Source organism: Solenopsis invicta, chromosome 4 (genome assembly GCF_016802725.1).
Source record: "Solenopsis invicta isolate M01_SB chromosome 4, UNIL_Sinv_3.0, whole genome shotgun sequence".
NCBI lineage: Eukaryota > Metazoa > Arthropoda > Insecta > Hymenoptera > Formicidae > Solenopsis > Solenopsis invicta.
Window position 1 is genome coordinate 14,292,364 of NC_052667.1, and position 72,089 is coordinate 14,364,452.

General features: G+C 35.8%; 3 protein-coding genes across 3 annotated transcripts; 1 reads left to right on the forward strand and 2 right to left on the reverse strand.

Annotated features, from left to right (window-relative positions):
- Positions 1 to 29,526: 29,526 nt before the first annotated feature.
- On the reverse strand, positions 29,527 to 32,973 carry LOC113005934. The gene is made up of 6 exons (XM_039448303.1): positions 32,957 to 32,973; positions 32,669 to 32,872; positions 30,701 to 31,019; positions 30,399 to 30,626; positions 29,994 to 30,053; positions 29,527 to 29,915 (listed from the first exon to the last, which is right to left on the reverse strand). Exons 2-6 carry the CDS (start codon positions 32,756 to 32,758, stop codon positions 29,899 to 29,901), a joined length of 714 nt encoding a protein of 237 aa, XP_039304237.1. The 5' UTR covers positions 32,759 to 32,872; positions 32,957 to 32,973; the 3' UTR covers positions 29,527 to 29,898.
- A 4,352-nt stretch (positions 32,974 to 37,325) lies between these two features.
- Positions 37,326 to 44,752, forward strand: LOC105204491. Its single transcript, XM_039448428.1, has 10 exons — positions 37,326 to 37,398; positions 38,249 to 38,534; positions 38,594 to 38,852; positions 38,939 to 39,001; positions 39,089 to 39,292; positions 39,383 to 39,704; positions 40,459 to 40,603; positions 42,404 to 42,486; positions 43,605 to 43,661; positions 44,356 to 44,752. Exons 2-10 carry the CDS (start codon positions 38,458 to 38,460, stop codon positions 44,634 to 44,636), a joined length of 1,491 nt encoding a protein of 496 aa, XP_039304362.1. The 5' UTR covers positions 37,326 to 37,398; positions 38,249 to 38,457; the 3' UTR covers positions 44,637 to 44,752.
- An 883-nt stretch (positions 44,753 to 45,635) lies between these two features.
- LOC120357547 lies at positions 45,636 to 48,646 on the reverse strand. The gene is made up of 2 exons (XM_039448236.1): positions 48,540 to 48,646; positions 45,636 to 46,725 (listed from the first exon to the last, which is right to left on the reverse strand). The coding sequence occupies exon 2, from the start codon at positions 46,633 to 46,635 to the stop codon at positions 45,721 to 45,723; it is 915 nt and encodes a 304-aa protein (XP_039304170.1). The 5' UTR covers positions 46,636 to 46,725; positions 48,540 to 48,646; the 3' UTR covers positions 45,636 to 45,720.
- Positions 48,647 to 72,089: the final 23,443 nt, after the last annotated feature.

Consider the following 72,089-nt stretch of genomic DNA (forward strand, 5'->3'; position numbering starts at 1 on the left):
CATCAGAAACATAACTATTGAAGTTCCCAGCGCGAATTGCAAACGAATCGCTATCTATGCGATATCTCACGTGTTTTACGTTAAAATGCTTCAAACAAGGGTTGATCTGCATCAGAAACGTAACTATTGAATTTCCCAGCGTGAATTGCAAATGAATCGTTATCTATGCGATATCTCACGTGTTTTACGTTAAAAAGCTTCAAACAAGCGTGGATCTGCATCAGAAACGAAACTATTGAAGTTCCCAGCGCGAATTGCAAACGAATCGCTATCTATGCGATATCTCACGAGTTTTACGTTAAAAAGCGTCGAACAAGCGTTGATCTGCATCAGAAACATAACTATTGTAGATCCCAGCGCGAATAGCAAACGAATCGCTATCTATGCGATATCTCACGTGTTTTACGTTAAAAAGCGTCAAACAAGCGTTGATCTGCATCAGAAACGAAACTATTGAAGTTCCCTGCGCGAATTGCAAATGAATCGTTATCTATGCGATAACTCACGTGTTTTACGTTAAAATGCGTCGAACAAGCGTGGATCTTCATCAGAAACGTAACTATTGAAGTTCTCAGCGCGAATTGCAAACGAATCGCTATCTATGCGATATCTCACGTGTTTTACGTTAAAATGCTTCAAACAAGGGTTGATCTGCATCAGAAACGTAACTATTGAATTTCCCAGCGCGAATTGCAAACTAATCGCTATCTATGCGATATCTCACGTGTTTTACGTTAAAATGCTTCAAACAAGCGATGATGTGCTTCAGAAACGTTACTATTGAATTTCCCAGGCTTAATTGCAAATGAATCGTTATCTATGCGATATCTCACGTGTTTTACGTTAAAATGCGTCGAACAAGCGTTGATCTGCATCAGAAACATTACTATTGAAGATCCCAGCGCGAATTGCAAACGAATCGCTATCTATGCGATATCTCACGTGTTTTACGTTAAAAAGCGTCAAACAAGCGTTGATCTGCATCAGAAACGAAACTATTGAAGTTCCCTGCGCGAATTGCAAATGAATCGTTATCTATGCGATATCTCACGTGTTTTACGTTAAAAAGCGTCGAACAAACGTTGATCTGCATCAGAAACATAACTATTGAAGTTCCCAGTGCGAATTGCAAACGAATCGCTATCTATGCGATATCTCACGTGTTTTACGTTAAAAAGCGTCGAACAAGCGTTGATTTGCATCAGAAACATAACTATTGAAGTTCCCAGTGCGAATTGCAAACGAATCGCTATCTATGCGATATCTCACGTGTTTTACGTTAAAAAGCGTCGAACAAGCGTCGTTCTGCATCAGAAACATAACTATTGAAGTTCCCTGCGCGAATTGCAAATGAATCGTTATCTATGCGATATCTTACGTGTTTTAAGTTAAAAAGCGTCAAACAAGCGTGGATCTGCATCAGAAACGAAACTATTGAAGTTCCCAGCGCGAAATGCAAACGAATCGCTATCTATGCGATATCTCACGTGTTTTACGTTAAAAAGCGTCGAACAAGCGTTGATCTGCATCAGAAACATAACTATTGAAGATCCCAGCGCGAATTGCAAACGAATCGCTATCTATGCGATATCTCACGTGTTTTACGTTAAAATGCTTCAAACAAGGGATGATCTGCATCAGAAACGTAACTATTGAATTTCCCAGCGCGAATTGCAAACTAATCGCTATCTATGCGATATCTCACGTGTTTTACGTTAAAATGCTTCAAACAAGCGATGATGTGCATCAGAAACGTTACTATTGAATTTCCCATCCCGAATTGCAAATGAATCGTTATCTATGCGATATCTCACGTGTTTTACGTTAAAAAGCGTCGAACAAGCGTTGATCTGCATCAGAAACATAACTATTGAAGATCCCAGCGCGAATTGCATACGAATCGCTATCTATGCGATATCTCACGTGTTTTACGTTAAAAAGCGTCAAACAAGCGTGGATCTGCATCAGAAAAGAAACTATTGAAGTTCCCAGCGCGAATTGCAAACGAATCGCTATCTATGCGATATCTAACGTGTTTTACGTTAAAAAGCGTCGAACAAGCGTTGATCTGCATCAGAAACATAACTATTGAAGATCCCAGCGCGAATTGCAAACGAATCGCTATCTATGCGATATCTCACGTGTTTTACGTTAAAAAGCGTCAAACAAGCGTTGATCTGCATCAGAAACGAAACTATTGAAGTTCCCTGCGCGAATTGCAAATGAATCTTTATCTATGCGATATCTCACGTGTTTTACGTTAAAAAGCGTCGAACAAGCGTTGATCTGCATCAGAAACATAACTATTGAAGATCCCAGCGCGAATTGCAAACGAATCGCTATCTATGCGATATCACACGTGTTTTACGTTAAAAAGCGTCAAACAAACGTTGATCTGCATCAGAAACATAACTATTGAAGTTCCCAGTGCGAATTGCAAACGAATCGCTATCTATGCGATATCTCACGTGTTTTACGTTAAAAAGCGTCGAACAAGCGTTGATCTGCATCAGAAACATAACTATTGAAGATCCCAGCGCGAATTGCAAACGAATCGCTATCTATGCGATATCTCACGTGTTTTACGTTAAAAAGCGTCAAATAAGCGTTGATCTGCATCAGAAACGAAACTATTGAAGTTCCCAGCGCGAATTGCAAACGAATCGCTATCTATGCGATATCTCACGTGTTTTACGTTAAAAAGCGTCGTACCAGCGTTGATCTGCATCAGAAACATAACTATTGAAGATCCCAGCGCGAATTGCAAACGAATCGCTGTCTATGCGATATCTCACGTGTTTTACGTTAAAAAGCGTCAAACAAGCGTGGATCTTCATCAGAAACGAAACTATTGACGTTTACAGCGAGAATTGCAAATTAATCGTTATCTATGCGATATCTCACGTGTTTTACGTTAAAAAGCGTCAAACAAGCGTTGATCTGCATCAGAAACGAAACTATTGAAGTTCCCTGAGCGAATTGCAAATGAATCGTTATCTATGCGATATCTTACGTGTTTTACGTTAAAAAGCTTCAAACAAGCGTGGATCTGCATTAGAAACGAAACTATTGAAGTTCCCAGCGCGAATTACAAACGAATCGCTGTCTATGCAATATCTCACGTGTTTTACGTTAAAAAGCGTCGAACAAGCGTCGTTCTGCATCAGAAACATAACTATTGAAGATCACAGCGCGAATTGCAAACGAATCGCTATCTATGCGATATCTCACGTGCTTTACGTTAAAAAGCGTCAAACAAGCGTGGATCTTCATCAGAAACGAAACTATTGACGTTTACAGCGAGAATTGCAAATTAATCGTTATCTATGCGATATCTCACGTGTTTTACGTTAAAAAGCGTCAAACAAGCGTTGATCTGCATCAGAAACGAAACTATTGAAGTTCCCTGCGCGAATTGCAAATGAATCGTTATCTATGTGATATCTCACGTGTTTTACGTTAAAACACGTCAAACAAGCGGTGATCTGCATCAGAAACGAAACTATTGAAGTTCCCAGCGCGAATTGCAAATGAATCGTTATCTATGCGATATCTCACGTGTTTTACGTTAAAAAGCGTCGAACAAACGTTGATCTGCATCAGAAACATAACTATTGAAGTTCCCAGTGCGAATTGCCACCGAATCGCTATCTATGCGATATCTCACGTGTTTTACGTTATAAAGCGTCGAACAAGCGTTGTTCTGCATCAGAAACATAACTATTGAAGTTCCCTGCGCGAATTGCAAATGAATCGTTATCTATGCGATATCTTACGTGTTTTACGTTAAAAAGCTTCAAACAAGCGTGGATCTGCATCAGAAACGAAACTATTGAAGTTCCCAGCGCGAATTGCAAACGAATCGCTATCTATGCGATATCTCACGTGTTTTACGTTAAAAAGCGTCGAACAAGCGTTGATCTGCATCAGAAACATAACTATTGAAGATCCCAGCGCGAATTGCAAACGAATCGCTATCTATGCGATATCTCACGTGTTTTACGTTAAAAAGCGTCAAACAAGAGTGGATCTTCATCAGAAACGAAACTATTGACGTTTACAGCGATAATTGCAAATTAATCGTTATCTATGCGATATCTCACGTGTTTTACGTTAAAAAGCGTCAAACAAGCGTTGATCTGCATCAGAAACGAAACTATTGAAGTTCCCTGCGCGAATTGCAAATGAATCGTTATCTATGAGATAACTCACGTGTTTTACGTTTAAATGCGTAGAACAAGCGTGGATCATCATCAGAAACATAACTAATGAAGTTCCCAGCGCGAATTGCAAATGAATCGTTATCTATGTGATATCTCACGTGTTTTACGTTAAAACACGTCAAACAAGCGGTGATCTGCGTAAGAAACGAAACTATTAAAGTTCCCCGCTCGAATTGCAAATGAATCGTTATCTATGCGATATCTCACGTGTTTTACGTTAAAAAGCGTCGAACAAGCGTTGATCTGCATCAGAAACATAACTATTGAAGTTCCCAGCCCGAATTGCAAACGAATCGTTATCTATGCGATATCTCACGTGTTTTACCATAAAATGCTTCAAACAAGCGTTGATCTGCATCAGAAACGAAACTATTGAAGTTCCCAGCGCGAATTGCAAACGAATCGCTATCTATGCGATATCTCACGTGTTTTACGTTAAAAAGCGTCGAACAAGCGTCGTTCTGCATCAGAAACATAACTATTGAAGTTCCCAGCGCGAATTGCAAACGAATCGCTATCTATGCGGTATCTCACGTGTTTTACGTTAAAAAGCGTCGAACAAGCGTTGATCTGCATCAGAAACATAACTATTGAAAATCCCAGCGCGAATTGCAAACGAATCGCTATCTATGCGATATCTCACGTGTTTTACGTTAAAAAGCGTCAAACAAGCGTGGATCTTCATCAGAAACGAAACTATTGACGTTTACAGCGATAATTGCAAATTAATCGTTATCTATGCGATATCTCACGTGTTTTACGTTAAAAAGCGTCGAACAAGCGTTGATCTGCATCAGAAACATAACTATTGAAGTTCCCAGTGCGAATTGCAAACGAATCGCTATCTATGCGATATCTCACGTGTTTTACGTTAAAAAGCGTCGAACAAGCGTCGTTCTGCATCAGAAACATAACTATTGAAGTTCCCTGCGCGAATTGCAAATGAATCGTTATCTATGCGATATCTTACGTGTTTTAAGTTAAAAAGCTTCAAACAAGCGTGGATCTGCATCAGAAACGAAACTATTGAAGTTCCCAGCGCGAATTGCAAACGAATCGCTATCTATGCGGTATCTCACGTGTTTTACGTTAAAAAGCGTCGAACAAGCGTTGATCTGCATCAGAAACATAACTATTGAAGATCCCAGCGCGAATTGCAAACGAATCGCTATCTATGCGATATCTCACGTGTTTTACGTTAAAAAGCGTCAAACAAGCGTTGATCTGCATCAGAAACGAAACTATTGAAGTTCCCTGCGCGAATTGCAAATGAATCTTTATCTATGCGATATCTCACGTGTTTTACGTTAAAAAGCATCGAACAAGCGTTGATCTGCATCAGAAACATAACTATTGAAGATCCCAGCGCGAATTGCAAACGAATCGCTATCTATGCGATATCACACGTGTTTTACGTTAAAAAGCGTCAAACAAACGTTGATCTGCATCAGAAACATAACTATTGAAGTTCCCAGTGCGAATTGCAAACGAATCGCTATCTATGCGATATCTCACGTGTTTTACGTTAAAAAGCGTCGAACAAGCGTTGATCTGCATCAGAAACATAACTATTGAAGATCCCAGCGCGAATTGCAAACGAATCGCTATCTATGCGATATCTCACGTGTTTTACGTTAAAAAGCGTCAAACAAGCGTTGATCTGCATCAGAAACGAAACTATTGAAGTTCCCAGTGCGAATTGCAAACGAATCGCTATCTATGCGATATCTCACGTGTTTTACGTTAAAAAGCGTCGAACAAGCGTTGATCTGCATCAGAAACATAACTATTGAAGATCCCAGCGCGAATTGCAAACGAATCGCTGTCTATGCGATATCTCACGTGTTTTACGTTAAAAAGCGTCAAACAAGCGTGGATCTTCATCAGAAACGAAACTATTGACGTTTACAGCGAGAATTGCAAATTAATCGTTATCTATGCGATATCTCACGTGTTTTACGTTAAAAAGCGTCAAACAAGCGTTGATCTGCATCAGAAACGAAACTATTGAAGTTCCCTGAGCGAATTGCAAATGAATCGTTATCTATGCGATATCTTACGTGTTTTACGTTAAAAAGCTTCAAACAAGCGTGGATCTGCATCAGAAACGAAACTATTGAAGTTCCCAGCGCGAATTACAAACGAATCGCTATCTATGCAATATCTCACGTGTTTTACGTTAAAAAGCGTCGAACAAGCGTCGTTCTGCATCAGAAACATAACTATTGAAGATCCCAGCGCGAATTGCAAACGAATCGCTACCTATGCGATATCTCACGTGTTTTACGTTAAAAAGCGTCAAACAAGCGTGGATCTTCATCAGAAACGAAACTATTAACGTTTACAGCGAGAATTGCAAATTAATCGTTATCTATGCGATATCTCACGTGTTTTACGTTAAAAAGCGTCAAACAAGCGTTGATCTGCATCAGAAACGAAACTATTGAAGTTCCCTGCGCGAATTGCAAATGAATCGTTATCTATGTGATATCTCACGTGTTTTACGTTAAAACACGTCAAACAAGCGTGGATCTGCATCAGAAACGAAACTATTGAAGTTCCCAGCGCGAATTGCAAATGAATCGTTATCTATGCGATATCTCACGTGTTTTACGTTAAAAAGCGTCGAACAAACGTTGATCTGCATCAGAAACATAACTATTGAAGTTCCCAGTGCGAATTGCAATCGAATCGCTATCTATGCGATATCTCACGTGTTTTACGTTAAAAAGCGTCGAACAAGCGTCGTTCTGCATCAGAAACATAACTATTGAAGTTCCCTGCGCGAATTGCAAATGAATCGTTATCTATGCGATATCTTACGTGTTTTACGTTAAAAAGCTTCAAACAAGCGTGGATCTGCATCAGAAACGAAACTATTGAAGTTCCCAGCGCGAATTGCAAACGAATCGCTATCTATGCGGTATCTCACGTGTTTTACGTTAAAAAGCGTCGAACAAGCGTTGATCTGCATCAGAAACATAACTATTGAAGATCCCAGCGCGAATTGCAAACGAATCGCTATCTATGCGATATCTCACGTGTTTTACGTTAAAAAGCGTCAAACAAGCGTGGATCTTCATCAGAAACGAAACTATTGTCGTTTACAGCGATAATTGCAAATTAATCGTTATCTATGCGATATCTCACGTGTTTTACGTTAAAAAGCGTCAAACAAGCGTTTATCTACATCTGAAACGAAACTATTGAAGTTCCCTGCGCGAATTGCAAATGAATTGTTATCTATGCGATAACTCACGTGTTTTACGTTTAAATGCGTAGAACAAGCGTGGATCATCATCAGAAACATAACTAATGAAGTTCCCAGCGCGAATTGCAAATGAATCGTTATCTATGTGATATCTCACGTGTTTTACGTTAAAACACGTCAAACAAGCGGTGATCTGCGTAAGAAACGAAACTATTAAAGTTCCCCGCTCGAATTGCAAATGAATCGTTATCTATGCGATATCTCACGTGTTTTACGTTAAAAAGCGTCGAACAAGCGTTGATCTGCATCAGAAACATAACTATTGAAGTTCCCAGCGCGAATTGCAAACGAATCGTTATCTATGCGATATCTCACGTGTTTTACCATAAAATGCTTCAAACAAGCGTTGATCTGCATCAGAAACGAAACTATTGAAGTTCCCAGCGCGAAATGCAAACGTATCGCTATCTATGCGATATCTCACGTGTTTTACGTTAAAAAGCGTCGAACAAGCGTTGATCTGCATCAGAAACATAACTATTGAAGTTCCCAGTGCGAATTGCAAACGAATCGCTATCTATGCGATATCTCACGTGTTTTACGTTAAAAAGCGTCGAACAAGCGTCGTTCTGCATCAGAAACATAACTATTGAAGTTCCCTGCGCGAATTGCAAATGAATCGTTATCTATGCGATATCTTACGTGTTTTAAGTTAAAAAGCGTCAAACAAGCGTGGATCTGCATCAGAAACGAAACTATTGAAGTTCCCTGCGCGAATTGCAAATGAATCGTTATCTATGCGATAACTCACGTGTTTTACGTTTAAATGCGTAGAACAAGCGTGGATCATCATCAGAAACATAACTATTGAAGTTCCCAGCGCGAATTGCAAATGAATCGTTATCTATGTGATATCTCACGTGTTTTACGTTAAAACACGTCAAACAAGCGGTGATCTGCGTAAGAAACGAAACTATTAAAGTTCCCCGCTCGAATTGCAAATGAATCGTTATCTATGCGATATCTCACGTGTTTTACGTTAAAAAGCGTCGAACAAGCGTCGTTCTGCATCAGAAACATAACTATTGAAGTTAACTGCGCGAATTGCAAATGAATCGTTATCTATGCGATATCTTACGTGTTTTACGTTAAAAAGCGTCAAACAAGCGTGGATCTGCATCAGAAACGAAACTATCGAAGTTCCCAGCGCGAAATGCAAACGTATCGCTATCTATGCGATATCTCACGTGTTTTACGTTAAAAAGCGTCGAACAAGCGTTGATCTGCATCAGAAACATAACTATTGAAGTTCCCAGTGCGAATTGCAAACGAATCGCTATCTATGCGATATCTCACGTGTTTTACGTTAAAAAGCGTCGAACAAGCGTCGTTCTGCATCAGAAACATAACTATTGAAGTTCCCTGCGCGAATTGCAAATGAATCGTTATCTATGCGATATCTTACGTGTTTTAAGTTAAAAAGCGTCAAACAAGCGTGGATCTGCATCAGAAACGAAACTATTGAAGTTCCCAGCGCGAAATGCAAACGAATCGCTATCTATGCGATATCTCACGTGTTTTACGTTAAAAAGCGTCGAACAAGCGTTTATCTGCATCAGAAACATTACTATTGAAAATCCCAGCGCAAATTGCAAACGAATCGCTATCTATGCGATATCTCACGTGTTTTACGTTAAAAAGCGTCGAACAAACGTTGATCTGCATCAGAAACATAACTATTGAAGTTTCAAGCACAAATTGCAAATGAATCGTTATCTATGCGATATCTTACCTGTTTTACGTTAAGAAGCGTCAAACAAGCGTGGATCTGCATCAGAAACGAAACTATTGAAGTTCCCTGCGCGAATTGCAAATGAATCTTTATCTATGCGATATCTCACGTGTTTTACGTTAAAAAGCGTCGAACAAGCGTTGATCTGCATCAGAAACATAACTATTGAAGATCCCAGCGCGAATTGCAAACGAATCGCTGTCTATGCGATATCTCACGTGTTTTACGTTAAAAAGCGTCAAACAAGCGTGGATCTTCATCAGAAACGAAACTATTGACGTTTACAGCGAGAATTGCAAATTAATCGTTATCTATGCGATATCTCACGTGTTTTACGTTAAATAGCGTCAAACAAGCGTTGATCTGCATCAGAAACGAAACTATTGAAGTTCCCTGCGCGAATTGCAAATGAATCGTTATCTATGCGATAACTCACGTGTTTTACGTTAAAATGCGTCGAACAAGCGTGGATCTTCATCAGAAACATAACTATTAAAGTTCCCAGCGCGAATAGCAAATGAATCGTTATCTATGTGATATCTCACGTGTTTTACGTTAAAACACGCCAAACAAGCGGTGATCTGCATAAGAAACGAAACTATTAAAGTTCCCCGCTCGAATTGCAAATGAATCGTTATCTATGCGATATCTTACGTGTTTTACGTTAAAAAGCGTCGAACAAGCGTTGATCTGCATCAGAAACATAACTATTGAAGTTCCCAGCGCGAATTGCAAACTAATCGCTATCTATGCGATATCTCATGTGTTTTACGTTAAAAAGCGTCAAACAAGCGTTGATCTGCATCAGAAACGAAACTATTGACGTTTACAGCGAGAATTGCAAATTAATCGTTATCTATGCGATATCTCACGTGTTTTTCGTTAAAAAGCGTCGAACAAGCGTCGTTCTGCATCAGAAACATAACTATTGAAGTTCCCTGCGCGAATTGCAAATGAATCGTTATCTATGCGATATCTTACGTGTTTTACGTTAAAAATCTTCAAACAAGCGTGGATCTGCATCAGAAACGAAACTATTGAATTTCCCAGCGCGAATTGCAAACAAATCGCTATCTATGCGATATCTCACGTGTTTTACGTTAAAAAGCGTCGAACAAGCGTTGATCTGCATCAGAAAAATAACTATTGAAGATCCCAGCGCGAATTGCAAACGAATCGCTACCTATGCGATATCTCACGTGTTTTACGTTAAAAAGCCTCAAACAAGCGTGGATCTTCATCAGAAACGATACTATTGACGTTTACAGCGAGAATTGCAAATTAATCGTTATCTGTGCGATATCTCACGTGTTTTACGTTAAAAAGCGTCAAACAAGCGTTGATCTGCATCAGAAACGAAACTATTGAAGTTCCCTGCGCGAATTGCAAATGAATCGTTATCTATGCGATATCTTACGTGTTTTACGTTAAAAAGCTTCAAACAAGAGTGGATCTGCATCAGAAACGAAACTATTGAAGTTCCCAGCGCGAATTGCAAACGAATCGCTATCTATGCGATATCTCACGTGTTTTACGTTAAAAAGCGTCGAACAAGCGTCGTTCTGCATCAGAAACATAACTATTGAAGTTCCCTGCGCGAATTGCAAATGAATCGTTATCTATGCGATATCTTACGTGTTTTACGTTAAAAAGCTTCAAACCAGCGTGGATCTGCATCAGAAACGAAACTATTGAAGTTCCCAGCGCGAATTGCAAACGAATCGCTATCTATGCGATATCTCACGTGTTTTACGTTAAAAAGCGTCAAACAAGCGTGGATCTTCATCAGAAACGAAACTATTGACGTTTACAGCGAGAATTGCAAATTAATCGTTATCTATGCGATATCTCACGTGTTTTATGTTAAAAAGCGTCGAACAAGCGTTGATCTGCATCAGAAACATAACTATTGAAGTTCCCAGTGCGAATTGCAAACGAATCGCTATCTATGCGATATCTCACGTGTTTTACGTTAAAAAGCGTCGAACAAGCGTCGTTCTGCATCAGAAACATAACTATTGAAGTTCCCTGCGCGAATTGCAAATGAATCGTTATCTATGCGATATCTTACGTGTTTTAAGTTAAAAAGCTTCAAACAAGCGTGGATCTGCATCAGAAACGAAACTATTGAAGTTCCCAGCGCGAATTGCAAACGAATCGCTATCTATGCGGTATCTCACGTGTTTTACGTTAAAAAGCGTCGAACAAGCGTTGATCTGCATCAGAAACATAACTATTGAAGATCCCAGCGCGAATTGCAAACGAATCGCTATCTATGCGATATCTCACGTGTTTTACGTTAAAAAGCGTCAAACAAGCGTGGATCTTCATCAGAAACGAAACTATTGACGTTTACAGCGAGAATTGCAAATTAATCGTTATCTATGCGATATCTCACGTGTTTTACGTTAAAAAGCGTCAAACAAGCGTTGATCTGCATCAGAAACGAAACTATTGAAGTTCCCTGCGCTAATTGCAAATGAATCGTTATCTATGCGATAACTCACGTGTTTTACGTTAAAATGCGTAGAACAAGCGTGGATCTTCATCAGAAACGAAACTATTGAAGTTCCCAGCGCGAATTGCAAATGAATCGTTATCTATGTGATATCTCACGTGTTTTACGTTAAAACACGTCAAACAAGCGGTGATCTGCGTAAGAAACGAAATTATTAAAGTTCCCCGCTCGAATTGCAAATGAATCGTTATCTATGCGATATCTCACGTGTTTTACGTTAAAAAGCGTCGAACAAGCGTTGATCTGCGTCAGAAACATAACTATTGAAGTTCCCAGCCCGAATTGCAAACGAATCGTTATCTATGCGATATCTCACGTGTTTTACCATAAAATGCTTCAAACAAGCGTTGATCTGCATCAGAAACGAAACTATTGAAGTTCCCAGTGCGAATTGCAAACGAATCGCTATCTATGCGATATCTCACGTGTTTTACGTTAAAAAGCATCAAAGAAGCGTTGATCTGCTTCCGAAACGAAACTACTGAATTTCCCAGCGAGAAATACAAATGAATCATTATCTATGCGATATCTCCCTTGTATTACGTTAAAACACGTCGAACAAGCGTTGATCTGCATCAGAAACGTAACTATTTAAGTTTCCAGCGCAAATTGCAAATGAATCGGGATCTATGCAATATCTCACGTGTTTTACGTTCAATAGCGTCAAAGAAGCGTTGATTTGCATCAGAAACGAAACTATTGAAGTTCCAAGCGCAAATTACAAATGACTCGTTATCTATGCGATATCTCACTTGTTTTACGTTAAAAAGCGTCAAAGAAGCGTTGATCTGCTTCAGAAACGAGATTATTGAATTTCCCAGCGAGAATTACAAATGAATCATTATCTATGCGACATCTCACGTGTTTTACATTAAAACACGTGGAACAAGCGTTGATCTGCATCAGAAACGTAACTATTGTAGTTCCCAGCGTGAATTGCAAATGAATCGTTATCTATGCGATATCTCACGTGTTTTACGTTAAAAAGCGTCAAACAAGCGTTGATCTGCTTCAGAAACGAATCTATTGAATTTCCCAGCGAGAATTACAAATTAATCGTTTTCTATGCGATATCTCACGTGTTTTACGTTAAAAAGCTTCAAACAAGCGTTGATCAGCATCAAAAACGAAACTATTGAAGTTCCCCCGCGAATTACAAATGAAACCTTATCAATGCGATATCACACGTGTTTTACGACAAAACACGTCGAACAAGCGTTGATCTGCATCAGAAACATAACTATTGAAGTTTCCAGCGCGAATTGCAAATGAATCGTTATCTATGCGGTATCTCACGCGTTTTACGTTAAAAAGTGTCAAACAAGAGTTGATCTGCTTCAGAAACGAATCTATTGAATTTCCCAGCGAGAATTACAAATGAATCGTTTTGTATGCAATATCTCACGTGTTTTACGTTAAAACACGTCGAACAAGCGTGGTTCTTCATCAGAAACGAAACAATTGAAGTACGCATTGCGAATTGCAAATGAATCGTTATCTATGAGATATCTCACGTGTTTTACGTTAAAAAGCTTCAAACATGCGTTGTTCAGCATTAGAAACGAAACTATTGAAGTTCCCAGCGCGAATTGCAAATGAATTGTTATCTATACGAAATCTCACGTTTTTTACGTTAAAACACGTCGAACAAGCGTTGATCTGCATCAGAAACATAACTATTGATATTCCCAGCGCGAATTGCAAATGAATCGTTATCTCTGCGATATCTCACGTGTTTTACGTCGAAACATGTCGAACAACGGTTGATCTGCATCAGAAACATATCTATTGAAGTTCCCACCGCCGATTGCACATGAATCATTATCTATGTGATATCTCACGTGTATTTCGTTAAAACACGTCGAACAAGCGTTGATCTGGATCAGAAATATAACTATTGAAGTTCCCAGCGCGAATTGAAAATGAATCGTTATCTATGCGATATCTCACGTGTTTTACGTTAAAAAGCGTCAAACAAGCGTTGATCTGCATCAGAAACGAAACTATTGAAGTTCCCTGCGCGAATTGCAAATGAATCGTTATCTATCCGAAATCTCACGTTTTTTACGTTAAAAAGCGACAAACAAGCGTTGATCTCAATCAGAAACGAAACTATTGAAGTTCCCAGGGCGAATTGCAAATGAATCCTTATCTATGCGATATCTCATGTGTTTTACGTTAAAACTCGCCGAACTAGCGTTGATCTGCATCAGAAACGAAACTATTGAAGTTCCCAGCGCGATTTGCAAATGAATCGTTATCTATGCGATATCTCACGTGTTTTATCTTAAAGCACGTCGAACAAGCGTACATTTTCATCAGAAACATAACTATTGAATTTTCCAGCGTAAATTGCAAATGAATCGTGATCTATGCGATATCTCACGTGTTTTACGTTAAAAAGCGTCAAAGAAGCGTTGATCTGCATCAGAAACGAAACTATTGAATGTCCCAGGGAGTATTACAAATGATCCGTTATCTATGCGGTATCTCACGTGTTTTACGTTAAATCATGTCGAACAAGCGTTGATCTGCATCAGAAACGTAACTATTGAAGTTCCCAGCGCGAATTGCAAATGCATCGATATCTATTCGATATCTCACGTGTCTTACGTTAAAACACGTCGAACAAGCGTTAATTTGCATCAGAAATATAACTATTGAAGTTCCTAGCGCTAATTGCAAATGAATAATTATCTTTGTGATATCTCACGTGTTTTACGTTAAAAAGCGTCAAACGAGCATTGAGCTTCATCAGAAACAAAACTATTGAATTTTCCAACGAGAATTACAAATGAATCGTTATCTATTCGATATCTCACGTGTTTTACGTTAAAACACGTCGAACAAGCGTTGATTTGCATAAGAAACATAACTATTGAAGTTCCCAGCGCTAAATGCAAATGAATAATTATCTATGTGATATCTCACCTGTTTTACGATAAACACGTCGAACAAGCGTTGATCTGCATCAGAAACATAACTATTAAATTTCCCAGCGCGGATAACAAATGAATCGTTATCTATGCGACATCTCACGTGTTTTACGTTAAAAAGCGTCGAACAAACGTTGATCTGCATCAGAAACATAACTATTGAAGTTCCCAGTGCGAATTGCAAACGAATCGCTATCTATGCGATATCTCACGTGTTTTACGTTTAAAAGTGTCAAACAAGCGTTGATCTGCATCAGATACGAAACTATTGAATTTCCCAGCGAGAATAACAAATGAATCGTTATCTATGCGATGTCTCACGTGTTATACGTTAAAACACGTCGAACAAGCGTTGATCTGCGTCTGAAACATAACTATTGAAGTTTCCAGCGCAAATTGCAAATGAATCGTGATCTATGTGATATCTCACGTGTTTTACGTTGAAACATAAGAAACGTAATTATTGATGTTCCCAGCGCAAATTGCAAATGAATCGTTATCTATGCGATATCTCATGTGTTTTACATTAAAAAACTTCAAACAAGCCTTGATCAGCATCAGAAACGAATCTATTGAAGTTCCCAGCGCGATTTGCAGATAAATCGTTATATCTGCGATATCTCACGTGTTTTACGTTAATAAGCGTCAAACACGCGTTGATCTGTATCAGAAACGAAACTATTGAAGTTCCAAGCGCGAATTGCAAATGAATCGTTATCAATGCGATATCTTACGTGTTTTACGTTAAAACACGTCGAACAAGCGTTGATCTGCATCAGAAACGTTACTATTGAAGTTCCCAGAGCAAATTGCAAATGAATCGTTATCTATGCGGTATCTAACGTGTTTTACGCTATAAAGCGTCAAACAAGCGATGATCTGCTTCAGAAACGAAACTATTGAATTTCCCAGCGAGAATTACAAATAAATCGTTATCTATGCGATATCTCGTATGTTTTACGTTAAAACTCGCCAAACTAGCGTTGATCTGCATCAGAAACATAACTATTGGTGTTCCCAGCGCGAATTGCAAATGAATCGTTATCTATGCGATATCTCACATATTTTACGTTAAAACACATCGAACAAGCGTTGATCTGCTTCAGAAACGTAACTATTGAACTTCCCAGAGGGAATTGCAAATGAATCGTTATCTGTGCGATATCTCACGTGTTTTACGTTAATAAGCTTCAAACAAGCGTTGATCAGCATTAGAAACGAAACTATTGAAGTTCCCTGTGCGATTTGCAAATAAATCGTTATCTATGCGATGTCTCACGTGTTTTACGTTAAATCACGTCGAACAAGCGTTGATCTGCTTCAGAAACGTAACTATTGAAGTTCCCAGCGCAAATTGCAAATGAATCGGGATCTGTGCAATATCTCACGTGTTTTACGTTAAAAAGCATCAAAGAAGCGTTGATCTGCTTCCGAAACGAAACTACTGAATTTCCCAGCGAGAAATACAAATGAATCATTATCTATGCGATATCTCCCTTGTATTACGTTAAAAAGCGTCAAAGAAGCGTTGATCTGCTTCAGAAACGAGATTATTGAATTTCCCAGCGAGAATTACAAATGAATCATTATCTATGCGACATCTCACGTGTTTTACATTAAAACACGTGGAACAAGCGTTGATCTGCATCAGAAACGTAACTATTGAAGTTCCCAGCGTGAATTGCAAATGAATCGTTATCTATGCGATATCTCACGTGTTTTACGTTAAAAAGCGTCAAACAAGCGTTGATCTGCTTCAGAAACGAATCTATTGAATTTCCCAGCGAGAATTACAAATTAATCGTTTTCTATGCGATATCTCACGTGTTTTACGTTAAAAAGCTTCAAACAAGCGTTGATCATCATCAAAAACGAAACTATTGAAGTTCCCCCGCGAATTACAAATGAAACCTTATCAATGCGATATCACACGTGTTTTACGACAAAACACGTCGAACAAGCGTTGATCTGCATCAGAAATATAACTATTGAAGTTTCCAGCGCGAATTGCAAATGAATCGTTATCTATGCGGTATCTCACGCGTTTTACGTTAAAAAATGTCAAACAAAAGTTGATCTGCTTCAAAAACGAATCTATTGAATTTCCCAGCGAGAATTACAAATGAATCGTTTTGTATGCAATATCTCACGTGTTTTACATTAAAACACGTCGAACAAGCGTGGTTCTTCATCAGAAACGAAACAATTGAAGTACGCATTGCGAATTGCAAATGAATCGTTATCTATGAGATATCTCACGTGTTTTACGTTAAAAAGCTTCAAACATGCGTTGTTCAGCATTAGAAACGAAACTATTGAAGTTCCCTGCGCGAATTGCAAATGAATCGTTATCTATACGAAATCTCACGTTTTTTACGTTAAAACACGTCGAACAAGCGTTGATCTGCATCAGAAACATAACTATTGATATTCCCAGCGCGAATTGCAAATGAATCGTTATCTCTGCGATATCTCACGTGTTTTACGTCGAAACATGTCGAACAACGGTTGATCTGCATCAGAAACATATCTATTGAAGTTCCCACCGCCGATTGCACATGAATCATTATCTATGTGATATCTCACGTGTATTACGTTAAAACACGTCGAACAAGCGTTGATCTGGATCAGAAATATAACTATTGAAGTTCCCAGCGCGAATTGAAAATGAATCGTTATCTATGCGATATCTCACGTGTTTTACGTTAAAAAGCGTCAAACAAGCGTTGATCTGCATCAGAAACGAAACTATTGAAGTTCCCAGCGCGATTTGCAAATGAATCGTTATCTATGCGATATCTCACGTGTTTTATCTTAAAGCACGTCGAACAAGCGTACATTTTCATCAGAAACATAACTATTGAATTTTCCAGCGTAAATTGCAAATGAATCGTGATCTATGCGATATCTCACGTGTTTTACGTTAAAAAGCGTCAAAGAAGCGTTGATCTGCATCAGAAACGAAACTATTGAATGTCCCAGGGAGTATTACAAATGATCCGTTATCTATGCGGTATCTCGCGTGTTTTACGTTAAATCATGTCGAACAAGCGTTGATCTGCATCAGAAACGTAACTATTGAAGTTCCCAGCGCGAATTGCAAATGCATCGATATCTATTCGATATCTCACGTGTCTTACGTTAAAACACGTCGAACAAGCGTTAATTTGCATCAGAAATATAACTATTGAAGTTCCTAGCGCTAATTGCAAATGAATAATTATCTTTGTGATATCTCACGTGTTTTACGTTAAAAAGCGTCAAACGAGCATTGAGCTTCATCAGAAACAAAACTATTGAATTTTCCAACGAGAATTACAAATGAATCGTTATCTATTCGATATCTCACGTGTTTTACGTTAAAACACGTCGAACAAGCGTTGATTTGCATAAGAAACATAACTATTGAAGTTCCCAGCGCTAATTGCAAATGAATAATTATCTATGTGATATCTCACCTGTTTTACGATAAACACGTCGAACAAGCGTTGATCTGCATCAGAAACATAACTATTAAATTTCCCAGCGCGGATAACAAATGAATCGTTATCTATGCGACATCTCACGTGTTTTACGTTAAAAAGCGTCGAACAAACGTTGATCTGCATCAGAAACATAACTATTGAAGTTCCCAGTGCGAATTGCAAACGAATCGCTATCTATGCGATATCTCACGTGTTTTACGTTTAAAAGTGTCAAACAAGCGTTGATCTGCATCAGATACGAAACTATTGAATTTCCCAGCGAGAATAACAAATGAAACGTTATCTATGCGATGTCTCACGTGTTATACGTTAAAACACGTCGAACAAGCGTTGATCTGCGTCAGAAACATAACTATTGAAGTTTCCAGCGCAAATTGCAAATGAATCGTGATCTATGTGATATCTCACGTGTTTTACGTTGAAACACGTCGAGCAAGCGTTGATCATCATCAGAAACGTAATTATTGATGTTCCCAGCGCGAATTGCATATGAATCGTTATCTATGCGATATCTCACGTGTTTTACGTTAAAAAGCTTCAAACAAGCGTTGATCAGCATCAGAAACGAAACTATTGAAGTGCCCTGCGCGATTTGCAGATAAATCGTTATCTCTGCGATATCTCACGTGTTTTACGTTAATAAGCGTCAAACACGCGTTGATCTGTATCAGAAACGAAACTATTGAAGTTCCAAGCGCGAATTGCAAATGAATCGTTATCAATGCGATATCTTACGTGTTTTACGTTAAAACACGTCGAACAAGCGTTGATCTGCATCAGAAACGTTACTATTGAAGTTCCCAGAGCAAATTGCAAATGAATCGTTATCTATGCGGTATCTAACGTGTTTTACGCTAAAAAGCGTCAAACAAGCGATGATCTGCTTCAGAAACGAAACTATTGAATTTCCCAGCGAGAATTACAAATAAATCGTTATCTATGCGATATCTCGTATGTTTTACGTTAAAACTCGCCAAACTAGCGTTGATCTGCATCAGAAACATAACTATTGGTGTTCCCAGCGCGAATTGCAAATGAATCGTTATCTATGCGATATCTCACGTGTTTTACGTTAAAACACATCGAACAAGCGTTGATCTGCTTCAGAAACGTAACTATTGAACTTACCAGAGGGAATTGCAAATGAATCGTTATCTGTGCGATATCTCACGTGTTTTACGTTAATAAGCTTCAAACAAGCGTTGATCAGCATTAGAAACGAAACTATTGAAGTTCCCTGTGCGATTTGCAAATAAATCGTTATCTATGCGATGTCTCACGTGTTTTACGTTAAATCACGTCGAACAAGCGTTGATCTGCTTCAGAAACGTAACTATTGAAGTTCCCAGCGCAAATTGCAAATGAATCGGGATCTGTGCAATATCTCACGTGTTTTACGTTAAAAAGCATCAAAGAAGCGTTGATCTGCTTCCGAAACGAAACTACTGAATTTCCCAGCGAGAAATACAAATGAATCATTATCTATGCGATATCTCCCTTGTATTACGTTAAAACACGTCGAACAAGCGTTGATCTGCATCAGAAACGTAACTATTTAAGTTTCCAGCGCAAATTGCAAATGAATCGGGATCTATGCAATATCTCACGTGTTTTACGTTCAATAGCGTCAAAGAAGCGTTGATTTGCATCAGAAACGAAACTATTGAAGTTCCCAGCGCAAATTACAAATGACTCGTTATCTATGCGATATCTCACTTGTTTTACGTTAAAAAGCGTCAAAGAAGCGTTGATCTGCTTCAGAAACGAGATTATTGAATTTCCCAGCGAGAATTACAAATGAATCATTATCTATGCGACATCTCACGTGTTTTACATTAAAACACGTGGAACAAGCGTTGATCTGCATCAGAAACGTAACTATTGAAGTTCCCAGCGTGAATTGCAAATGAATCGTTATCTATGCGATATCTCACGTGTTTTACGTTAAAAAGCGTCAAACAAGCGTTGATCTGCTTCAGAAACGAATCTATTGAATTTCCCAGCGAGAATTACAAATTAATCGTTTTCTATTGCGATATCTCACGTGTTTTACGTTAAAAAGCTTCAAACAAGCGTTGATCAGCATCAAAAACGAAACTATTGAAGTTCCACCGCGAATTACAAATGAAACCTTATCAATGCGATATCACACGTGTTTTACGACAAAACACGTCGAACAAGCGTTGATCTGCATCAGAAACATAACTATTGAAGTTTCCAGCGCGAATTGCAAATGAATCGTTATCTATGCGGTATCTCACGCGTTTTACGTTAAAAAGTGTCAAACAAGAGTTGATCTGCTTCAGAAACGAATCTATTGAATTTCCCAGCGAGAATTACAAATGAATCGTTTTGTATGCAATATCTCACGTGTTTTACGTTAAAACACGTCGAACAAGCGTGGTTCTTCATCAGAAACGAAACAATTGAAGTACGCATTGCGAATTGCAAATGAATCGTTATCTATGAGATATCTCACGTGTTTTACGTTAAAAAGCTTCAAACATGCGTTGTTCAGCATTAGAAACGAAACTATTGAAGTTCCCTGCGCGAATTGCAAATGAATCGTTATCTATACGAAATCTCACGTTTTTTACGTTAAAACACGTCGAACAAGCGTTGATCTGCATCAGAAACATAACTATTGATATTCCCAGCGCGAATTGCAAATGAATCGTTATCTCTGCGATATCTCACGTGTTTTACGTCGAAACATGTCGAACAACGGTTGATCTGCATCAGAAACATATCTATTGAAGTTCCCACCGCCGATTGCACATGAATCATTATCTATGTGATATCTCACGTGTATTACGTTAAAACACGTCGAACAAGCGTTGATCTGGATCAGAAATATAACTATTGAAGTTCCCAGCGCGAATTGAAAATGAATCGTTATCTATGCGATATCTCACGTGTTTTACGTTAAAAAGCGTCAAACAAGCGTTGATCTGCATCAGAAACGAAACTATTGAAGTTCCCTGCGCGAATTGCAAATGAATCGTTATCTATCCGAAATCTCACGTTTTTTACGTTAAAAAGCGACAAACAAGCGTTGATCTCAATCAGAAACGAAACTATTGAAGTTCCCAGGGCGAATTGCAAATGAATCCTTATCTATGCGATATCTCATGTGTTTTACGTTAAAACTCGCCGAACTAGCGTTGATCTGCATCAGAAACGAAACTATTGAAGTTCCCAGCGCGATTTGCAAATGAATCGTTATCTATGCGATATCTCACGTGTTTTATCTTAAAGCACGTCGAACAAGCGTACATTTTCATCAGAAACATAACTATTGAATTTTCCAGCGTAAATTGCAAATGAATCGTGATCTATGCGATATCTCACGTGTTTTACGTTAAAAAGCGTCAAAGAAGCGTTGATCTGCATCAGAAACGAAACTATTGAATGTCCCAGGGAGTATTACAAATGATCCGTTATCTATGCGGTATCTCACGTGTTTTACGTTAAATCATGTCGAACAAGCGTTGATCTGCATCAGAAACGTAACTATTGAAGTTCCCAGCGCGAATTGCAAATGCATCGATATCTATTCGATATCTCACGTGTCTTACGTTAAAACACGTCGAACAAGCGTTAATTTGCATCAGAAATATAACTATTGAAGTTCCTAGCGCTAATTGCAAATGAATAATTGTCTTTGTGATATCTCACGTGTTTTACGTTAAAAAGCGTCAAACGAGCATTGAGCTTCATCAGAAACAAAACTATTGAATTTTCCAACGAGAATTACAAATGAATCGTTATCTATTCGATATCTCACGTGTTTTACGTTAAAACACGTCGAACAAGCGTTGATTTGCATAAGAAACATAACTATTGAAGTTCCCAGCGCTAATTGCAAATGAATAATTATCTATGTGATATCTCACCTGTTTTACGATAAACACGTCGAACAAGCGTTGATCTGCATCAGAAACATAACTATTAAATTTCCCAGCGCGGATAACAAATGAATCGTTTTCTATGCGATATCTCACGTGTTTTACGTTATATAGCGTCAAACAAGCGTTGATCTGCAACAGAAACGAAACTATTGAAGTTCCAGCGCGAATTCCAAATGAATCGTTATCTATGCGATATCTCACGTGTTTTACGGTAAAAAGCGTCAAACGAGCGTTGATCTGCATCAGAAACTATTGAATTTCCCAGGGAAAATTACAAATGAATCGTTATCTATTCGATATCTCACGTGTTTTACGTTAAAACATGTCGAACAAGCGTTGATCTGCATCAGAAACATAACTATTGAAGTTCCCAGCGCTAATTGCAAATGAATCGTTATCTATGCGATATCTTACGTGTTTTACGTAAAAACACGTCGAACAAACGTTGATCGGCATCAGAAACGGACGGGATCCGATAGCGCACGGTGCGATAGCCCACGTCCCGATAGCGCACGTTAAATTTAAAATAATTCCCGCTAGCACACGTCTCTTTAGCACACGTCCCGATAACTCACAAAGTAGAACGCGCATCTGTCCGATAACGCACGTCTCGATAGGCCATGTCTCTATAGCGCACATCCCGATAGCACACGTCCCGATAGCGCAAGTCCCGATAGCGCACGAATTAAAACGCGCACCTGCCCGAGAGCGCACTTCCCGATAGCGCACGTCAAATTTAAAATAATTCCCGATAACCGACGTCACTTTAGCATACGTCCCGATAACGCACGAAGTAAAACGCGCTCCTGCCCGTCAACGCACGTCTCGATAGCCCACGTCTGTACAGCCCACGTCTCTATAGCGCACGTCTCGATAGCGCACGTCTCTATAGCGCACGTCTCGATAGCCCACGTCTCTATAGCGCACGTCTCGATAGCCCACGTCTCGATAGCGCACGTCTCGATAGCCCACGAAGTAAAACGCGAACCTGCCCGATAACGCACGTCCCAAAATAGGTTTAATGCGCGCATTCGGCCTAATTAGCTCTATTTCATTACTGTATTCATCTACAATTCAAGCATAATAGTTGGTATACTTGATGCGTTGCATTCACATGTTTATAATGTATTATGTCTCACTTTCAGCATTTATAAAACACGTGCATCATTATAGTAACTATTTATAAAACATGAAGCAAACGTTCTAGTAACTATTCATTTTAATATTATTTCATTAATTCAACTAAGGGACATAACCTCATAACCTCACATGTGTCAAACTGCATGAAAATGAGCGAGCGTGAAATATACATTAACATTAGAGAAATGCAATATAGATAACTGTGATGCAATATAGAAGCTGTGATTAACAGACATCTTGTTTATATAACTGCATCTAATGTTTCACGTTCAATTATTCTCATTCAGTTTGACAGGTGTAAGGTTATGTCCCTTGATTTTATTAATGAAATGAATGTTTAAATTATAAAATCAATGTGAGAGTCACCAGAACATTTATTTCATGTTTACTAATTAGTTGCTTTAGTGATCCATGTGTATTAGAAATATTGAAAATGAGATATCATACATCATGTATAAATGCTACACTTTAAATTTTCCAACTGTTATGATAGTAGTATACATAAATTTGGTCATGAAATAAAGCTAATTAGGCCGAATGCGCGTGATTAAACCTGTTATTATCTTTCTTTCTTCCTTAAATGCGTATGTTGCTCATTTTTCTAGAAAACATAATGTGTAACGCTTCAACATATCTGTCTCTTAAGTCATTATTTTTCTGCTTCTATCGTGAATGCAATATGTATTTTTAAAGAATTGATCTTCAAAACAAGAATTTAATGAACTAAATGGAGATATGAAAGTGTTTCTAATGCTCGTGTTACGATTAATTTTAAAAGCTATGCCTTAGAGGTAACATTTCTTCGCTTTCATATTTAATAGTGAGTAAATTAATTAATCAACACGTAAGGTAAGTTCAATTTGACTGCAGTTTATTGTAATAACTTTATTATAATTAACGAGATTCAAATTGTCTTATATTAGTTATTAATTCATTATGTTACACACTTTAAATTCTCAGAGAAATTTCACAAATATTCTTGACCTCTAACACTCATCTTTTAGAGTTAATGCTATCAGAATACATATTGCATTGCCAATAAAGGCAGTAAAATATTGATTTAGAGATAGATAATATGAAAATATTGTTTATTATAATATAATTTAATTTATAATTAATAATTTTGATATGTATTATAATATAAGTTATACGTTGAACATTGCAGAGTGTCTCTGAATGAAGAAGTGCGTAATTCAACTAGTAAATAAGGTAATTTTATTTTGAATGCTGTTCGTTATAATAATTTTATTTTAACGTTATTATTAAACGACATTCAAAATACATTTATTTTACTTGTGAATTGAGTTACACATTTCTGAATTCAGAAACTCCACCACAGCTAGGCTACGTTAGGTTGGAGCCCGATTCTCTTCCAATTCACCGTATGCAGCTTGTAGCTCGCTCCCCTTCGTATGCTGTAAGTGGTTGCTCGTGTACCTGTCGGTAGCTGGGCTATTTTATCCAGTTGCCAAGGAATTTAGGTCGTATAAGATGCATCTCGGAGATATAACTTACATGGTTCAAAGTCCTCAAAGTAATTTCCAGTTTGCATAGACAAGGTGATGTTTTTGTATTTTAAGAAAAAGTATTGATATTACATTGCTTTAAAATTGAATTTATTATTTTGAAACTTATTTATAAAATAAGTAAAGAAACTTAAAATAATAACATATTCTGATACATATCATTGTTTCTTATACTTATACAACGAATTTTTTTTGATATATTTTGTAAATATGTTAATTTTATAAACATTTTGGGATAAAAGTATAAGGTATGTGTAAGACTATATAATATGTTATAACATGTTAGATTTAAAAATACGTTTCACGAATGAAAATTAACACATAATGCGTCATTACAACTAACTTGAACAGATTATTTGTAAACTCTTTAAAAAAAAACTTTATGCTTATACAATTAACATTATTTGAAACGTTTTGTATTTTATGATTATTGATTATTTTTTAAATTAAAATGTAAGATATATATGAAACTATATAAGTAATCTCTAATATAGTTAACTTATAAAATATTGGATTTATAAGTTTTTTTTTTAAATAAAAATTATGACGTTAGTCTTTACAAATAATTATAGTTATTTTAGGTAATTTGTTATCAAATAATTTGGTTTTTTTCTCATAACTTAGATAAATATAAAATAATTTTAGATGCTTTTTTGTAAACGCTTAGGAAAAAAAATTATTAAATTCTTAAAAACATTTAAAGATATTTAATGTTAATAACTTTAATTATTCTAAATATTTTTATAATTAAAGAAATTCTTACTAAACATAAGTTTTAAAATTCTTTGTCTGAAAGCTCTTATAAAATTACTAATAATAATACTGAATATTTCATTTGGTTTGCTTTTTTCATGGAATTCTTACTTTTAAATATGACGTATAATTTGTATTGCAAATAGGACATTTTTTAGATTGCAACTTCAAGATACAATCTGAACAACAACATAAATGGCCACACGAGACAAATATATGATCTGCTTTTTCAACTAAACAAATACAACAACAATCAGGTGTACTTATGTCATTGAATTGTTGCACTGGATGATACGGAATATTTATATTTTCATTACTTTCATCCGAAAATACACTACTCAAAAAAAATAGGGAACACTTTCCAGACACCAAAAATTAGGCTATTTTCAAATGACTGTAACTCGGTGAAAAATTATCGTACATAAAAAATAAAAAATGCATATTGAAGCTTGAAGATCGAGCTTTAACGTTCTACCAGCAGATTTTCAAAATTCTTTTAACTTTCTTGTCTTATGCAGTAAAAAAGTACACCTTGTTTTGTTCGTTAAAATTTCGTATTTTGACACTTTGCAGATCGACCAACAAATTTTTTTCAAATAACTCAAGTAAAATTTCATAAACTACATAATTTTACCTACAAAATGCTTTTTTAAAAATTTCTCTACGATTTTTTTTGACCGAGTTACGCAACTTTAAAGCTAAACCTGCATTTTTTACAAATGATATCCGTACTCCGTGAAAAATTATCGTAGACAAAAAATCAAAAAACCATTTTAAAGCTCGAAGTTTCAGCTTTAACATGCTATTAATGGTTTTCAAAAATTTTCTCAATTTCTTAGTACTATGCTCCAAAAAGCATACACTGTTTTTTCCTTAAAATAACGTATTTTTAACAGCCTGTAGCTCAATAAAAAAATTTTTCTCGACAAATCCAATACAAGTGCCATAAAGTATGACATTTTCTCTACAAAATGCTTTTTTTAAAATGTTTTCTACGATTTTTTTTGACCGAATTACAAAACTTCGAAGATATACATTTTTTACAGTACATTTTTCCGAAAAATGACGTCTACCGCCGATATTAGCATTACCCAATGTGCACCACGTGGAGGTTGCCAGTCGGATTTTTGCACATCGTGTGTGTGTGTGTGTGTGTGTGTGTGTGTGTGTGTGTGTGTGTGTGTGTGTGTGTGTGTGTGTGTGTGTGTGTGTGTGTGTGTGTGTATGTGTCACAGCAGAGATAAGGTGCCCACAGTTCGTCACTTCTGCACTATTTAACGACTCCAAACCCTCTTTACTGTGTATATGTGTGTGTGTGTGTGTGTGTGGGTGTGTGTGTATCACAGCAGAGATAAGGACCCCGCAGTTTGTCACTTTTGCAGTATTTAATGACTCCAAACCCTCTCTGCTGTGTGTGTATGCGCGCGCGCGCATGAGTGTTCAATGGCGTGTATTTCGTGTGTGTTCGTTATATCAACGATATTCTACGACCACACGTTTTGCTATTAAATCGAACATGTCGGAACTTTATTTTCATGCAGGACAACGCTCGACCTCATACGGCGAATATAACGCGACGTTTTTTTCAACGACACGCAATTAGACTGTTAAATCATCCCAGCAATAGCCCGGACTTAAATCCAATCGAGCACATTTGGGATGAAATGGAACGACGATTAAGGCGTCGCAAGGAACAGCTGCGAAATTTAGAAAAATTGGGAGAAATTTTAACGGAAATTTGGCACAACATTCCGCAAGATTGTATTGCAAGATGTATAAATATGCGAGAACGCTTGCAAGCAGTAATTGATCAGAGAGGAGGAAATACACACTATTGAACTCTCATGCGCGCGAGCGCATACACACACAGCAGAGGGTTTGGAGTCATTAAATACTGCAGAAGTGACAAACTGCGGGGTTCTTATCTCTGCTGTGATACACACACACACACACACACACACACACACACACACATACACACATACACAGTAAAGAGGGTTTGGAGTCGTCAAATACTGCAGAAGTGACGAACTGTGGGCTCCTTACCTCTGCTGTGACACACACACACACACACACACACACACACACACACATACACAGTAAAAAAGGTTTGGAGTCGTTAAATACTGCAGAAGTGACGAACTGTGGGCTCCTTATCTCTGCTGTGACACATACACACACACACATACACACGCACGCACGCGCGCGCGCGCGCACACACACACACACACACACACACACACACACACATACACACACGATGTGCAAAAATCCGATCGGCAACCTCCATGTGGTGCACATTGGGTAATGCTAATGTCGGCGGTAGACGTCATTTTTCGGAAAAATGTACTGTAAAAAATATATATCTTCGAAGTCTTGTAACTCGATCAAAAAAAATTGTAGAAAAAATTTAAAAAAAGCATTTTGTAGAGAAAATGTCATACTTTGAGGCACTTGCATTGAATTTGTCGAGAAAAATTTGTTTATTGAGCTACAGGCTGTTAAAAATACGTTATTTTAAGGAAAAAACAGTGTATCTTTTTTGGGGCATAGTACTAAGAAATTGAGAAAATTTTTGAAAACCGTTAATAGCATATTAAAGCTGAAACTTCGAGCTTTAAAATGGTTTTTCGATTTTTTGTCTACGATGATTTTTCGCGGAGTACGTATATCATTTGTAAAAAATGCAGGTTTAGCTTCAAAGTTGCGTAACTCGGTTAAAAAAAATCGTAGAGAAATTTTTAAAAAAGCATTTTGTAGGTAAAATGTTGTAGTTTATGAAATTTTACTTGAATTGTTCGAAAAAAATTTGTTGGTCGATCTGCAAAGTGTCAAAGATACGAAATTTTAACGAACAAAACAAGGTGTGCTTTTTTACTGCATAAGACAAGGAAGTTAAAAGAATTTTGAAAATCTGCTGGTAGAACGTTAAAGCTCGATCTTCAAGCTTCAAAATGCTTTTTTTATTTTTTATCTACGATGATTTTTCACCGAGTTACAGTTATTTGAAAATAGCCTAATTTTTGGTGTCTGGAAAGTTTTCCCTATTTTTTTTTGAGTAGTGTATATCGCCATAATCGTTTGAAGGGATACCATAAATGTCTTCATCACCTGTAACAGAAAATATATAATTTTGTAAGTAAAATTATCAAATATCGTTTTTATATGTGACAGAAATATAATTTGAAATAATAAACAGACAATTACAAACATAAAAAATTTGTTAAATATATTTAAGTATATTACAAAATTTGTAAACTTGCAACGTTTAATGTAATATGAAATTGTATAATATATTATTATACAGGGTGATTCAAAATAACCTATTGGTCCCGAAGCTGGCATATTCGTAATCGAATTCTGAGACGATTTTTCCTTTTGCAAAAATTTGTCCGGAGCTTAGTTTTCAAGTTACAATAAGAATTAGTTAGCGTATGACGGGTTAGGTACAAGTGGTAGACAGGGGCGGCGCGACTCACTGTTACACGTGGGTGTTTCCGTGGGGCACCTCCTGCGCTCAAATGACTGACAAAAGTACATGGACAGCACATTCCTATTTAAACTTTCTCTCTCTCTCTCTCTCTCTCTCTCTCTCTCTCTCTGTCACTTTAATTATGCTACATTTAACTTGTCAAATTTCGATCTGTCATCCGGCCGTCAAATATCGGGATAACCGTGAAATCTTCAAGTAAGTTTACATTATTATAATAAATGTACGCCCGCGAATAATAAAAATTAATGCAAATTAAATTACTTAAATGTGCACTTGCAAGTTAAAAGTAGCACTTTTAAAACGCACAAAAAGGGATAGAAAGAAGAGAGAGAGAGAGGACGGGGGGGGGGGCTTTGAACAAGTTTAAGCACGTTTACTTACGCACACGGCGATCAGCTTATTGTTTCCACGATGCGACAGTTCAATTTAAATTTGTCCTTTATCCAGATCTATCCCTCGAATTCACTATGAATACCGGCCTTTTGGGCACACCTTCTACCACAAATATTGAGATTTTACAAAGATTTCAGTCCAAGATTCTCAAAATAATTACAAACGCGCCACGGTACGTTCCAAAATAGTTATTTTGTTGCGACTTAAACATTCTAACAGTTAAGGAAACTATTAAGGAATACAACCTGAAATATCGTAATAGGCTAATCGAGCATCCTAACTGTCTTGCCACAGAACTCATGAAAAAAAAGAATTGTATAAAAACTTAAAAGAAATCTTCCTTCGGACCTTATAAGAAAACCCTTAACTTGACTAAATATTGTAAAAGTAAAGTAGAATGGAATAAATGTAAACTTACAAATGGAACGTTACAATATATATACAAATATACGTATAATATATAAGAGTATGGCAATAGTCATATAACTTGTTTGTCTTTTGATCTAAGTCATAAACGTTACTGAATGTCCAGCGCTAGACAGATTGTAATGAGCCGGATGTTAAATAAAAAAAGTACTAGTTTTCATTTGTACTTTTTTTATTAATACATACCTCTTTCATTCTGTATTTCAGAGAAATATTCTAGATGTACATCATCGTCGTTATTGGCATCTGTAAACATTTGAAACATTTAAAGTTTAAGAAAATATGTAATATACTATAACGTAATATTTTTATAATAATATTCAAATTATCTTCTAATTTAATTTAATAAAATAAATCAAATTTTAAAAAGATTTAAAGAAAAAATCAAGGAAATTTAATGTAATAAAGATATTATCAATTTATAATTGTTATAAATTTAATGTTAAAAAGGGAAGTCAGAAAAGCGGGGAAAGAGAAAATGCTTACTAAAAATTTGTTTCTCACTACTCACAATTTCAGTAGAAAGCAAATTTCCTTTAATATAGAAATTTAATAACTAAGAATGAATTTAAAAAAATAAAAATTTCTTACCTTCATGTATTAATTGCTGCATGCTGTATTGTCGGTCTCGATGTTGATTGTAAAACATTTTTAAAAATTGTTCTAAGGATATCCTGTCAGTAACAAGATCTGCCTGAAGTTCTACTATACGTAAATTGTTTTGTTTTTCTGAACGTGAACGTATTCGTCTAACACGTAAACCATTCTTAGCTCTTTCAAGATCAAGTTCTTGATCAGTAAGAATGTCGGATAACTTTTCTAAAAAAAAACATAAGTAAAACATAATGATGTTATACTACTTAGTTAAAATAAATAATTATAAAAATAATTACCTAAAAACAACCATAAATTTGGATGTTTCGAACCAAATTTTTTTGCTGCTACGTTATGGAAAGATTCAACTATATTATTAGTCCTCATAGGACATTTATAAACGCTAACTTTCGATGCGGCTTGAAGCCAATTGCGACGTAGATATGCCAGAAATAAATATATATCTGGATACTCTTCCATTGTATCTGCTTGTTTTTCTATTATTTTGTAAGCTTCTGAGAAATATTCGGGTGGAGCCAGAGGTAACGTCATTGTCATAAACAAAACATTATGAGGTGCATGTAACAAATTTAAACATTTCCATTTTCGAAAAATTGCCTGAAAAATAATATCAGAATTGTAAAAAGATTTCGGTTATTGTCATAAAATATATATATTAATTAATTCTAATATTTTTCTTAACTCCTCTTTACTGGTCCCAAGCCTGGGGTCTCAACTAACAGACTTGAAAAAGGGAAACGAGTAACAACCTTGAAAAAAACAACGGTTCATTTGACCCAAATGATAGCACTCTCTATAAGTTCCTATCTAGGCTGTGTTCCAAAATTTACTGTAAGTACTAAAATCTATAGTTTACATTAGAGCCTAAACAGAATGATTGACTAATAATTTTAAGACAAGTTTTGCGACTCAAATCTTTGTCTTTAGTAACAATAATCATCTTATGTCTTAAGTCTTAAACTAAAAAGAGATTTTGTTTGTAACATAAGACTAGAAACATAAGACAGTTGTTGTGCATTACTAAAGACAAAGATTTAAGTCGTAAAACTTGTATTAAAATTATAAGTCAACCATTCTGCTTAAGCCCTTACGTATACTATAGTTTTTCAGTATTGGTATTAAATTTCGAAATGCAGCCCTAGAAATACAGACAAGCAGCCTTGCAGTGAGGCGGATCATTAAAGACTAGAGGAAGGAAATTTTGATCACAAATTAACTGGTCCTCCAGATCAATGGTTGAGGCGACTAGTAATCCATCACTTATAAAAACAATAAACAATAAGAACCCTAAATTTATCCTTGGATGCAAAGACGAAATCAACCGACAACAACAAAAGCAGAGAAAATGAATTATGTAATTCGATACCTGGAACGTTCAAAGCACCACGGAGAAAATGAATTTTCTTGCAAAGAAACTAAATATCGATATTGCGGTATTGAGTGAAATAAAAAGAAAAAAAATAGCACAGAAAACATTGGAAATTACATCCATTTCTACAGCGAAATCCTCAAAGAAGATTCAAATCCATCAAGCAATAAGAAAAGTCTTTATTCTGATAAAAAAAGTTCTAAAGAATAAAGTATCAAACTGGGAACCTTTTAACAAAAACTTACTAAAAATAAACATACAATTACATCACAGGAAAATGACAAATTATTGCTATTAAGCAGTATATGCTCTGTCAAAAAATGAGTCTGTAGCAATCAAGGAGTTCTATGAAAAGTTACACGAAACCATGGAAGGTGTGAGAGATTCATGGACATTGTGCTGATAGGAGATATAAATGCTCACGTAGGATCGGAAAAACATAGTTAGACCATAATTAATCAAATAATTAGACCATATTTAGACCATAATTAATCAAATAATTAGACCATATGGAAGACAACAGACAAATAATAATGAAAGGAGATTTATCCACTTAGGGTGTAGATATACACAAATATATGTATATGGATTTAATATTTTATTTTTATAAATCAAATATATATATATATATATATATATAAAATAAATTAATTTTATATATATATATATATATAAAATATTTATAGTGTTTATAATGTCTTGCATCGCCGTCCGATTTCCTTAATCCAGGGAAAATATATTTATTTTATTGCATTATATGTATATGTATATATATATATATATATATATATATATATATATATATATACATATATATATTACAATAAAATAAATAATTTGCATCTTTAATTGTTATTTTAAGTAAAGTATATTATACCTGATTATAATGGAACCAGCATCCACGTACTGCAGCAGATGGAAAATTTTCACTAACTGATATTCCTGCTGCACGTTCATAATCTAACATTATGAATTTAATGTTTCTTTCGAGATCGGAAATTAATTCCTTTATTTTTGTCCATATAGCATCATAAATAGATTTACTTCGTGTTTCGCATAATATAAAAACTGTTGCAATTGCCTGAAATATTAATTTAATTTATTTTTTTAAGTAGAACAATTAATTAGATTAAATTTTAAAATATATGATAATAAAAAAACTTACTGTTTGAAAGTAACGTATACAGGGTGTCCGTCCATAAATGTCCGAGCAAATATCTCGTAACTGGTTGAAGTTAGAAGAAAGTTTAATAAGGAAAATTTACATGGTTTTTAGTCGGCTACAAAATGCACGTAAAGAAATTTTTTTTACTCGTCACCTTTTTGAGTTATGAAGGTCAATGTAGGTTTTTTAAATGGGTACCTATAATTTTTTTTGCATATTTACATAGTAGAGGTAATTTTCAATCAAAATTATATTAGGAAAAAAATTGCTACGACGCATCGTTTACGAGATAATCGGCATGCAAAGTATTAAAGTAATAATTTGGATCGAGTATTGTTGAACAAATTTGGAATATCAAATAGGTTGAGAAAGTAAACATTGTTTTTTCATGAAATATTTATTAACAAATTAATTAAGAAATGGTTCGAAATTGTTACATGATCGATACAGCATTCAACGCGTTTTATAATGTTTCTTATTGTTAACTGCAGCATTTCTGTTGTAATACTTTCAACAGCTCTAGTGATTTTATGTCGTAAATCTTCTTCATTTTCAGGAATAGTTGCATAAACAATATCCTTAATATACCCCCAAAGGAAAAAATCGCAAGGTGTCAAGTCCGGAGATCTCGGTGGCCATCGTACAGGACCATTAGTACCCATCCAACAATTAGGAAATCTATTATTTAAAAAGTTAATTACAGCACGTGTATTGTGTGCTGGAGCACCATCTTGTTGAAAAATAATATTTCGAAAAACTGATAATGGAAGATCGCGTAAATAATCTGAGAAAGTTGTTTGCAAGAATTCCAAGTATTTGTCACCATTAAGATGACCATGGAAAAAGAAAGGTCCAATAATTTTTGTTCCGATGATTCCGCACCATACGTTCACCGAAAATCTGCGTTGGAAACCTTTATCTCTTTTCGCATGTGGATTCACATCGGACCAAGTATGCACATTATGTCGATTTTCCATACCACAATTGGAAAAACAAGATTCATCAGACCATAATATTTTATTAAGAAAACCAAAGTCAGTGCGATAATTAACTCGAAGCCAGTGGCAGAACATTAATCGGCGATCTGCATCTCCTTCATGTAAAGCTTGTACTAAATTATCACGAAACGGTTTGAATTTGAATTTTTTTAGTACAGCGTGTACGTAACTTTTCGATAATTCTAAATTACGTGCTACTGTTCTTATGGATGTACGTCTGTTTTCAATAAAACTTAATAGCACACTTGTCTCTTTTTCTTCATCTGTTTGGATTGTACGTCGTTGTCTTGTTAGCGATCCTGTTTGACGCAATTGATCTTCAATTCGTCGAAATGTACGATTATTTGGTATTCTTCGTTCTGGATATTTTTGTTGATAAAGTAATCGTGCTTCATTTTCATTACGCATACTTAAATACTCGAGCATATCACACTTTTCCGTAATTGTAAACATTGTTCTCACGCGCTCGTATGTAGACGATTGACTAACAGACTCATACTACCCTGTAATTCATATTACGTGCTATACAAATACTTTATTTACAAATCAAACAGTCGTGTATTTTGAAAAGTTGAAGGTCAGCGATCCTGTTCGATATAACAGACTTCATACGAGCGCGTGAGAACAATGTTTACAATTACGGAAAAGTGTGATATGCTCGAGATGTGGTATTACAACAGAAGTTGGGGGTATATTAAGGATATCGTTTATGCAACTATTCCTGAAAATGAAGAAGATTTACGACATAAAATCACTAGAGCTGTTGAAAGTATTACAACAGAAATGCTGCAGTTAACAATAAGAAACATTATAAAACGCGTTGAATGCTGTATCGATCATGATGGTACCAATTTCGAACCATTTCTTAATTAATTTGTTAATAAATATTTCATGAAAAAACAATGTTTACTTTCTCAACCTATTTGATATTCCAAATTTGTTCAACAATACTCGATCCAAATTATTACTTTAATACTTTGCATGCCGATTATCTCGTAAACGATGCGTCGTAGCAATTTTTTTCCTAATATAATTTTGATTGAAAATTACCTCTACTATGTAAATATGCAAAAAAAATTATAAGTACCCATTTAAAAAACCTACATTGACCTTCATAACTCAAAAAGGTGACGAGTAAAAAAAATTTCTTTACGTGCATTTTGTAGCCGACTAAAAACCATGTAAATTTTCCTTATTAAACTTTCTTCTAACTTCAACCAGTTACGAGATGTTTGCTCGGACATTTATGGACGGACACCCTGTATGTATTGTAAATAGCTGCGCTATTTTTGGAACTTTTGGAACAATCTATAAACAAATGACAAAATAAGACATTTGAATATTTTTATGGTTTTTTTAAAAGCACAAATATTGGGTCATTAAGTACAAAACTTTATACATGTAAATATCAAGATATTCACATGTGTAAAGTTTTATACTTAATGACCTAATATATTAGAAAAACAATACTAGAACAATATTAGAAAAACAACTTACAGAAAAAGTCCCATCAAGATACATTTCGGTGGATGCAGCCAACTCTTTCAATAGTATATCTGTACTGAATATAAGGGCCGTTTCATTTTTTACTGATGTTGCTTTACCTTTATATATACTGTTTAAAGGTTCATAAGTTTGAAGCTTTGTATGTAAACCCAAAAAATTTACAGGCAACAGTGGTTTATATTTGATTTTTTCACGATAAAGAGATGATCGCATAGTATTATGTTACTGATGTAGCTGCTGTAGGATAACGTCGTGATATAGTATCAAAAATTTCTTTGTTATTTGTATATCTATTTTTACACATTTTTATCATTTCTTGCTTCATTTTCAATTTTTCAGATAATGCTGCATCTGGTGGGTGATCATGTTCGGTAACGAGAGTGTACATTTCACCATCTTGTTGCAGACATCCTTTGCATTTAAAATAACGTCTCCTACTACATCGATAAATATATTCATACCGATTGTCCCTATTATACATATATCCATTGAACACATAAAGACGGCTATTTGCCTTTTTACCAGAAAATTCTTCCATCTATAAATATAACAATAAAATCAAGGAAACAAAATCAAGTTATTTAAATATTAATAAAATATCTCCTACAATAAGTGTGCAAAGCAAGCATTTGCAAATTAAATCGAATCTTTGATAATCAAATTAAATCAAATTTGAAATTTTTATGTCTAACCGAATAGAACTTGATTCGAATAAGAATCAAATTTTAATTAAATTTTTCCAGACTTAAGTACAAATTTAATCATAAACAAAATTAAGTAGGAATGCCTTTATAAAGCCGACATTACTTGTTAATGTATGTATATAAGTACATTTGCAATAAGTAGTTAATAAAATATAAATTTTTAGTAACTTAAAAATTAATTGTATTGAAATTCAATACACGTGTAATTTATGGATATGAATGACATTTTAATCAAAATTGAAATAAATGATAATATACACATTAATGCAATTTCCAAGGAAAATTACACAACAATTAAACTTGAAATTAAACACTTTTTTCTTTTTCTCATAATTAAACATAATTGAAATAATTAATAAAGTATGCGTTAATAAAATACGTTAATACTCATAGCCATACGTAATTGTTTAATAAACAAAATTATTTTAGTAACGTTGCATATTCTTTTAAAGAATAAGCAAGAAAATATATCATATAATTTTAAAAAATGATTACAAAAAACTCAGTTTATTATTGGTTTCTATAATGGAAAATGTATTAGAAGAAGTATATAGAAAATTACAAAAACAATTAAAAATTGTCTTTTTTTGTAGTATTGGTGAGTATTTCGAATTTTTATTAATTTTTTTATTACTGATAGCATTTTTATTACTATTAGACTAATTCATATATAAAGTCATACTACAAATTGCCTAATATTTTTTTGAAAAAACTTTATTTCTACAGTTATTTTTAATTTTGCCTTATCTTTAATTGAATATATTAGATTGAACAATTGCACAAAGTATACTACATTTGAACATAAATACGTACAAATAAACGCTTATTATAACGATGGGAGGGTTCCGATAGCGCACATAACAGAGCATAAGCGTAACATAAGGTCTCTGGACCAATGGAAATCTTATGTAAATCAATATGACGACTTTATGTTGGATGCTCATTGATGCATCGGTTTTATGTTGTTCTTATGTTATGTTATGCATTTCATGTGCAAGATTCTTTATAGACTTTCTACAATAAGTTATTAGTCGGTATCATAAGTCGTAAGCTATAAAAATTGACCAATCGCAATCAAATGTGAAGAGAATATTCGACTGTGATTGATCAATTCTTATGGCTTATGACTTATGATACCGACTAATAGCTTATTGTAGAAAGCCTATTAACGGTTCATTGCTTCATATGTACGGCTCATCGCCGTTCTGTTTTTCTTTAACCAGCGAATTGTAAGGTACATAGTAATGTTCCTTGTCGAATTTCTAACGTAAAAGAATATAAAATAAATAATCATTTGAGAGATATTCATTAATCAATTACATTCGGAAAATTTTCCACATATCTTTTATAGGTTATCCTCGTTGAACACAGTAACCGCCCAAGTTTCGTATACGTGCTGTGCGCGGTACATTATATGTACAAAATTATTTAGATTACACTTGTTTGATTCAATCAAAAGGTCCATTACGTTTGGCATATAATGTTATAAAAAAAAGTATTTCGGTGCTTTATAATAAAAAAAGAAATAGCAACTATAATATTTACAATTATAATTTTTTTTATGAAGGAATATATTAAGATATAGAAATGAATGATCCAGATTACAATATGACAAATTTTTTCATCGTTTATTAGTACAACTTCATACTACATACATTTCGATATATGTACATTGCTAGTACTAAAAGTTTATATGTATATTATAGATCTTCAATACTGGCAGTGAATTTTGCAGTATTATGCAAGCAATAATTAATTGTTAGTAAACACACTTTAAAACAGACTACCTATTTACACTATTTCTGTTTATAATACATCGGTTTTAATTATTTTTTAAAATCGATTTTTTAAAAACTAAAAAAAAATTTTCAGTGAAAGTTGACAAAGTCGTACTACAAAAGATATTTTGTAATAAGTAATCATTCTGAGTAATATTAAATTAGTTGGTCAAGTTACGTTGGAAGATTAAGTATATAAGAATTCTACTAAATTACTCTTTGTGTGTCTGTGTGTCTTGTATATAAATTTAAATTACTATAGTGTTGTAAATTAATTTGAATTTATTTTAATATTTATTTTTACAGATGGAAATCATAAAAGGTAAAAGAGAAGGAACTATAAAGTATATACATGAAGGTTATACTTATCATTTAGATAAACGTAATAATATTTATCGTTGCGCTAATCGAAGATTAGCAAAATGTAACGCTTGTTTAATGAAGAAAAATGATAATTTTATTATCAAACATTTCACAATCATGAAGAGAATCCAGAACTCATCGATATTATAAAGATGAAAAATGACATGTTAGATATGTCAAAAGAAACTGGTTTGCGACCAAAAGAAATATTTGATTTTGTTTGTCGAAGGTAATATGTATATTACAGTAAGTTGTTAGAGCTATAAGATAACATATCTTTAATTACAGTAATCCACTTGTGGGTTCACATATTACGTATTCATCAATGAGAACAATTCTACATCGAACAAGAATGAGTTCTTTTCCTCCTATACCAAATTCTATGGAAAAATTAAAAGATTGTTTGCTCAATTATGAGTCATTAAAAGATACGTATAAAGGAGATGTTACATCTACTAATAATGAAATGGCCATTATCTTCAGTACAAATGTTTTATTAGATGCATTATCAGCATCTACAGAAATATATGTAGATGGAACATTTTCTGTAAGTATCGTTCTTTCACTATATTTGTAAACAAATAATACCTGCATTGTCTAATTATAAAATACATTTATATTATTTTTTAACAGGTAGTTCCACAATTTCCACTTATTTCACAATTATATACTATACATATTCGTTACATGGAAACAGTAAGTTGAATACAAAAATAAAAAAGAATTTTTTTATGCAAAATTTTATTTTTTATAGATTTAGTCAGTAATCAAATATATTTTTAGAGCATTGCTGCAGTGTATATCTTGTGCGAAAAACGTACCACATCTATGTATAACGCTATTTGGAAAAAGATTAAAGAATTAGCTCCTGATCTTGAAAAAAATCTAGAGTTTATAATGTCGAACTATGAAGTAGCAGCAATCTCATCAATGAATGACAGTTTTCCTCAATCGAAAATTCATGATTGCTGGTTTCATTTTAACCAGGTATATTTTATTTTTTTCTTATTAAATGTTGCTTTAACAATATTTCTACTCAAGTTAAAACAATTTTCTTAAAAATTATGTTTATAACAGGCTATTTTGCGTAAATGGCGTCGATTAGGCCTTATAGAAGCTTCATCAGATTTATTGAGCATTTCAATGAATATACCTTTATTACCGGCTAATTTATTTCCAAATGCCTATGTCATAATGGAAAGTGTTGCTAATTCTTTATATTCGCAATATCCTAATATATTAAAGTTTCTGAAATATATGTCCGATAATTGGTTATCAAAAGCGGAAAATGTTAGTACTTTTGGTTGCCCTGTAAGAACGAACAATAGTGTAGAAAGTTTCCATAAAATAGCTGCACAAAAACTTCGGAAACCACATTCAAATGTATGGATATTTTTAGGTAATTATGATTTTAAATAAAACTCCAAAATGATAATAAGAAAGCCTTCTTCGGTCTGGATTAACTGGATTTTATATATTTCTTTTCAAAAGGGAATGGGTATATAGATGCAAATCAGCATCAATAATTATATTAAATTAATTAATTTAATAAAAATTGTGATATTACTAATTCTTATTTGATATGCTACGACCAGAAAAACAATTCGGCGCACATTCTGGTTAAATTCGAAGAAGTATATAACATTACACAAATAAACATAGGCATTAAGATCCAGTTACGACCAAAGAAGGCTTTCTTATTATCATTGTATTGTTACATTATCGAGCCAAAAACATATCTCTATTTTAAATAAAACTTGCATTACAAAAATTTAATAAGCACAGTATTGTTACATTACAAAAGAAGAAATATATTTCTTATATATTTGCATTATAAAAATGTAAATAATATGTTAACTATAAAAGTATTGTATTTTCTTTTTCTTAATTCTCACATAAAAACATTGGATTTAACAATTAAGTTACTTGTTTGAACAAAGTACAGTAGAAAATTTTACAAATAAGTTTCATAAAAATACATTTCTTTAAATTGTCATTTTATGTTAAAAAGTATAAAGAAACATTTTTTCATAGATTAAATAACTAGTATAAATTATAGTTAACAAACGCGATAGCATTGCGATGTCAAGTATTATTCCAATCTTTAAATTTTCTAAAAATTCTTAAATGCTACAATGTTTTTATATTTTCAGAAAATTTGAAAAATTTAATTATCGATCAAGAAATAGATTTCTCACGTGTTCAAGAAGGTTTAAACCCTCGACGTATACATATGCGTGCAAATCGGGAAAGAAATACAAAAATTGTGAACGCACAAACTGCTCTCATAGAAGGAAGGTATAAAATATTGGACAAAATTTATATATTTTTTAATATAATTAACAAGAATAACTATTTTTATATATGGAAGAATTAATGTCAGAAACGTTTTGTGTCTTTGTAATGCTATAAGAGTGCTTTAGATTGACTGTCTCAAGTTATTTAAAAAATTGTGTATTTTATTGAAGATGTTACAGACAAAAGTTGTATGATCTAAAGAAGACTATATAATAATAAAATAAATTTTTTTAAATGTTATAAAAGTCGATTTTATTTTTTTAAATGGATATACATGATTTTCAGGGTATCATTCTTGTAACTTTTTCCCTAGGGCGGAAAGGTAAAAAATAAAAAATTTTACAATTAACAATTTTAATGGCGAAAAATTTCACTTTTCATCTTTCCGTCTTAAGGAAAAAGTTAATGATACCTCCCCTGTACATAATGTGATTGTCGATCTACTGATTGTTCTGCATATAAAAGTATTAAGATAAAATTGTTGAGAAATTATTAGTTTACAAGATATTTTTAATTTTATTCTGTTATATTTTGATATAAAGTATAAAATTTAAAACATCTCGTAAATTATTTATTTTTCTACAATTCTAGCTTTATACTTTTATATGCAAAATAGCCAGAAGAATCATATTATATAACGGATATTACATAATTCCACTTGAAAAAATGAAAATAACCTCCATATGACTTCAGTCAAAAATCATTTTTTTCCATAATTAACTTTACTATTATATGAATCCCTTCAAACTATACATATGTAATCTGAAATTTTTCAATAGAATGTACAGTTTTGAAATTACAGTCTGACATTGTCACTCTGAAGCATACATATACGAGTTATCCGAGACTTGTACATCTGTTTTAAAATACTGGAAAGTTGTTTCTACAAAAAATATTTAAAAAATTATATAATTTAAAGGATATTTTTAAAAATCAGTTTTCTAACAATAAAATTATGACTTTTTACATAATGTGATTTCTCTAGTTATTTCTATTACACATAAAAGCATTAAAGTAGTACTGTCGAAAAAAAGTTTATGAAATATTTAATATTTTATTCTGATATGTTTCGATATAAAATATAACTTGAAAATTATAAATATTTTGAAAATTATACCTTAATAATTTTATACCCAGATCAATTGATGTGAAGAAAATACATAGATGCTTTAAAAATGTCTACAATTGCATATTGCAATTTGCATTATTTTTCTAAAGCAATTATTGTTATCATTACATGTAATGATTTATTTTATAATTTTAGATGTAAAAATATTATGGCATTACTATCAAAATATCAATAGTTTATGAGACATTTTATATTTTATGTCAAAGTATACTAGAAGAAAGTATAAAATGTTTCATACTCTTAATTTTTTGATAACTTTACCTTTACACGTAAAGTAATTAGAGAAATTATATAAAAAAATCATGTAATTCTTTTAAAAAGTAACAGTGATCTATATGTAACAATTACCTTGAAAAATCAATTTTTGTAAAAATTGATTTTACCGTATATGATTTGTATCCAGACCAAACCATTTCTGTTTAAAACATTTTTATAGAAATCATTTACTTTATTTTAAAATGGCTGCATGGAAGACTTTTTAAATACCTTGTGTGTTCATATTGAATTTAATTTTAAAAGTAAATTAAATTCTGTTTAATAAATAACATCTTAATTTATAAATATAGAAATTTATTAGATTGTTGCAATATTTAAAGATACATAACAATGTATTTCATACTATACTTTATTTGAATCTTTCGTATGTTTAATAAAATTTGTTTGCTTGATAGGTTACCTCTTCAGCAATTTTTATACATGTTTCGAGCATTTAACAAGCAATATTTACATCAAACAGAAAAAGAAAATTTTAAAGGTTTGTTTTTCTTATACTTTATTTTGTAATTTATTCAATATTTATTTAAAAATATATTTTGATAACTACGAATAAATTACAATTTTGCATCAGTTCCATCATTTTATTCATACAAACTTAATCATACATTAAGACGTAAGACTTTATAAATATACAGGCTTTTAATTAATTTTTTTTCTCTTAGTTTATATTTCATTTATTTAAACTAATATAAGGTTTACGGCAACAGATGGTAGAAAAAATTGTTTAATAATTTTCTAAAAATTTTTAATAGATTAGAAATATTTGTTAAAAATATATATATTAAAATACTTTATAAAATAGTCCTAATTTATGATTAAGTTTACACACACACACACACACACGCACGCACGCACGCACGCACACACACACACACACACACCCCACACACACACACACACACACACGCGCACACACACACACACCCACACACACACACACGCACACCACACACACACACACACACACACACACACACACACACACACACACACACACATGTAAACATTAAGTACAGTAATGATTATATTTAAGACAGAAACTACTTTGAAACTACTTTGAATTTTTTAAATATTTAATTGCATTTCTTATTTAGTATCTTAATGACGTTAATATTTTACCCAAGTAGCAAAATCTGCTATAAATTTTGAACGATTTTGTTAGCACGACGTTATGATCTGCTTCTTCATTCAGTGTTCAAGTCTTCCAAAAGATTCTGCATGTTTACTTCTGCTAAGACAATCTTACGTTAATTTGCTGACAGACTGTTTACAAACGCAGTTATGGAAAGAATCTGCTTCGAGATTGCTTAAATTTTGTAGCAATGTCTACAGTTTATTTTGTATGATAATGCACAAATTTCTGCTAACAGAATGCAAAAATGAATGTATTTTTATATGGGCGGATCCCGATAGCGCACGGGACCGATAGCACACCACCACTCACAGCGGCCGATGCCTAGAGTTTTTCCGTTGGTTGGGTTAGATAAGTCAAGATGATTGGTTGGTGGGCTATCGCACCGTGCGCTATCGGATCGCATCCTGTTGAAAATAAGACATCATTATTCAAGACAAATTAATGTCTTTTTTTAATTACAGATAGTACTGAAAATGAAAATAAATACTCGTCCGAAGAAGAAAAATTAGATGAAATTCGTAAGTTAGCATATATTTTATTTTAGGTTGTATGTAATGCAAATCATCAAGTACAATAAAGAAATAAATATATTTCTATAATGAATACGATAAAATTTTTTTAGAAAGAACATTACAAAAGGAATGTAATAAAGTTCCACTTAAAGAGTTACGTATAAGATTGTCAAGAATAGATAACTATAATAGTTTACATAAAACATTTAAAAAAAGTACAAATAAGAAAAAAAGAAATACAAGCGGAAAGTGCCCGTCCCTAATAAGAATGTAATCTGAACATATATAAAATTATATGTAAACAGAAGATTGAAGGTGAAAAAGAGGTAAAAACTTAATTTTCTTATAACATGAATTTTTTTTATTTCAAATATAATTGTTTTTTTTCTTTACTTAAATTGTTTCAACATAAAATACATACGTAAAAATAGATATTTTAATTACTTTCCATTTATTTTTATAAAGAAACATTCCCTGTCTGGTTGCTACCACTTACAAAATTTCCTATATAATAATATATTATACAATTTCATATTACATTAAACGTTGCAAGTTTACAAATTTTGTAATATACTTAAATATATTTAACAAATTTTTTATGTTTGTGATTGTCTGTTTAATATTTCAAATTATATTTCTGTCACATATAAAAACGATATTTGATAATTTTACTTACAAAATTATATATTTTCTGTTACAGGTGATGAAGACATTTATGGTATCCCTTCAGACGATTATGGCGATATATTTTCGGATGAAAGTAATGAAAATATAAATATTCCGTATCATCCAGTGCAACAATTCAATGACATAAGTACACCTGATTGCTGTTGTATTTGTTTAGTTGAAAAAGCAGATCATATATTTGTCTCGTGTGGCCATTTATGTTGTTGTTCAGATTGTATCTTGAAGTTGCAATCTAAAAAATGTCCTATTTGCAATACAAATTATACGTCATATTTAAAAGTAAGAATTCCATGAAAAAAGCAAACCAAATGAAATATTCAGTATTAATATTAGTAATTTTATAAGAGCTTTCAGACAAAGAATTTTAAAACTTATGTTTAGTAAGAATTTCTTTAATTATAAAAATATTTAGAATAATTATAGTTATTAACATTAAATATCTTTAAATGTTTTTAAGAATTTAATAATTTTTTTTCCTAAGCGTTTACAAAAAAGCATCTCAAATTATTTTATATTTATCTAAGTTATGAGAAAAAAACCAAATTATTTGATAACAAATTACCTAAAATAACTATAATTATTTGTAAAGACTAACGTCATAATTTTTATTTAAAAAAAAAACTTATAAATCCAATATTTTATAAGTTAACTATATTAGAGATTACTTATATAGTTTCATATATAACTTACATTTTAATTTAAAAAATAATCAATAATCATAAAATACAAAACGTTTCAAATAATGTTAATTGTATAAGCATAAAGTTTTTTTTTAAAGAGTTTACAAATAATCTGTAATAGAGTTCAAGTTAGTTGTAATGACGCATTATGTGATAATTTTCATTCGTGAAACGTATTTTTAAATCTAACATGTTATAACATATTATATAGTCTTACACATACCTTATCCTTTACTTTTATCCCAAAAAGTTTATAAAATTAATAAGTTGAACGAACTTACCTAAGTGAAGTTCGACTGTAATTATGCTGTCTCGTCCGGATGGATAACTCATGTAGTGCGCTCCCCTGCGCAAGCATTAACAGGCGATTTTAAAAGATTGAGAAAGCGCGCGCGTGTCGCGCCACCGCCGCGCGCTCGGGTCCCCGCCGCGCGTGTGCTTCATATTTTTAAAGCTACAAATCTGAAAGAGGGGTTGGGAGAGGAGGGAGTTATCCATCCGGACGAGACAGCATAATTACAGTCGAACTTCACTTAGGTAAGTTCGTTCAACTTATTAATTATGCAACGTCTCGTCCGGATGGATAACTCATGTAGATATTTAAAACCTCAGATTTGTCTAGTTAAGGTTTAATGATATAGAAAGAGTGTGTTATAACTTGAACTTCTTTAGGCTTACAATATTTTTAATAAAAATTCTTATGTAGGATTAAGAATAGATGCTTGAAAAGCCGGTTCGCTAATTATCGGGCGCTTATAGAAGCGCGCAAAGACTTCGGAGGAACTGCTCCAGCCAGCAGTCCTACGGATTTCCTGTAAGCTAATGCCTTTGCTGGCCGCTCGAGAAGTCGAAGCATGGCGAGTTGAGTAGGCCGAGAAAATGGAAGTATCTATGCCCGCAGCTGCTAGTTCGGTCTTAATCCACCGACCCAGGGACTGAGAAGTGACTGGTTTATGCGGTGGACGAGTAGAGATAAAAAGAGAATCTACTTCTCCCCGTCTGAGACTCTGCGTGCGGTCCAGATAAGATTTAACTATGGAAAAAAGGCATAGCTCCGGTTTGTCCAGAAAGGGTTTAAAAACAAGCAAGGGTTGATATTTTCCGACTCCGGAAGTTTTGATCCTTGCTGGGATCTTAATAACCAAAGAATCCGCAAAGGAGATATTCGAAGTTTGTATTGCTGCCAATGTCTGCAACCTTTGAGCAGTTGTGAGTGCGAGCAAGGTTGCAAGCTTTCTTGAGAGTAATTCCAGTGAGAGATTGTCGTGGGGATATAGAGAGGCCAAGCGGGTAACTACCGGGGCCGTATCCCAGATAAAGTCGTAGCGTGGACGTTGCGGCTTTAGTGCCGCAATCCCCTTGAAGAATCTCCTTACAAGCGGGTGAGAACCTACCTCGTTCACCGAAATTAAGGAAACGGCCGAACGAACCGTATTTAGGCTGGAGTAGGATCGACTACTGGCAACTGATATTGATAAGAATTCTAGGACTGCCGAAGGCGATGGACAGAAGCAGTCAATTTGATTTTGCTTGCAATAAAGCCACCAAAGTTTAATCGGCCTGGAGTATTGAGTCTTCGTGGCTTGCGTGATGGACGCAAGTGTTACCTCCATTGCCGATGTCGGTGTACCTTTGGCTATGAAGGCCTGGCGGATAATCTCGCAGCTGCCAGGGTAATCCTGTCCCAAGCCGGATGAATCTCTCTGAAAGGAGATGTTAACATATTAATGTTCGGCTCGAGATAGACTGGTTGATCGATAATAAGACGGATAAACAGTGGGAACCAAGGTTGAGCGGGCCACCAGGGAACCACTATGACTCCTTCCGCTCTGTCCGTAATGATCTTTCGAAGAACTCGCAGAATTAAAGCGAAAGGGGGAAATGCAAAGAAGCGAAACTCACTCCAATTTAGTGAGAATGCATCCACTGTAAAAGCTAGCGGGTCTGGAAACCAGGACACAAATCGTGGGCATTTCGCATTTATTGATGAAGCGAATAAATCGATGTCGAAAGGACCTAGAGAGGACTCGATCTTATCGAAAGAATCTCGGCTCAAGGATCATTCCGTCTCTTCTGAGACAACGCGTGATTCCGCATCTGCTTCAAAATTCTGGGCCGATGGAATATACGAGGCATAAATATATAGATTGCGCTCTGCGCACCATTCCCAAATTTTGCGAGCAAGTTCTGATAGATGGGGAAACTTAATTGACCCCATTCGATTTATGTATGAAAGAGCGGTGGAGTTATCTAGTCTTAATAGAAGATTACAATTTCTTAGGTGAGATGCGAAACATCTCAAAGCGTGAAAGACGGCAAGGAGTTCTAAGAAATTGATGTGATTTTGTCTGTCCTCTGCAGACCAAAACCCATGGGTGCGAGATTCACCCGAAACGGCTCCCCAGCCCGTTAGGAAGGCGTCTGTAAAAATTTCTAAGCTGAAGTGACCTGAGCGAATGAAGTTACACTGGGAAGGGTCTTCGAAAATTGCTTGCCACCACCATAGATCTTCTTTAATTGATTCCGGCAGGATCATACGGGCCTCAAAATTTTCCTCTGCAGCTGCAAGGGCTAAAAACTTTGCTCTCTCCAATCTCTTGGTATGTAGAATTCCATATTGCACCGCTGGACAGACTGAAATCAGAGATCCAATGTAGCTAGCAAAACGACGAATCCTGCAAGAGTTAATATTTAAAAAATAAAGAGTTAATTGTAAAAGATTATTTCTTTTGTCCAACGGTATAGAAATGGAGAGCTGCTCTGAATTGAATATGAGGCCTAAAAACCGACAGGATTTCGATGGAGAAAGAACACTTTTCTGTTTGTTAATTAAAAATCCCAAAGAAGCTAGAAGATCTATGGTTGCAGAAATATTTTGTATACATGCCGCGTGAGACGGTGCAAGAAGAAGAAAGTCGTCCAGATAGACGACTGACAGGAAGCCCTTCTCTCTCAAGGATGATATTACAGGCTTTAAAATTTTTGTAAAAATATAAGGAGCCGAAGCGAGGCCAAAAGGCAGAACCCTGAATTGGAAAAGTTGACCTTGAAATTTAAATTGGAGAAATTTCCTATGCTCCGGACAGACCGGTACAAGATGGTAGGCATCCTGCAGATCGACCGAGGCGAGGAAGTCACCTGGAGAAAGAAGACGAATGACTGTCTTCCAATTCTCCATTTTGAAAGGTGGAGCAATAATAAATTTATTCAAGCCCTTTAAATTAAGGATAAACCTCCACCCCCCGGAAGGTTTCCTGACTACAAAAAAGGATGACAGAAATTGGCCTTTACAGCCTGATACTGGCTCTATCGCACCTTTGCTACAGAGCCTAGCGATTTCCTGACGGCATATTGAGACTTCTGTCTCTGAAAGGTGGATTGACGGCTGGGATGCCTGGAGAGGGGGATGGTGCCTAAAAGGCAGCTTGTAACCGCAGATTCCTTGCAAGATTACTGGATCGGTCGTAATTTCCATCCATTTTGAAATGAAAGAGCTTAGTCTGCCAGCAATGTTTACCTGGCTGTCAACTAACGCCTCCTCGACCTCGATCTCTGATAGACCGACGATCGGCGACTGCTGCTCGACGCCCCTGTTCTCCTTGTCGCCGACGGTTTCGTTTTCGAAGCAGGGGCTCGGGAGTTTCCCGACGTGGATGGAGCCGTCTGTGCCGGTAATTTAATTGGTTGCTGCACCCTCTTGGAGATCGTCAAGGATGTGCTAACAATATCCCTGGCCGATTTCTCCATTGATGTTGCCTTTTTTATTTCTTCACCAAAGGAAGAGCCAAACAGAAAGTTGTCCGCAGGAATGGCGTCTGCAGTGGACTTGGCCAAGGTATTAAAGGCCGGTTTTATCAGGGCTCTTCGTGACAAAGAGAGGCGATAGAAAAGATCCGCCAAGAGCTGAGCGCCGTCAGCGATTTTACTAATTGCCATTCGAACGTCCGGGTTGAGAAATTGCTGTATTTCTGGTCTGAGGAGGTCAGATATTGCTTCTCCTAAGGCGAACAGGGCGGTACCTACCTGATTTTGATTTAAACAGCTGTACTCGTCCCTTTTAACTATGACATTGTTTTTTAATGCCGATTTACACTCAAGGTTGAGTTTGGGAGCCCTGAGGAAAGCGAAATCTTCGGGGGGAGAATACTTTTTGAGTAAGACCTCCCGCTGACTCGTAGGCAAACCCTTACGGGTAAGGTCAGTCCATTTCTGGCTGACCATATTGTTCCAAGGTCGAAGGTCCGTTGCCTCTGAATCGGGTCCGAACAGATCCTTGGAAAGATCCACCGAAACCTCGTCAGGCCCCGTGGAAGCCGGGGCCGCAGCGTTTGCCGGAGGAGGCGAAGAAGGTGATTCTTCCGTTGACGGGTCAATCACCGTTGCTGCAAAACCGAGGGGGTATTCCGATTAGTCGGAAAAGGTTGTGTCAACTCCTCTGTCCGGTATACGGAACTGGGATGTCATACACACCTGAGACGTGTGGATCTTTCAACCTCTCTCGAACTATCGAGATGGATTCGGGATCATGGGCGCTTTCATCCTTCAAGCTGACCCTTGAAGTTTCCTCGTCGCTTACCTCCCGAACCTCCTGGGACGTCTGTTCCAACTGCGAAAATGACAAAGAGGAAGAGCCGCGGGGGACCCTAACCTCACTCCTGGATAAAATCTCGATAAGATGCGATAACTTATCTTCCAATCCTGCAAAACGGTCTCTAGACTCGGACCTCCTTCTCTTTCTTGATTTACGATCGGATTTACCCATCTGGCTAGAGTAAATTATTCTTAACAAGGATCAAAAACTAAACGCACTGTTAACGCTGTGCACAACAGGAAAACAATGAAACACACGCGCGGCGGGGACCCGAGCGCGCGGCGGTGGCGCGACACGCGCGCGCTTTCTCAATCTTTTAAAATCGCCTGTTAATGCTTGCGCAGGGGAGCGCACTACATGAGTTATCCATCCGGACGAGACGTTGCATAATTAACATATTTACAAAATATATCAAAAAAAATTCGTTGTATAAGTATAAGAAACAATGATATGTATCAGAATATGTTATTATTTTAAGTTTCTTTACTTATTTTATAAATAAGTTTCAAAATAATAAATTCAATTTTAAAGCAATGTAATATCAATACTTTTTCTTAAAATACAAAAACATCACCTTGTCTATGCAAACTGGAAATTACTTTGAGGACTTTGAACCATGTAAGTTATATCTCCGAGATGCATCTTATACGACCTAAATTCCTTGGCAACTGGATAAAATAGCCCAGCTACCGACAGGTACACGAGCAACCACTTACAGCATACGAAGGGGAGCGAGCTACAAGCTGCATACGGTGAATTGGAAGAGAATCGGGCTCCAACCTAACGTAGCCTAGCTGTGGTGGAGTTTCTGAATTCAGAAATGTGTAACTCAATTCACAAGTAAAATAAATGTATTTTGAATGTCGTTTAATAATAACGTTAAAATAAAATTATTATAACGAACAGCATTCAAAATAAAATTACCTTATTTACTAGTTGAATTACGCACTTCTTCATTCAGAGACACTCTGCAATGTTCAACGTATAACTTATATTATAATACATATCAAAATTATTAATTATAAATTAAATTATATTATAATAAACAATATTTTCATATTATCTATCTCTAAATCAATATTTTACTGCCTTTATTGGCAATGCAATATGTATTCTGATAGCATTAACTCTAAAAGATGAGTGTTAGAGGTCAAGAATATTTGTGAAATTTCTCTGAGAATTTAAAGTGTGTAACATAATGAATTAATAACTAATATAAGACAATTTGAATCTCGTTAATTATAATAAAGTTATTACAATAAACTGCAGTCAAATTGAACTTACCTTACGTGTTGATTAATTAATTTACTCACTATTAAATATGAAAGCGAAGAAATGTTACCTCTAAGGCATAGCTTTTAAAATTAATCGTAACACGAGCATTAGAAACACTTTCATATCTCCATTTAGTTCATTAAATTCTTGTTTTGAAGATCAATTCTTTAAAAATACATATTGCATTCACGATAGAAGCAGAAAAATAATGACTTAAGAGACAGATATGTTGAAGCGTTACACATTATGTTTTCTAGAAAAATGAGCAACATACGCATTTAAGGAAGAAAGAAAGATAATAACAGGTTTAATCACGCGCATTCGGCCTAATTAGCTTTATTTCATGACCAAATTTATGTATACTACTATCATAACAGTTGGAAAATTTAAAGTGTAGCATTTATACATGATGTATGATATCTCATTTTCAATATTTCTAATACACATGGATCACTAAAGCAACTAATTAGTAAACATGAAATAAATGTTCTGGTGACTCTCACATTGATTTTATAATTTAAACATTCATTTCATTAATAAAATCAAGGGACATAACCTTACACCTGTCAAACTGAATGAGAATAATTGAACGTGAAACATTAGATGCAGTTATATAAACAAGATGTCTGTTAATCACAGCTTCTATATTGCATCACAGTTATCTATATTGCATTTCTCTAATGTTAATGTATATTTCACGCTCGCTCATTTTCATGCAGTTTGACACATGTGAGGTTATGAGGTTATGTCCCTTAGTTGAATTAATGAAATAATATTAAAATGAATAGTTACTAGAACGTTTGCTTCATGTTTTATAAATAGTTACTATAATGATGCACGTGTTTTATAAATGCTGAAAGTGAGACATAATACATTATAAACATGTGAATGCAACGCATCAAGTATACCAACTATTATGCTTGAATTGTAGATGAATACAGTAATGAAATAGAGCTAATTAGGCCGAATGCGCGCATTAAACCTATTTTGGGACGTGCGTTATCGGGCAGGTTCGCGTTTTACTTCGTGGGCTATCGAGACGTGCGCTATCGAGACGTGGGCTATCGAGACGTGCGCTATAGAGACGTGGGCTATCGAGACGTGCGCTATAGAGACGTGCGCTATCGAGACGTGCGCTATAGAGACGTGGGCTGTACAGACGTGGGCTATCGAGACGTGCGTTGACGGGCAGGAGCGCGTTTTACTTCGTGCGTTATCGGGACGTATGCTAAAGTGACGTCGGTTATCGGGAATTATTTTAAATTTGACGTGCGCTATCGGGAAGTGCGCTCTCGGGCAGGTGCGCGTTTTAATTCGTGCGCTATCGGGACTTGCGCTATCGGGACGTGTGCTATCGGGATGTGCGCTATAGAGACATGGCCTATCGAGACGTGCGTTATCGGACAGATGCGCGTTCTACTTTGTGAGTTATCGGGACGTGTGCTAAAGAGACGTGTGCTAGCGGGAATTATTTTAAATTTAACGTGCGCTATCGGGACGTGGGCTATCGCACCGTGCGCTATCGGATCCCGTCCGTTTCTGATGCCGATCAACGTTTGTTCGACGTGTTTTTACGTAAAACACGTAAGATATCGCATAGATAACGATTCATTTGCAATTAGCGCTGGGAACTTCAATAGTTATGTTTCTGATGCAGATCAACGCTTGTTCGACATGTTTTAACGTAAAACACGTGAGATATCGAATAGATAACGATTCATTTGTAATTTTCCCTGGGAAATTCAATAGTTTCTGATGCAGATCAACGCTCGTTTGACGCTTTTTACCGTAAAACACGTGAGATATCGCATAGATAACGATTCATTTGGAATTCGCGCTGGAACTTCAATAGTTTCGTTTCTGTTGCAGATCAACGCTTGTTTGACGCTATATAACGTAAAACACGTGAGATATCGCATAGAAAACGATTCATTTGTTATCCGCGCTGGGAAATTTAATAGTTATGTTTCTGATGCAGATCAACGCTTGTTCGACGTGTTTATCGTAAAACAGGTGAGATATCACATAGATAATTATTCATTTGCAATTAGCGCTGGGAACTTCAATAGTTATGTTTCTTATGCAAATCAACGCTTGTTCGACGTGTTTTAACGTAAAACACGTGAGATATCGAATAGATAACGATTCATTTGTAATTCTCGTTGGAAAATTCAATAGTTTTGTTTCTGATGAAGCTCAATGCTCGTTTGACGCTTTTTAACGTAAAACACGTGAGATATCACAAAGATAATTATTCATTTGCAATTAGCGCTAGGAACTTCAATAGTTATATTTCTGATGCAAATTAACGCTTGTTCGACGTGTTTTAACGTAAGACACGTGAGATATCGAATAGATATCGATGCATTTGCAATTCGCGCTGGGAACTTCAATAGTTACGTTTCTGATGCAGATCAACGCTTGTTCGACATGATTTAACGTAAAACACGTGAGATACCGCATAGATAACGGATCATTTGTAATACTCCCTGGGACATTCAATAGTTTCGTTTCTGATGCAGATCAACGCTTCTTTGACGCTTTTTAACGTAAAACACGTGAGATATCGCATAGATCACGATTCATTTGCAATTTACGCTGGAAAATTCAATAGTTATGTTTCTGATGAAAATGTACGCTTGTTCGACGTGCTTTAAGATAAAACACGTGAGATATCGCATAGATAACGATTCATTTGCAAATCGCGCTGGGAACTTCAATAGTTTCGTTTCTGATGCAGATCAACGCTAGTTCGGCGAGTTTTAACGTAAAACACATGAGATATCGCATAGATAAGGATTCATTTGCAATTCGCCCTGGGAACTTCAATAGTTTCGTTTCTGATGCAAATCAACGCTTCTTTGACGCTATTGAACGTAAAACACGTGAGATATTGCATAGATCCCGATTCATTTGCAATTTGCGCTGGAAACTTAAATAGTTACGTTTCTGATGCAGATCAACGCTTGTTCGACGTGTTTTAACGTAATACAAGGGAGATATCGCATAGATAATGATTCATTTGTATTTCTCGCTGGGAAATTCAGTAGTTTCGTTTCGGAAGCAGATCAACGCTTCTTTGATGCTTTTTAACGTAAAACACGTGAGATATTGCACAGATCCCGATTCATTTGCAATTTGCGCTGGGAACTTCAATAGTTACGTTTCTGAAGCAGATCAACGCTTGTTCGACGTGATTTAACGTAAAACACGTGAGACATCGCATAGATAACGATTTATTTGCAAATCGCACAGGGAACTTCAATAGTTTCGTTTCTAATGCTGATCAACGCTTGTTTGAAGCTTATTAACGTAAAACACGTGAGATATCGCACAGATAACGATTCATTTGCAATTCCCTCTGGGAAGTTCAATAGTTACGTTTCTGAAGCAGATCAACGCTTGTTCGATGTGTTTTAACGTAAAACACGTGAGATATCGCATAGATAACGATTCATTTGCAATTCGCGCTGGGAACACCAATAGTTATGTTTCTGATGCAGATCAACGCTAGTTTGGCGAGTTTTAACGTAAAACATACGAGATATCGCATAGATAACGATTTATTTGTAATTCTCGCTGGGAAATTCAATAGTTTCGTTTCTGAAGCAGATCATCACTTGTTTGACGCTTTTTAGCGTAAGACACGTTAGATACCGCATAGATAACGATTCATTTGCAATTTGCTCTGGGAACTTCAATAGTAACGTTTCTGATGCAGATCAACGCTTGTTCGACGTGTTTTAACGTAAAACACGTGAGATATCGAATAGATAACGATTCATTTGTAATTCTCGTTGGAAAATTCAATAGTTTTGTTTCTGATGAAGATCAATGCACGTTTGACGCTTTTTAACGTAAAACACGTGAGATATCACAAAGATAATTATTCATTTGCAATTAGCGTTAGGAACTTCAATAGTTATATTTCTGATGCAAATCAACGCTTGTTCGACGTGCTTTAACGTAAGACACGTGAGATATCGAATAGATATCGATTCATTTGCAATTCGCGCAGGGAACTTCAATAGTTACGTTTCTGATGCAGATCAACGCTTGTTCGACGCTGATTTAACGTAAAACACGTGAGATACCGCATAGATAACGATTCATTTGTAATTCCGCTGGGACATTCAATAGTTTCGTTTCTGATGCAGATCAACGCTTCTTTGACGCTTTTTAACGTAAAACACGTGAGATATCGCATAGATCACGATTCATTTGCAATTTACGCTGGAAAATTCAATAGTTATGTTTCTGATGAAGATCAACGCTTGTTCGACGTGCTTTAAGATAAAACACGTGAGATATCGCATAGATAACGATTCATTTGCAAATCGCGCTGGGAACTTCAATAGTTTCGCTTTTGGTGCTGATCAACGCTTGTTTGAAGCATTTTAACGTAAAACACGTGTGATATCGCATAGATAAGGATTCATTTGCAATTCGCCCTGGGAACTTCACTAGTTTCGTTTCTGATTGAGATCAACGCTTGTTTGTCACTTTTTAACGTAAAAAACATGAGATTTCGGATAGATAACGATTCATTTGCAATTAGCGCTGGTAACTTCAATACTTACGTTTCTGATGCAGATCAACGCTTGTTCGACGCTTTTTAACGTAAAACATGGGAGATATCGCAGAGATAACGATTCATTTGCAATTCGCGCTGGGAACATCAATAGTTATGTTTCTGATGCAGATCAACGCTTGTTCGACGTGTTTTAACGTAAAAAACGTGAGATTTCGTATAGATAAAGATTCATTTGCAATTCGCGCAGGGAACTTCAATAGTTTCGTTTCTAATGCTGAACAACGCATGTTTGAAGCTTTTTAACGTAAAACACGTGAGATATCTCATAGATAACGATTCATTTGCAATTCACAATGCGAACTTCAATTGTTTCGTTTCTGATGAAGAACCACGCTTGTTCAACGTGTTTTAACGTAAAACACGTGAGATATTGCATACAAAACGATTCATTTGTAATTCTCGCTGGGAAATTCAATAGATTCGTTTCTGAAGCAGATCAACTCTTGTTTGACACTTTTTAACGTAAAACGCGTGAGATACCGCATAGATAACGATTCATTTGCAATTCGCGCTGGAAACTTCAATAGTTATGTTTCTGATGCAGATCAACGCTTGTTTGACGCTTTTTAACGTAAACCACGTGAGATATCGCATAGAAAACGATTCATTTGCAATTCGCGCTGGGAACTTCAATAGTTACATTTCAGATACAGATCAACGCTTGTTCGACGTGTTTTAACGTAAAACACGTGAGATTTCGGATAGAAAACGATTCATTTGAAATTCGAAGTGGAAACTACAATAGTTCAGTTTCAGACGCAGATCCACGCTTGTTTGACGTTTTTTGACTTAAACACGTGAGATATCGCATAGATAACGATTCATTTGCAATTCGCGCTGGGAACTTCAAGAGTTATGTTTCTGAGGCAGATCAACGGTTGTTTGACGCTTTTTAACGTAAAACACGTGAGATGTCGCATAGATAACGATTCATTTGCAATTTGCGCTGTAAACTACAATACTTTCGTTTCTGATGCAGATCCACGCTTGTTCGACGTGTTTTAACGTAAAACACGTGTGATATCGCATAGATAACGATTCATTTGCAATTCGCTCTGGGAACTTCAATAGTTAAGTTTCATATCAATGCTTGTTCGACGTGTTTTAACGTAAAACACGTGAGATATAGCATAGATAAGGATTCATTTGCAAATCGGGCAGGGAACTTCAATAGTTATGTTTCTGATGCAGATCAACGCTTGTTCCACGTGTTTTAACGTAAAACACGTGAGATATCGCATAAATAACGATTCATTTGCAATTCGCGCTGGGAACTTCAATAGTTATGTTTCTGATGCAGACCAACACTTGTTCGACGTGTTTTAACGTAAAACACGTGAGATATCGCATAGATAACGATTCATTTGCAATTCGCACTAGGAGCTTCAATAGTTATGTTTCTGATGCAGATCAACGGTTGTTTGACGCTTTTTAACGTAAAACACGTGAGATATCGCATAGATAACGATTCATATGCAATTTGCGCTGTAAAATACAATAGTATCGTTTCTGATGCAGATCAACGCCAGTTCGACGTGTTATAATGTAAAACACGTGAGATATCGCACAGATAACGATTCATTTGCAATTCGCGCTGTGAACTTCAATAGTTATATTTCTGATGCAGATCAACGATTGTTAGACGTGTTTTAACGTAAAACACGTGAGATATCGCATAGATAACGTTTCACTTGCTATTCGCACAGGGAACTTCAATAGTTATGTTTCTGATGCAGATCAACGCTTGTTTGACGCTTATTAACGTAAAACACGTGAGATATCGCATAGAAAACGATTCATTTCCAATTCGCGCTATAAACTTCTATAGTTTCGCTTCTGATGCAGATCCACGCTTGTTCGACGTGTTTTAACGTAAAACACGTGAGATATCGCATAGATAATGATTCATTTGCAATTCGCGCAGGGGAATTCAATAATTTCGTTTCTGATGCAGATCAACGGTTGTTCGAAGTGTTTTAGCGTAAAACACGTGAGATATCACACAGATAACGATTCATTTGCAATTCGCGCTGGGAACTTCAATAGTTGAGATTCTGATGCAGATCAACGCTAGTTCGACACGTTTTAACGTAAAACACGTGAGATAACGCATAGATAACGATTCAATTGCAATTCGCGCAGCGAATTTCAATAGTTTCGTTTCTGATGCTGATCAACTCTTGTTTGACCATTTATAACGTAAAACACGTGAGATTTCGCATAGATAACGATTCATTTGCAATTCGCGCAGGGGAATACAATAATTTCGTTTTTGATGCAGATCAAAGCTTTTTCGACGTGTTTTAACGTAATACACGTGAGATATCGCATAGAAAACGATTCATTTGCAATTCGAAGTGGAAACTTCAATAGATATGTTTCAGATGCAGATACACGCTTGTTTGACGTCTTTTGACTTAAACACGTGAGATATCGCATAGATAACAATTCATTTGCAATTCGCGCTTGAAACTTCAATAGTTATGTTTCTGAGGAAGATCAACGGTTGTTTGACGCTTTTTAACGTAAAACACGTGAGATGTCGCATAGATAACTATTCATTTGCAATTTGCGCTGTAAACTACAATAGTTTAGTTTCTCATGCAGATCCACGATTGTTCGACGTGTTTTAACGTAAAACACGTGAGATATCGCCTAGATAACGATTCATTTGCAATTCGCGCTGTGAACATCAATAGTTATGTTTCTGATGCAGATCAACGCTTGTTCGACGCTTTTTAACGTAAAACACGTGAGATATCGCATAGAAAACGATTCATTTGTTATCCGCGCTGGGAAATTCAATAGTTATGTTTCTGATGCAGATCAACGCTTGTTCGACGTGTTTATCGTAAAACACGTGAGATATCACATAGATAATTATTCATTTGCAATTAGCGCTGGGAACTTCAATAGTTATGTTTCTGATGCAAATCAACGCTTGTTCGACGTGTTTTAACGTAAAACACGTGAGATATCGAATAGATAACGATTCATTTGTAATTCTCGCTGGAAAATTCAATAGTTTTGTTTCTGATGCAGATCAATGCTCGTTTGACTCTTTTTAACGTAGAAAGACGTGAGATATCATAAAGATAATTATTCATTTGCAATTAACTCTAGGAACTTCAATAATTATGTTTCTGATGCAAATCAACGCTTGTTCGACGTGTTTTAACGTAAGACACGTGAGATATCGAATAGATATCGATTCATTTGCAATTCGCGCTGGGAACTTCAATAGTTACGTTTCTGATGCAGATCAACGCTTGTTCGACGCTTTTTAACATAAAACACGGGAGATATCGTAGAGATAACGATTCATTTGCAATTCGGGCAGGGAACATCAATAGTTATGTTTCTGATGCCGATCAGCGCTTGTTCGACGTGTTTTAAAGTAAAACAAATGAGATATCGCATAGATAACGATTCATTTGCAATTCGCGCAGGGAACTTCAATAGTTTCGTTTCTGATGCAGATCAACGCTTGTTTGAAGCTTTTTAACGTAAAACACGTGAGATATCGCATAGATAACGATTCATTTGCAATTCGCAATGCGAACTTCAATTGTTTCGTTTCTGATGAAGAACCACGCTTGTTCGACGTGTTTTAACGTAAAACACGTGAGATATCGCATAGAAAACGATTTATTTGTAATTCTCGCTGAGAAATTCAATAGATTCGTTTCTGAAGCAGATCAACGCTTGTTTGACACTTTTTAACGTAAAACACGTGAGAAACCGCATAGATAACGATTCATTTGCAATTCGCGCTGGAAACTTCAATAGTTATGTTTCTGATGCAGATCAACGCTTGTTTGACGCTTTTTAACGTAAACCACGTGAGATATCGCATAGAAAACGATTCATTTGCAATTCGCGCTGGGAACTTCAATAGTTACATTTCAGATGCAGATCAACGCTTGTTCGACGTGCTTTAACGTAAAACACGTGAGATATCGCATAAATAACGATTCATTTGCAGTTCGCGCTGGAACTTCAATAATTATGTTTCTGATACAGATCAACGTTGTTCGACGTGTTTTAAAGTAAAACACGGGAGATAGAGCATAGATAATGATTCATTTGCAATTCGCCCAGGGGAAATCAATAATTTCGTTTCTGATGCAGATCAACGCTTGTTCAACGTGGTTTAACGTAAAACGAGTGAGATATCACATAGATAACGATTCATTTGCAATTCGCGCTGGGAACTTCAATAGTTGTGTTTCTGATGCAGTTCAACTCTTGTTCGACGTGTTTCAACGTAAAACACGTGAGATTTCGCATAGAAAACGATTCATTTGAAATTCGAAGTGGAAACTTCAATAGTTCTGTTTCAGACGCAGTTCCACGCTTGTTTGACGTTTTTTGCCTTAAACACGTGAGATATCGCATAGATAACGATTTATTTGCAATTCGCGCAGGGAACTTCAATAGTTATGTTTCTGAGGCAGATCAATGGTTGTTTGACGCTTTTTAACGTAAAACACGTGAGATGTCGCATAGATAACGATTCATTTGCAATTTGCGCTGTAAACTACAATATTTTCGTTTCTGATGCAGATCCACGCTTGTTCGACGAGTTTTAACGTAAAACACATGTGATATCGCATAGATAACGATTCATTTGCAATTCGCGCTGGGAACTTCAATAGTTAAGTTTCAGATCAACGCTTGTTCGACGTGTTTTAACGTAAAACACGTGAGATATAGCATAGATAAGGATTCATTTGCAATTCGCGCAGGGAACTTCAATAGTTATGTTTCTGATGCAGATCAACGCTTGTTCGACGTGTTTTAACGTAAAACACGTGAGATATCGCATAGATAGCGATTCATTTGCAATTCGCGCTGGGAACTTCAATAGTTATGTTTCTGATGCAGATCAATGCTTGTTCGACGTGTTTTAACGTAAAACACGTGAGATATCGCATAGATAACGATTCATTTGCAATTTGCGCTGTAAAATACAATAGTATCGTTTCTGATGCAGGTAAACGCTTCTTCGACATGTTTCAACGTAAAACACGTGAGATATCACATAGATAACGATTCATTTGCAATTAGCGCTGGTAACTTCAATAGTTACGTTTCTGATGCAGATCAACGCTTGTTCGACGCTTTTTAACGTAAAACACGGGAGATATCGTAGAGATAACGATTCATTTGCAATTCGCGCTGGGAACATCAATAGTTATGTTTCTGATGCAGATCAACGCTTGTTCGACGTGTTTTAATGTAAAACAAATGAGATATCGCATAGATAACGATTCATTTGCAATTCGCGCAGGGAACTTCAATAGCTTCGTTTCTGATGCCGATCAACGCATGTTTGAAGCTTTTTAACGTAAAACACGTGAGATATCGCATAGATAACGATTCATTTGCAATTCGCAATGCGAACTTCAATTGTTTCGTTTCTGATGAAGAACCACGCTTGTTCGACGTGTTTTAACGTAAAACACGTGAGATATCGCATAGAAAACGATTAATTTGTAATTCTCGCTGGGAAATTCAATAGATTCGTTTCTGAAGCAGATCAACGCTTCTTTGACACTTTTTAACGTAAAACACGTGAGATACCGCATAGATAACGATTCGTATGCAATTAGCGCTGGAAACTTCAATAGTTATGTTTCTGATGCAGTTCAACTCTTGTTCGACACGTTTTAACGTAAAACACGTGATATACCGCATAGACAACGATTCATTTGCAAATCGCGCAGGCAACTTCAATAATTATGTTTCTGATGCAGATCAACGCTTGTTCGACGTGTTTCAACGTAAAACACGTGAGATTTCGCATAGAAAACGATTCATATGAAATTCGAAGTGGAAACTTCAATAGTTCTGTTTCAGACGCAGATCCACGCTTGTTTGACGTTTTTTGACTTAAACACGTGAGATATCGCATAGATAACGATTCATTTGCAATTCGCGCTGGGAACTTCAATAGTTATGTTTCTGAGGCAGATCAACGGTTGTTTGACGCTTTTTAACGTAAAACACGTGAGATGTCGCATAGATAAAGATTCATTTGCAATTTGCGCTGTAAACTACAATATTTTCGTTTCTGATGCAGATCCACGCTAGTTCGACGTGTTTTAACGTAAAACCCGTGTGATATCGCAAAGATAACGATCCATTTACAATTCGCGCTGGGAACTTCAATAGTTAAGTTTCAGATCAACGCTTGTTCGACGTGTTTTAACGTAAAACACGTGAGATATAGCATAGATAAGGATTCATTTGCAAATCGCGTAGGGAACTTCAATAGTTATGTTTCTGATGCAGATCAACGCTTGTTCGACGTGTTTTAACGTAAAACACGTGAGATATCGCATAAATAACGATTCATTTGCAATTCGCGCTGGGAACTTCAATAGTTATGTTTCAGATCAACGCTTGTTCGACGTGTTTTAACGTAAAACACGTGAGATATCGCATAGATAACGATTCATTTGCAAATCGCGCAGGGAACTTCAATAGTTATGTTTCTGATGCAGATCAACACTTGTTCGACGTGTTTTAAAGTAAAACACGTAAGATATCGCACAGATAACGATTCATTTGCAATTCGCGCAGCGAATTTCAATAGTTTCGTTTCTGATGCAGATCAACGCTTGTTTGACGCTTATTAACGTAAAACACGTGAGATATCGCATAGATAACGATTCATTTGCAATTTGAGCTGGGAACTTCAATAGTTATGTTTCTGATGCAGATCAACGATTGTTCGACGTGTTTTAATGTAAAATACGTGAGATATTGCAAAGATAACGATTCATTTGCAATTCGCTCTGGGAACATCTATAGATATGTTTCCGATTCAGATCAACGGTTGATGACGGTTATTAACGTGAAACACGTGAGATATCGCATAGGTAACGATTCATTTGCAATTCGCGCTGGGAACTTCAATAGTTATGTTTCTGATGCAGATCAACGCTTGTTCGACGTGTTTTAACGTAAAACACGTGAGATATAGCAAAGATAACAAATCTTTTGCAGTTCGCGCTGGAACTTCAATAGTTATGTTTCTGATGCAGATCAACGCTAGTTCGACGTGTTTTAACGTAAAACACGTGAGATATCGCATAGATAATGATTCATTTGCAATTCGCGCAGGGGAATTCAATAATTTCGTTTCTGATGCTGATCAAAGCCTGTTCGACGTGTTTTAACGTAAAACACGTGAAATATCACATAGGTAATGATTCATTTGCAATTCGCGCTGGGAACTTCAATAGTTGTGTTTCTGATGCAGTTCAACTCTTGTTCGACACGTTTTAACGTAAAACACGTGAGATATCGCATAGACAACGATTCATTTACAATTCGCGCTGTAAACTTCAATAATTTCTTTTCTGATGCAGATCCACACTTGTTCGACGTGTTTTAACGTAAAACACGTGAGATATCGCATAGATAACGATTCATTTGCAATTCGCGCTGGGAACTTCAATAGTTTCGTTTCTGATGCAGATCAACGCTTGTTTGACGCTTTTTAACGTAAAACACGTGAGATATCGCATAGATAACGATTCATTTACAATTCGCGCTGTAAACTTCAATAGTATAGTTTCTGATACCGATCCCCGCTTGTTTGACGTTTTTTGACGAAAAACACGTGAGATATCGCATAGATAACGATTCATTTGCAATTCGCGCTGTTAATTTCAATACTTAGGTTTCTGATGCAGATCAACGCTTGTTTGACGTGTTTTAACGTAAAACACGTGAGATATCGCATAGATAACGATTCATTTGCAAATCGCGCAGAGAACTTCAATAGTTTCGTTTCTGATGCAGATCAACGCTTGTTTGACGCTTTATAACGTAAAACACGTGAGATATCGCATAGATAACGATTCATTTACAATTCGCGCTGTAAACTTCAATAATTTCTTTTCTGATGCAGATCCACACTTGTTCGACGTGTTTTAACGTAAAACAGGTGAGATATCGCATAGATAACGATTCATTTGCGAATCGCGTTGGGAACTTCAATAGTTTCGTTTCTGATGCTGATCAACGCTTGTTTGAAGCTCATTAACGTAAAACACGTGAGATATAGCGTAGACAACGATTCATTTGCAATTTGCGCTGGGAACTTCTATAGCTTCGTTTCTGATGCAGATCAAAGCTTTTTCGACGTGTTTTAACTTAAAACGCGTGAGATATCGCATAGATAACGATTCATTTGCAATTTGCCCTGGGATCTTCAATAGCTATGTTTCTGATGCAGATCAACGATTGTTTGACGCTTTTTAACGTAAAACACGTGAGATATCGCATAGGTAACGATTCATTTGCAATTCGCGCTGGAAACTTCAATATTTATGTTTCTGATGCTGATCAACGCTTGTTCGACGTGTTTTAACGTAAAACACGTGAGATATCTTATAGATAACGATTCATTTGCAATTCGCGCTGGGAACTTCAATAGTTATGTTTCTGATGCAGATCAACGGTTGTTTGACGCTTTTTAACGTAAAACACGTGAGATATCGCATAGATAACGATTCATTTGCAATTTGCGCTGTAAACTTCAATAGATTCGTTTCTGATGCCGATCCACGCTTGTTTGACGTGTTTTAACGTAAAACACGTGTGATATCGCATAGATAACGATTCATTTGCAATTCGCGCTGAGAACTTCAATAGTTAAGTTTCAGATCAACGCTTGTTCGACGTGTTTTAACGTGAAACACGTGAGGTATCGCATAGATAACGATTCATTTACAATTTTCGCTATAAATTTCAATAGTTTCCTTCTGATTCAGATCCACGCTTGTTCGACGTGTTTTAATGTAAAACACGTGAGATATTGCATAGATAACGATTCATTTGCAATTCGCGCTGGGAACATCAATAGTTATGTTTCTGATTCAGATCAACGCTTGATGACGCTTATTATCCTAAAACACGTGAGATATCGCATAGATAACGATTCATTTACAATTCGCGCTGTAATCTTCAATAATTTCTTTTCTGATGCAGATCCACACTTGTTCGACGTGTTTTAACGTAAAACACGTGAGATATCGCATCGATAACGATTCATTTGCAATTTGCGCTGTAAACTTCAATAGCTTCTTTCTAATGCAGATCCACGCTTGTTCGACGTGTTTTAACGTAAAACACGTGAGATATCGCACAGATAACGATTCATTTGCAATTCGCGCAGGGTACTTCGATAGTTTCGTTTCTGATGCAGATCCACGCTTGTTCCACGCACAGTGGGGCCGAATTGCAAAAACGTGGCCAAAATGTAAAAAATAAACTTTCTTATTTTGTACTATGAATGGTTTGGTTAGGGGATTGTCTCTGCATTCCTTTCCAAGAGGGCAGATCAGTACCTGTTCTTATATCGCTATTAGACTAGTCTGAAGTCGTGATATCATTTTAGTGAAAATTATTCAATTAACATTTTTTAATATGGAAAGTCTTCCTGGAGGTATGTATAACATATTTTTACCTATATTTAAGATTAATTTCACGTAATATGTAATTAAGAAACAGTATATATGTACCTCTTACGAAAAAACCGTATTTTACGATACTTCGGTCTTCTAAAGTGTTTATAAAAAAAACTCTTGCTACATCCTGCTTCGATTCAACATGGAATCTGTACTTTATATTATCACTTATAACATATTTCAAACTGGCTGCCGTAAGGTGCCGTGCGAATTGTAGGGCAAATTTTAGTACGATCACGTAGTTAAACAGAAATACCAAATTGAATTTTTATTTTGTTGATACACTCTAAATTTCTTAAACTAAAATTTCAGTGTAAGAGATTGAATTTTGAGTCCAGAGAATGGGTATATAAAGATTTACATTGATAATATAAGTGGTTATAAGATATGCTTTTTGAGGTTATGTTTTGGTTCATGTTTTCCATGCTTGTAACACGAATTTGCACTGGCAATGAGCATACAGCATGTAGAATACGTCTGAATTTCTTTTATAAGAAATTTATTTCTTACTTACATATTAAAGTAAATATTTTAATAATTTTATGAATTTAATAACATTTTATGTAATTTTTTGTAGGATCTGCCAATAAAGAATTGGCCTATTCTAGGAAGGACATTTTCTTCATGATTAAAGAAAACATGAAGGATGATTATAAAGTCATTATTAATGTCTTGCAAGAAGGTATTGCAGAGAAAAGTGGACATTTTCTGGAAATACGAGATGATATGCAGCCTACTTTATCTCGGTTATTTTTGAATATGAGGACAAGATGGGCAGCGGCAAAAAAAACACAAGCGGCGTTTTTAAGAAATAATGAAGAATGGCTCAACGATATGGTGCATTTTCCAATTTCAGTAAGGGAAGACAAGAAATCAGGACGCCCTTCACATACCTTTGCATCTTCCAGCGAAAGTCTAAACGCAAAAAGACTCAAGAAGTACGCAATACGCTGTCTTCGGAGGAGTTGGCGTACGCTACTCACATGTGTCTTCGATCATCAGGACAATTAGACGCTGCAAAAGTTGTTAAAGATGTAACGTCTACGAGCCCATCAAGAGCTTCGAAGTACATGACCGCTTTCCAATCAGAAAATGAACAAACGTAGTCTGCCGATGAAGCGCTTTCAGTTCTGGTCGAAAATAGATTTTCGAAACGCACTTATCAGACAATAAGAAATGTTGCCAAAGAAAACAAGTGCAAATTGTATCCCTCATATAAGAAAGTAGCAAATTCAAAAAATCATTGTTATCCACCTCGTTACACTATTACGATAACTGAGAGTAGTGCTGAAGTGAAATTACAAGCTTTACTGGATCATACAGTGGGTCGAATTTTACTCGTTCAGAAGGATGTTATCGGTACCCTCACTCCTGACAATGTCAGAAATTTAATATTAAAATGCAAGTGGGGTTGTGATGGAAGCTCTGGACAAAGTGTATATAAACAGAAGTTTACCGAAGATGGAAAATCTGATGAGAGTGTCTTTTGTACTTCACTTGTGCCATTACAACTCGTAGGCACAGATCACCAATTAAATACAGAAATCGTCGTGTGGAAAAATCCAAGACCATCGTCTCCCCGATTTTGCAGGCCAATAAGAGTGCAGTATGTGCATGAAAATGTTGAATCGACTGTAAAAGAAGTGAATGACATTGAAGAACAAATTAAACTACTTGTACCTTTTTCAACAGAGATTCATGGGATGTCGATATCAGTAACCTACAACATGAGTTTTACAATGATAGACGGTAAAGTTTGTAACGCGGTGACAGGCACTACTTCTGCGCAACGTTGCTTCTTGTGCAGAGGTACATCGAAAGAGTTTAATAACATTGATTATATTCTTAGAAAGGAAATAAACGAAGACAATTTGCGATTCGGTATCTCGACTTTGCATGCGTGGATACGCTTCTTCGAATGCTGTCTGCATTTATCGTACAAGCTTGGAATTCAAATGTGGCAAGCACATACGGCGGATAAAAAGAATGTTATTAAAGAACGTAAACGTGTTATACAAAAGGGATTCAGTTCGCAACTGGGACTTGTCGTCGATCAGCCAAAGCCAGGATATGGAAGCACCAATGATGGAAATACGGCACGGCGTTTCTTCGAACACACAACTACATCTGCTACAATAACAGGTCGACGAGTCTTTAATTCATCGCTTTCACGTTATTCTGCAGACTCTTTCCAGTGGCCATAATGTAAATTGCGATAAATTCAGAGAATATTGTTTGCAAACTGCGCGGAAATATGTCGACTTATACCCGTGGTATTATATGCCAACTTCTGTACATAAAATTTTAATTCACGGGCCAGAAATAGTAGCTCATGCTTTATTACCGATTGGACAACTTTCGGAAGATGCACAGGAATCACGAAATAAGTACATAAAAAGATTTCGCGAAGACTTCTCCCGAAAATGCTCGAGAGAAGCGAACATGCAAGATGTCTTCAATCGGTTGTTGGTTACCTCAGATCCATATATTTCATGTGTTCGAAAACTTCCTCAAAAACCATTTAAATCATTGGCAGCAGAAGCTGTTCAACTACTGGAACCACCCGAAATTCCTGCTAATACACCACACAATTATTATAGTGATGATGCGGGATCATCAACCGAAACCTCGCTTAGTTTATATGAATCTGACAATGAGCAAGATTTTTGTTATTAAAATACAAATAATGACTATAAAATTGTTTTATTTGTTTAAATCTACTCCAAAATCTTTTTTGTGACATCCCTTTTACATTTTCGTCCACCATTTTGTATCCGCCATTTAAAATTTTTTCATTTTGACTTTAGATTCATAATCAGCGTCCTTGAAAAACCCAGTATACTCAATTTCGCTTTTTTATACGATTTTTTAATATTTTCGTCCGCCATTTTTGATCCACCATTTTGAATTTTCAAATTTTGACTTCAGATTTGTAATCAGCGACATCGAAAACCCTAATATACACAATTTCAATAATTTTTTATAATTCTTTTATATTTTGGCCACGTTTTTGCAATTCGGCCCCACTGTGCGTCGTGACGATAAACTCCGCATTGAAGTCTGAATACTTCAGTACGGGCGCTGTTATCAATTTATTTTTTAATGCATCAAAGGCATTCTGTTGATCGCTCGTTCATTCAAATTTTTCCGCTTTTTTCGTTAATTTTGTGAGCGGCTTGGCAATTTTTGAAAAATTTTCTATAAACTTTCTATAATATCCTGCTAACCCTATAAATGCTTGAATTTCCTTTACGATTTCCTCGACGAGGAGTCGGAAATTTGCTTACAGCTTCAAGTTTGGATGGATCTGGTAAGATCCCCTTTTCTGTTATAATGTGTCCCAAGTATATTAATTCCTTTCTTAGTAATTCACATTTGTCAGGTTGTAATTTTAGATTACTCTTCCGTAGTCGTTTAAATACTTCAATTAATCGTTTATTGTGTACTTCTAAACTCGAACCGTATATTACGATGTCGTCGAGATATACCAGACATTTTAGCCCTTGTAACCCTGTTAAAATACTATTCATTAGGCGTTAGAAAGTTGCAGGCGCATTCTTCAATCCAAACGGCATTCGATTAAATTCGTAATGTCCGTGCGCCGTTGAGAATGCTGTTTTTTGTTTATTATTTTCGGACATTGGGATTTGATGATATCCTGACGCCAAATCTAGTGTTGAAAAATATTTTGCATTGCCTAGCTGGTCTAAAACGTCAATGACATTAGGTATTGGAAACGAATCTCCAATTGTTAGTTCGTTTAGTTTTCGAAAGTCGACTACGATGCGTAGTTTTAGCTTGCCTGACGCATCTAATTTTTTGGGACTACGAGTAATGGAGCATTCCATTGACTCGTGCTCGGATGTATTATTTCTTGGTCTAGCATGTTTTTTATTTGCTTATTTACCTCGATTTTATGTTTTTCGGGTAATCGATACGGTCTGACGTTTACATTTGCTGTATCCGAAAGCGTTTTTATTTCGTGCAAAACCTTTGAGGTGCACGTTAGCCGTTCTCCTTCTAAGTGGAAGATATCGCTAAATTCTTCGCAAATATTTAAGAGAGTTTTCTTCTCTTCTTTATTTAAATGGCTTATTCTCAGGAGGTTATTTATTTGCTCTTTTCTTGAAATTTTTGGTACGTTTCCATTCTCGATTTTATTTATTGATTTTTCGAGTGTATCTTCGCGTACTAATTCCTCAATTTTGAATTGTGGTGATTTCTATTTCATTCTCCGTAGTATTTAATATACTCGCAGGGCACGTGAACTCACTTGGCTCTACCAAGCAGCATCCGATATAAACTCCCGCTTTTAATTCTTCTGATTTGATTATACCAGTTTTATTTTGATTTGTTGATACTTGTACAATAGTTTCACTTCGTGGTTTTAGTATTATCCTTTGATATGGAAATAAGTTAAAGCTTGTTTTGCCAATGGTCACTTTTCTTAATCCATAATCGCATGTCATATTATTTTTCCTGACAAAGTCGGCCCCTAGTATTCCATTGTACTCTAGAGGTTCGTCATCTTTAATTAGGTATACCGGGTGACTTATTTTTCCATCTTGTACATGTATATGTAGATACGTTTTTCCAAGTGTAGTAATTGAATTGCCTGTTATCCCAGTTAGTTTTATTTTTTTATCTTGTATTATAGTCTCATCTTTTAATGTCTTCAATTTTATAATCGAGATTGTTGCCCCTGTGCCGAACAAGAAAGCAATGTGATTTCTTTGGGCCTCCCATACAGGCAGTGATATCATATCCAGCCCAGTATCTTCCCTTGGCGCGTGTCGCATGTGTGATACTCGATACGCGGCGTTGCGCGATGTTGTCTTATTTGTCTCTTCTCTCTCTTCTTCTTCGCTGCTTTGTGCGCCCGAGTTTTTGATGGCTTGTATTTTTTCTGTTTTATTATTTTTACCGTTTTGATACGTTTTTGTTTCTTTCGTCGCGGTGCTTCTTTGATTGTTTAGCCACCAACATTCCTTGCGGGTGTGCCCCTTCTTCTTGCAATAATTGCAATATTTTTCAAAAGAGTTTATGTGGGAGCGACTTTCCGGCTTTGGTAGTGAGAAACGGTTTGCATATCGGCTACTACGGCAGTCTTGTCCGTAGTGCCGGGTTTTCCCGCATTTTTTGCATTGCGGTGTTCTATACGAGGGGATCGGTTTTTGAAACTCTGATCTATTCCTTGGATAAAAATTCAGATTGCGATTGCCTGGGCCTTTAACGTCTTCCTCGGCCGTTGCGCCGGTTATCGCTTCAGCCAACGTCGGATATCGCTGTGCGCATACGAGGAGCTTGATATCCTCGTGCGATCCGGTTTGATAATTATGAAGGGCCTGTTCTCTAATGCTTTCTAAAATGGCTCGTTGTTGTTCTTGAGTGTGCTCCTTGCCCTCTTCTATTGATTCGTACAGATTAATTGCCAATTTATCTACTCGGCGTCCAAAGTCTTGCGCGTTTTCTCCACTTTTTTGTTTTAGTGAATTAAATTCGATTTGCAAATGCACTGTGCTTCGTATTTGCTTAATATTCGTTTTCTAGCTCTTTCTTTAATTGTTTGTAACTTCTTATATCCCGTGTTTGGAAATCCGTCATGGCCTTTCCTTTAAATTTTGTGCAGATCATGGCTTCAAGCAGTGAGTGCTCTTCTGCTGGGTGAATATTTTTCATAGCATATAAGCTAGCGTTTATAAATTCTTTTGTGCGGTCTCGGGAAGTTTTGTTTATATCTGGGATCACGTTTCGAGCGTCTTTTAATGTTAAGAAATTAACCGTTGATCCTCCTGATATCGGCCATAAGAAAGTTCGCGGGCGTGATTATGGAAACTCCTTGTTTCTTGGTTCGGGTCCCTAGATGGGGTACCGCGGACTTTGGGTACGGTTCTCGTGAAAGATACCCGAAGTTCCCTTATTTCGCGTAACAACTCGTGTAAAAGGAAATTATCCGCGCCTGGCATGTAACTCGCCATTTATTTTGTTCAGATTCATTGTTACGCCGACTTGTACCCGGTAAGTTTTGCGTTTCGTTATCTACCGTATTATTTGATAAATTGAACAATGGTCCGGCGGGAAAATTTGCCGTGGTGGCACCGGTTTGTTGTGTCGTATCGTTTAATCCGTCTCTATCCATATTTAAGAGACTGAAAACGAGCGGATTTATAGGGAACTCCCTTTCTGTTATCACGTTCTCTGTGTCGCTCGTTTTTATTCATTTATTTGATTGCAAATCAATTTTAGCGCAGTTACCGTAATTTTATTATTTTTTGAAGTTATTTGAGGGATCTAGCCTACCGTTACTGTTTACTATTTTATCGTGTTAATAATTTACGGAAGTAATTCGACTTACAGTAGTAGCGCAATGCTCGCTCGCATGTTGGTGTCGGCTCCTCTGGTATTATTTGTACGCTTCAGCTGGGGTCGCGTTCGTCGGCTCGCTGGCTGTTGCGGTAAGTCGGCAGTGATCTCAGGGATGACCTGTCGTCTCGTATCGGCTGACGGAACTGTGATCCTTTGCTATGGTCTTTTATTTTGCGTGTTGTCCCTTGAAGTATTGCGATTTTCCTTGATGTTCTTGATTAATAGCAGATGTCGTCCTTCTTTATGCAGTTTTTCCTGGCATTGTTTCTCAACTGTCGTCGATGCAAGTTGCAGGATTACTCTTTTTCTGGCTCTTCTGAGCAATATGTTAAGCGGAATCCCACCGCTGCCACCAATTTTACTGTTGTGCCCGGTGGTGGTCCAGGCACGTCGATAGGTATTTCGGGAGTCGCTTTTGCCCAAAGAGTTAGAACTCACGGGACGGCAGCAGCTTGGATGGTTTGCCAATCAAGTAACACCTTTCTTGTCGCAATATAATGTAGATTTATTCTCGATACTTCTTCATATACAGTGGTTGCTTACACTTAGATACCCTGTTACGACGGGCTGCGGTGAGCGTTATCTTCTTATGGCTTCACGGTTCGACGTAAGAGTTACGCACGGCCGTGATGTTGCTCTAGCGGTTGTTCGAATTATTCTCAGTCGTTTTCCGATTTGGAGGACCTTTTTATTCTCCAATATTGCTGAAGCTAAAATGCAGGTCGGCTGCATGCTGAATCGGCGGCGGTGCGACAT

Coding starts and splice junctions, on each gene's coding strand:
- LOC120357547 (XM_039448236.1), bottom strand. CDS start 46,635: ATGGAGGTAACACTTGCGTCCATCACGCAAGCCACGAAGACTCAATAC.
- LOC113005934 (XM_039448303.1), bottom strand. CDS start 32,758: ATGTTAGATTATGAACGTGCAGCAGGAATATCAGTTAGTGAAAATTTT. Junction 30,627..30,700: donor AAATTTATGGTTGTTTTTAG/GTAATTATTTTT, acceptor GTTTTTTTTTAG/AAAAGTTATCCGACATTCTT. Junction 30,054..30,398: donor GCAGCAATTAATACATGAAG/GTAAGAAATTTT, acceptor AAATGTTTACAG/ATGCCAATAACGACGATGAT.
- LOC105204491 (XM_039448428.1), top strand. CDS start 38,458: ATGAAAAATGACATGTTAGATATGTCAAAAGAAACTGGTTTGCGACCA. Junction 38,535..38,593: donor TTTGATTTTGTTTGTCGAAG/GTAATATGTATA, acceptor CTTTAATTACAG/TAATCCACTTGTGGGTTCAC. Junction 43,662..44,355: donor AGAAAAATTAGATGAAATTC/GTAAGTTAGCAT, acceptor TTTCTGTTACAG/GTGATGAAGACATTTATGGT.